Source organism: Alosa pseudoharengus, unplaced genomic scaffold (assembly GCF_046254945.1).
Source record: "Alosa pseudoharengus isolate Yale_2024_CS ecotype anadromous, Long Island Sound unplaced genomic scaffold, YU_APseudo_1.1 YU_APseudo_1.1_scf_25, whole genome shotgun sequence".
NCBI lineage: Eukaryota > Metazoa > Chordata > Actinopteri > Clupeiformes > Clupeidae > Alosa > Alosa pseudoharengus.
The window spans coordinates 568,417-640,505 of NW_027468696.1; the positions used below are offsets into that span (position 1 = coordinate 568,417).

Here is a 72,089-nt window from a genome sequence, read left to right on the forward strand (position 1 = left end):
CATTCTGGCGGGTCTGTTATTTACTGTAGGCTGCGCAAACCACAGGCCTTTATTTTGGGCAAGCCTGCATTCATTCAACCTTTATTTCTTCTCGGAGGGTCATTGAGGGAAGCCCTCATTTTCAATGAAGCCGAGATTACAGAAGCGAAGTAAAGCGCTCCACAAACAAGACAACATTCGAAGCCTTCTGTTGAAGAATTTTATATAAAGCCTGCGCTAACAGTAATCCTCCTGCCCCTGATAGGCCTACCACAGCTGTGGATAGTGTGGAATGTTCAAGTAATAACACAATCCAATGTGTGTCTCAATTGTCTCCCGCTGACCACCTCACACATTTCTCTAGATTTTGCATCAAACTTACATGACACAATGCCATAAAATATGCCAGTTTTAGGACACAGAATAATGTTTGTAATGATACCAGGTAGGCCTACGTTTTAACAGTAACAAGTGTAATGAGCTATTCATTGTCGAAGGTGAAATTGTCGAAGGTGAAATTCTTACTTTGGAAAACAAACATTTGCCGATATCATCGCCGATCATCAGAATATTGAACAGATTCTGTGTGTTCTGGACTGCAGGTAACTTGTTAAACCAATGGTTCTCAAACTTTTATTTCATTCCCCACTTTGATCAAGGGGCATGACTGATGATAGTGGAGATAACGTGTTATCCCGAGGCTTGGTAGTCTATTAATAATATAAGTTTTTTCGATGTCCCAAACGGAAAGCCATACTTTATTGTTTTTAACGATCTCTATGCTACTCACAAAAATGTAGGCATGGGGACATGATGAAGTATGCTATCCAACTGTCGTGTGTTAAATTATTGTGATTACGAGCCAGTGGTTTTCAAACATTATGCGTGACTCGGACATCTAACTAAATGCAACAGGCTCATATCGTCCTCGCATTCGCAAAATGAGGACCAGTGTTTTGTCAAATTGCAAATAGCTATTTGTTTTAACGATTTTTTATGATAGTAGCCTACACAAAAAGCACTTCATACTATCTTAATCTTGGAATATGGGGAGGGAAGTGGCGCGTCTGCAGTCAGCCAAATATGAATGTAATTCTGCGGCATAAAGCAGATGTAGGCTATTTGTTTATTGTACAGAAAAATAAAAATGACATGTCAAGCAGTTAATTGACTACATTGAGGTCAAGAAGTAGGGCAAATTAAGACACTGTTTTGATTTGCGTAGTTGCGTTACCCCAAACACTGACAATAACATAGACAGCAAATTAAGATATTTTTTTGTTTTGTGGAGCGGCACCGGTAGGCTATCAAAAGCAGATTTCGATTTTCGCTACCACCGTGTAGTCAAGCCTTAAGCCATACCCAAGTAGCCTTAATCGAGGTAATGTTTAATTACGATTTATTTTGTTATTGAATTCGTAGGCTGGGATTCCTCTCGGTAACAATTACCACTGACAGAGCGATGTACAGTGGCAGAGTGACGCACAGTGGCTGAAAGTGGTACTAAAGCTTCACGCAGCTTCACGCTGCGTAATGCGCGACTGAAGTGGCCATTTGAAAGCGATGCCCACTGTATATTGTGGTGTTTTTATTGTTTAAGCTTCTGTGTTATGTTGTTTTAGGCAGCACAGTCATGCTGATGGGGAACATGAGTCGTGCTGCTGTCTTGTCTTGTCTTGGTTTTGCTTTGGTTATTTGTTATGTTTAGTTTTTGTTTTGCTTGTCTTGTCCTTTTGTTTGTGTAACTTTTATGTTTATTTAGTAGGGAGGTGGCTCTGAGGGAGGTCTAGTCTAAGCACACGTGTGGTGTTTCTGGTGTGTTGCTTATAGCTTTGCTGTGTGCCTTTGCTGTATAACAGGTGAACCTTCTATGATGTTTGCATGATATTTGTGTGGACTCCATAACTGCCACCCTCAGATCTCCACTTCCCAAACTCTGTGTATTAATAAATCTTGCTTTGCTGGAATTCATGTCTCCACCATGTAATTTTGGAACCTGTGAGCGCTGTCTCTGTTTAGAGGTACGATCTCTTAAAGATTCCCTGATGCAGTAGGCCTCAGGGTGGCGTAGTCAGGCTACTGTGATTGGCCCCTTGGCCCTTCCTATATATCACCCTGTTACACAAGCACATGCCAGATTCATATATAAATAATACAAATGTTACATTGTTTTAGCTCTAATGTGGAAACCTTTTTGAAATAGTCAGAGCTCTTGGGAACAGACCAGACCCACAAGGATCATCTTATCATTGGGTCTTGGAGAAGTTTAACACTTAAGTAAAGTATGTAAGAAATATATCAACCTGAAAGTTACATTAAGTAGTGATAAAATATGGCATAATACCCAAAACTCGATTAATTAACAAAACATAAATTAGAAGGATAGAAACACAACGCAGCTTTACTGCTTGGCCTACAGTAAGAGAAGGTAGAAACACTATGGGTGCATTCATAACTGCGTGGCCCCCAATAAAAAGGGGATGATAATAACAAAAGGTAGAAAAACATTTTTTTGTTCTATGCAGTTATCTGCTTGGCCCCCACTAAAGGTGTTGAACTATGTGTAAGGCAAACACAATGGATGCCAAAGCAACTTTGCATGAAGTGTCAGGGACCTGTCCCTATAAATATACTACATTTAAAAATGAGATTTACTATACGGCTCTAGGTCTGCCACAGACTGTAATTATGGAATTTATTTATGTGTCCAGGATGTAGCTTTGCTTGGCTCCTTTATAAAGGTGATGAATAATAAATAGATGTATAAGTCCATGGTGACAATGTTTGAGAACTATACCCTTACAACTGATAAAACAGATATATGACTAGGGGCTGTATTTTGGACCACCAGCGCATGGCGTAATACTCGTTATTCACCCGCGGAAAGTTGAATTTGTTATTTTGCACGTTTATTTTTTAAGCATTGCGCCCAGGAGTGTGGCAATTAACAACCTAGGGAGGGACCTAGCGAGTTGTCTAAAAATCGCTATCATACACCACCTAAACCTGGTCAGAAGTCAATGGCGAGTTGTTCATATACTATTTTAAGAGCGCATGTCAACAGTCATATTGGCAGGTGCATGCACCATCCTTCTATCATTCATGAAGGCACACCAGCGCACGTCCATGCAAAACATTACAAATTGCACAATTACAATGGGAAACATAATTAGAATAAAGATATTACGAAATACTGTACATCTCATGATGAGTAGTTATTCACCATCATTTGCAAATTGGTGAAGCAGCTGAAGACGCACTGTCACGAGATATAAGCAACTCCTCTGCAGGATAAATGTTGTTTTATTCAGTCATTTGAGCAACATTAGGGTAAGTGTTGCTTTTTCCAGCCTATGTTTTCGATGGTAACCAATTGTCAGTCAATAGTGAAAGGAACTGCATATAACTGTCTTGTCGTTGACTGACTCCTTGGTGAAGTTAGTTTCACTTTGCCAATGAGTTCAAATAATAGACGAGTGCAAATGCATGAAGGCTATGCTAGGTTTTAGTAAAGCATGGTTTAAGAATGACTATTCCATACGGTCTCGCAAGCAGCCTCCTTCAAATGCGCCGTTGAATGCCAAAATACCGATGCATTTATTTGACATATCGCGCGTTGCGCCATTAAAGGGAATGACAGATGTCATTCTCATTGGTTTAAAATGATGTTACGCCCCAAACACACCCATATGACTGATTAAAAGACCTAGTAACACCTTGTTACGCCATGCGCTCCACTTTTGAGAACAAAACCCCTCCCAATGTGAACTGGACATCCTACTAAATTTGAATAGACTTTTGGTGGGAAATTAATTACGGCAGGATTATTACATCTAAAATGTGCAGATTTATATTACGTTAGTGGTTTAATACATTGGTGGGAAGTTATTACGTTGGTGGGTGTTACAATCCTGTGTTCATCCATTCTATCACCCCTTTCAACTGTGAATGAGAAGTCTTTAACACTTTACACTATGAAATGCTAAAATATGTAAACTATTTTAGTGTCTGTACTTCTAACTGCTCACTCAACTTTAACTCACCAGGAATCACTTTTAAAGTAACTGTGTTGTATGTGTCTATGAAGAGGCGGTCAATTCCACAGTAGTATGTTCCGGTATCTGTAGACCTCACTTCAGAGATGGTGACAGTGAACTCCCCAGTCCCATGATCAAACAGGAAGAGTCTTTGCTGAGACTTAAACATCTGAATTGATGAGGTATCATATTTGATGAGGACATCTTCATGTTCACATGGATCTCTGCAGAAATATTTGGAGTTGTCACGTGCCAGTAGATGCGAACATGTAATTCTGACATCTGTTCCCTCTTTTGCAGTGATGTTCATAGATTCCACTACCGCTGTTGAATACACACACACACACACACACACTTATTCTGGTTGGTGCTAATCTCCGGGTGTCAGACAGCATACACTCACATACACACATTGGTCAGCTCGTAGTGCCCAGAGTCAAAACTAAATTTAGCCATTATGGTGCCCACTGCTGGGACCGTCTCCCAATGGAGATCAAGTTGGCCCCAGCTTGTTTAAAAATCAATTACAACTTGTTCTACTGCCTTTAATTCATTTGTTGACTTTTGATTTGGGAGTTATAAAGTCATAATTCTGGTGCAGTGAGTAAGTACATTGAAGGGCCGTGTATAATAATCTACTATAGATACATTTGAAGTTTAACTTGCACTTGAACTATCTTAATAAAGGTAAAACACCCACAAATCATGACATATTTAATTTTATTCATGTTACTACCGAAGAGGTTCAGAATTAACACATGAGATCATAGAGAAAGTAAAATGGAAGAACTGTAGGTAAAGAGACGCCAAAATAGGTTAACAAATCTTTCTTACTTGTCCATAACAGCATCAACCAGATAATACGTTTCATATTCACCATCTGTGAGGAAAGTTTAGACAGTTAAAACAAAGTCTTCATGATAGATCATCAGTGGGTTGCTGAATCTCTATGGGTAATTCCATGTGAAATCAACAGATGCCTCCCACCTGACCACCTTGGATTTGATACTTTATCAATAATGATATCATATTCCTAATCCTGTTTTTTGTCTCCTTAATAATAATTGTGATAGCACTTTAAAACAAATTCAGTTTAAAAAAATGTTATTTGCTAGGTTTATTCAAGATATGTGTATGAAATCATTCTGGATCTATAGCCTTGTTAACATTGTCAACCTTGAACACACAACTGCAGGACTCAATTAGGCATGACCAGCAACTGTACATGCCCCCCCGCCAACAAAAAAAATGATGCTATTATACCCAACAACTACTGTGCAAAATTTGCCAGCCAGGCCGTAGCCAGGATTGTTCAATTACCAAGGTCAGGGTTGTCGCTAGAAGAAAAAAAAAACTTCAACTAGAATTGATTTTCGAGGAACTATAAAGTGTGCTTACTCAGATGCAGTTCACCAACAGGAGCAGAGAGTGAAATATGATGCGTTGAACTTGTCTTGATCCAAGGATTCCAGTAGTAGCCTAGCTTATTTTAGAAAACCGGGCCTATGGGTCAAAAGTTATGTGCATTAATACTGGGTCCTCAGTGTCCTGCCGGCGGGGCGGTTACCCCCTCCCCCACCTCCCCCCAACATTCTATGCATCAGATTGTTTTGTAGCATAGTCATAGTATACACCACTTGAAAGCTTGGACTCTTGGGAATCAATACAAATTAACTGATTCAGGGCTTTTCCCAAATCACGGAAGGAACGTCGACACAGCAGTAGATATAGCAGAGAGTAGAATCCATCAGGCAAAAATAAACTCCTGGTGTACTTACAAACTTTTCAATGCCTCGTTTTATGAGTAAAGAACATAGTTGTACTACTGTAGAGGTTTCGTACCATTCAGGGCATTATTAGTGGTGTAATTTACGAGATACTCTATAGGTTCCATAAGCGCCTGCAGAAAGTCATTAGTTTCTGACAGCGCTACTCGACCAGGGTTCAACCAAGGGAAAACAGGTTCTGGGAGGGTGTTTGGCTCAGGGTCATGGTGCAAAGGACCCTAGGGTGAAATTACTCCGAACCATCGCTTTAAAAAAGTTATAACATTATCAATGTAATAAATCACTGATTTAGTGATATTATATCTGTTTTATCAGTTGTTAGTGTATAGGTGTCAACAATGTCACCATGTAAACCATCTCATGACCATAAAACATGGACCCCCCCCCCCCCCTCTACTTATTATTCATTACCTTTACAAGGAGCCAAGCAAAGCTACATGGACACCCCTTGTGTTTTTTCGTTATTGTTATTACTTGTCGCAAGTAAATTATATAAGAATGTGATTATATTGATAGCAAATGTCATTATAGTGTTATGATTTATCACCCAGAAGAAATAATCTTTTCTGATTGTCTGGTAGGGTGACTATGACGTGGTAAAAAAGTGAATCACCATTCCATATCAATGCTGTTTTGAATGGTAACTACATAACAACCAGAGTAAACAAAATTTAACCTGGAAGCAGGCTTCACAACAATGGAATTAACCCTAAACAAGCTACCCACAGTGTACACAGTGCCAACTGGAGAATAAGTGAAATGGCCTTCATGGTGTCCCAAAATACAGAATGGTTAACTGCGAGTGAATCTCGTTTGCAGCCGTAGAAGAAATGTATACGCCCTGGCTGTCAGTAGACGGAGGAGGAGTGCACAGTCTACGAACACGCGATGCTGCAGCTAAGCGATTTAAAATGGCTCAAAACCACTTTGTATTAAGAAAAGTATTTTCTATGTGTCACGAAAGGCTTCAGAGGGTGGGTTACAGTTAACACGATATACCCAAATTTCAATAGCCACAGAATGGACGTCGTATATGTTTTAGGAATCATTATACATGCTTTAGGCTACTTCAGGCCATGGCCGCCGTCACCCGTATTGCCACGGCAATACTACTTTTCAAAGTAGGCTAGTATTGCCTGGCAATACTATTTTTTATACATGAGGTTACACTAATAAACAATGTCACAAACTGCTGCTGCGCTGCGCTTATCATCTAAGTGTTTTTCCTCATGCATTTATTCTGCTGTCAGTGACTGTCGCGAGAGAAGCGGGGTCTGTGTTGCGTTGCGTTAATTTATTTTCATTGGGCGTGCCCTGCCGTGCCGTCCACATCTCTTCAGCACAGCAGCAGCAATGGCAACTCTTCGTTGAACTTTTAAGTGGTGTTCAATGGTGTTGCTAAGTAGGCAGAGTTCAATCAGATCAACATTGAATTAGTTATTGGATGATATTAAAAAGAATCAGAATTATTTGTGGTTGACCTGGAAATTTCAACTTGGTGATCAAAAAGTTTTGGATTTCATGTTGACCGCGACTTCAGAGCATTGTTACGTTGTGTCAATGTAAAGTTAGCTAGCCTAGTCTAACCAAATTGTCTTACTGTTTGGACAGCAAAGGGAGATTACAGCCTAATAATAGAAACAGCTGCTGGAATTCATTTCTGTGTGGGCCTGAGTTATAATATATGACACAATGTACTACATTTTCATTGTGTGAAATTGTGCACCAGCCTGCACAGCGACAGCAAAGAGAGAAGCGCTGGCTGCACGCGCACGTCACTTGCACGCCCGCGCGTGTCGCGGTCAGGGGGAGGGGGGGCCTTTTTTGATATTGTGCACAGGGGCCCATATTTGTTTAATCCGTCCCTGGTCTTGTGACAAAGTCTCCTGGTTCAGTTGTTTCCAGTTTCATAGAAACGAGGGTGTTACATGTGCAGTAGCATAACAACAAAATCCAACCTAATAACATTAGGCCTAGCAAGGCACTGCGTTGATGTTTCTCCATTTCTTGTTCTCTTCACCTATCAGGCAGCCAGTGACGTTGGAAGTGGGGGTGCCGCCACCCCCAAAACACACTAAGACATTTTCCTTGTAAACATACCCATGGTTACACTAGACAGGCAACTGTGCTCTGTTCCCAGAGCATGCTTTCTCTGTCTATGATCTGCAGGCTTATAGGGCCTCCTCAACGAGGAGATTGTTAGTCCGCGGATAATGTGCTGCAATTGAATGGTAGCCTATGGAAAAGGCGGGCCGAAAGAAAAATAAACTAAACATATTCCTGATTAGAAAATATTTCTTAATTTAGTGTTATCAAATAAAGAGACATGCAATTAGGGGGTAGTGGTGTCAGCGCTCATCCAATCTGCGCATCTGCTGCGCAAGTAAAAGTGAACCACTGGAGATGGCGTGTGCAACAAACAACGTTATTTAAAACAATGAATGAAGCGGGTCTTGCTGTCCATGAAAACAGCATAGAGACTGGCTAGTCTAATCCAAAAATGAAAATAACAGGTCTTTGAATTGTTTTTCATAAGGGTTATAGGTTTTCAGAACAGACAAGTCACATACAATCCACTTGGCTTTTCATAATTAGAGCTGCAGCAGATGTCAAGCAGCTCAGAATTTATCATTACAAACTGTGTTCATAGACATAAACTGTTTGCTTTTGTTTTACTAATGATTAAAAAATAATATAAAAAAAGTCAGTTTGGGTTTTCGAAACACATATTTGAATGGTAGGCTATGGATACATTACTTGGGCTTAGGAAGCAAAACAAATATTAAACCCTACAGCAAGTAGCCTGCCTTGGTAGGGACGTTTGAATCATGTAAATCTGACATCAAATCAACTGAAACACTTCAAAATAAAAGTTCAAATAAATCCCAGAGTTCGCTTTCATTAAGGTTGCATTATTTACCTAATTATGACCGCCGCGCAGCACACTCGTAGAGTTTCTATTTCACATTTGATTCGTAATATCCCCACGGGCCATTTCCTCAGAGTGAGGAGGAATTGTAGCTCTACTGAAGACTTCATGTCCAAAGCGTCTCAACTGGCGCAGCGATTTTCGCAACGGGGATATGCGAAAGAAAACATTGAGAATGCTTGGGAGAAGGCGCTTAGTGTTGACCGTTCCTCCCTGTTAAATAAGAAAATTAAGAGTACCCGTAAAACTTCAAATAATCGCCGAGTCCCTAAGAGACGCCTGTCTCTTTTAAACGCCTGGCGTGGCTACAGGTTTGGGTTAAAGTCCGGTCTCCAGTAGAGGCCTGGTCTGTTTTTTAGTTTCAGGTTGTATTTAATCTTCCAAAACCCGTCAGATTGTCTGTTTAAAGATTCTCAATGACACGAAACCGTTACAGAAAGGAGGTTACAGCAGTGTGAATTAGCCTAGTAGAACTAGCCATGTTGCACGTCGTTACAAGCCGTCGCAAAGCATTGTCTGGTCACAGTTGCAAGGTTTTAGAATGTTGCATCAAGTTGCTGCTCATCTCGTTGCGAATCTTGGGTGTGATTTGGGCTTATTAAGTATGGCGCAGACTGCGCACGTTATGATTAGATGGCATTAAAAGACTGTGGTGGGGAAAAGCTAGAGTTCCAAATTGTATAACTTTTTTTTCAATACGAACTATGCCTATATGTCCGACTTCGTCATCGTTCAATTCATCCCTTGTGTTTAAAATTTGCGGATATGCCGATGGTAAGACGAGGCTGAAGTTAGCACCACTTTCATTTCCGCGGGGGAAGACCACTTTCAGATCGCGGGGGAGTTAAGTTTCCGTTCCACCTTAAATAATGCAATTTTCTACCTCGTCCACAAGGGGCCAGTGTTGACCGCAAATCCGCGATAACACAGGCATGTGCCTGTTGCAGATTAACAGGCATTGTTCACAGACGTTCAAAAGCCTGTATATCTTTTTTCTGTTGACTCCACTGCCGAATGTTTTGAGAAATGTTGCCTTTTGTGTTCTATTAAATAATTTGGTAATTTAGAGGGGGGGGGGGGGGGGGGGGGGGGGGGGGGGGGGGGGGTTATGTAGAGGGTGGCAGATTATGTAGTTTTTTCTTTATTTTCTGTGCTGGATCTTTTGATACATGTTGTGTTATGTTTTTTTCTATTAAACAATTTTGTTCATTTTACACTGGGGGGGGGGGGGGTGGTCTGTAGTTGGTAGCAGATTTTGAAGTTTTTCTACAGTAAATTTATTCCCTACGGCCTACATGTCATTTTGCATCGGACTTTTCAACACATTCTGAAACTACACTCTCTCCTCTTTCCAATGACACCCCACTTGTGAAATTCTATGGTTGAAAATGCCCTTTTTTGCTCCTCTGAAAATATAATATGTATTTGTGAAATTGCAGAATCTCAACACTAGAACAGGGACAGATAGCCCATGAAGGATTTTGCAAGGGATCTTTCACCACATTCTGAAACTACACCTCCTCCCCTTTCCAATGACACCCCACTTGTGAAATTCTATGGTGGAAAATTGGATATTTAGCCCCTCTAAAAACAGTATATATTTTGTGAAATTGTAGAATTTCAGCACTTGAACAGGGACAGATAGCCTATGAAGGATTTTGCAAGGGATATTTCACCACATTCTATATCTACACTTCCTCCCCTTTCCAATGACACCCCACTTGTGAAATTCTATGGTGGAAAATGGCCTCTTTTGCCCCTCTGAAAATATAGTATATATTTTGTGAAATTGATGAATTTCAGCACTTGAACAGCCATACTCATCTCAGGAAGGATTTTGCAAGGGATGTTTCTCCACATTCTGAAGCTACACCCTCTCCTCTTTCCAATGACACCCCCTATATGAAATTCTATCGTTAAAAATGGCCCTTGAAAATAAAATGTATTTGAGAAATGTATTATTTTCAGCACTAGATTTGGTCTAGAAATTTATTTTGGCCTATTTTTCTGATTATACATTTTCAGCACTACATTTGGTCCAAAAGTCATTTGCCACATTTCTGTCATTTTTGGGGCCATTAGTGTTTCTACCTTGTCTTATTGGGGGGCAAGCATTGAAGCTGCATAGGGACCCTATAGGGCTAGTAGGATTTGTTATTATGCTTCTTTCTAGTGCCATGGGAGTCCATGGCAGCACATACAAATGTACATAGTAAAATGCTCAAACTTTGCACACTTATTCTACTCAGGCCACTTATTCACTTCAGGCCACTTTTCACACCTATATGTATCTCCACAATTGGAGATACATATAGGAAGAAACCTTGAGTGGATACAAGACTCAAGGGCCTGACCCATCTGCCTAGGATCAGTTACAGGGCAGTAAGGTCTGTACTGTATACATAATAAATGAATAGGTTAGTTAGGTGTACAGAATAGAACACAACAACCTGAGGTATGTTACAAAGAGTTAAAATGGTTACATAACCAGTATGATGTATGCATGAATCCTATTTAGTGTCAGGAAATTCAAATAGTCCAATGTAGGGCATGTATTGTCCATAGGGATTAGGAATTATCATATGTCAAGTACTGGGTAGCTAGGCTGCACGGGCCAGGAATCCAGACAAGGGGACTGCAATAGGCAATGGTAAGTGTTACGGCCAGCTCGTTCCCAGACCGAAACATAAAGAGGGACACGGACAACAAGGTTCAAACCAAATATATTAATTTATTAAAGTAAAGCACAAGGTTACCAATAGCAAAATGTCTAGGGGGAAATGAATGGGAGTGGTGGCGTGCGTGTATGAGTGTATGGATGTATGGATGCAAAGAAGCTAGTGAAGTAGGCCTAAAGACAAAGAAAGAGAAAGAGATGTAGAGTTGAAAATGAGGGGAGAGAGCAAAGTGTGAGAGAATAATCAAAGTGAGTGCCTGCAAGAAGTAAGAAAAATGCCTAATCAGAAAGATAGGGAACCCCTAATATAGCCCCACCCTAACCATAGGTGTAATCAATGAGGGTATTAGCCCAACCAAGGCTAGCCCTGCCCGTGCACTGACAGGAGAAGGCCTGAAGGGGCACAGGGTCATCACATAGGGCAGTCATCATAGGGATGGGACTTCAGGTGCGATGAGGGCCAAACAGAAGGATGGCTGATGACTGGTAATAGTTTATCTCACAAGTGAGGTAAGAGGGAAGAAAGAGAGATAAATAGTAGGTATTACTATAAGTCATGATGGTTAGTATTAATAAGTATATCAATGGTATTATATAGTGTTATATTATAGAGACAAAAGGCAAGAGAGGGAGAGAAGAGGGAGTTGAACTTGCCTAGGAGAGAAGAGGGAGTTGAATGGCAAGACAAAGACAAGAGGTAAGAGGGGGAGTTGAGAGAGAGAAAGAAGCAGAGTTGTACGGCGTGACACATGAAAAGTCCATGACAGCGCTATGCTACAGCAGCATACCTAAGGCATGGTGAAGGGTAGTCAGTTGCCACCATGACACGCATGACTAGGGCGCCAGTCACATGAGGACACAGCAGAGGTGGTCCATTCCAATAAAAACCCGGAAGTTCCACACTACACCATACCTAACTATGGGAGGCACTAAAGATGTATGTTTTAAGTCTAGACTTGGAAATAGGGAGGGTGTCTGCTAATAAAATTGATGGAGAGAGTTATTTCCAGAGGAGGGGTGCGCTGTAGCAGAAAGCTCTGCCTCTACTGTTGGGATTACAAGAAGTCTAGTATTCTGTGATCGTAGCAGTCTAGGTGGGTAATATGGTACTAAAAGATCTTTAATATAGGTGCCCAGCCATTTATGGCTTTGTATGTTAGAAGTAATATTTTTAAGTCAATGAGACTTTTAACAGGTAGCCAGTGTAAAGATGCTAGGATGGGGGAATTGTGTTCATATTTTTTGTGAGTGCTTCAGTGTTGACTGACCAGTCCAGTGTATTGTACAGATGTATCCCCAGATACTTGTAAGTGCTTACCACCTCCACATTGACCCCCTCAATGGTAACTGGGAGCAGAGCGGGCTTAGACCTCCGGACATTGCACAAAGTCCTTCACCAGGCTCCTATATTCCTCCTCCTGCCCATCCCTGATACACCCCACAATTGCAGTATCGTCTGAAAATTTCTGCATGTGGCATGACTCTGTGTTGTAGCAGAAGTCAGACATGTACAGGTTGAAAAGGACTGAAGAGAGCACTGCTCCCTGTGGAGCTCCAGTGCTGTTGATCACGGTGTCGGAGAGGCAGTTCTTCAGTCTGACGAATTGTGGCCGCTCTATGAGGTAGTCTGCAATCCAGGATTCCAGATGAGCATCCACAATCATCTGCAGGAGTTTTTCACCCAGTCTGAGGGGTTGGATGGTGTTAAAAGCACTGGAGAAGTCAAGGAACATGATACTCACAGCACTCTTCCCCTTGTCCAGAGGAGGGGGGATGAGGGGTATTTGGTGGCTGTAGACTGGTGGCTTGTGAACAGCGTTAGTGTAGTCGCATTGTTCATGATCACGTTGTGGGGGAGGGGTGCATCAGCCTTTGATGGTGGAGGTGCATGTTGCACTGAGAGTGAGGGGTGAAGTGTGAACCGGCAGGCAAGCAAGCAAGAGCAGTGTCTGAATTTAGTTGACTTTGTACTCTGCACAATGACAATAAAGTTGAGTCCAATCTAATCTAATCTATCCCCAGTGACCAAACATCACCAACATTATTGTGTGGCGAATCCATGACCCAAGTCTGGTTTCGGTACGAGAAAGCATTGCCAAGATATGAGCTCATTTCCTGTAACTTTAGTACCTCCTAGTGGTCCAAGGTCACCAAATATATTGTGTGTCCTCGGGATGGGGTCCTAAGTCCATATACCAAGTTTTGTTTCGGTACGCGAAAGCATTGCTGATATATGAGCCTACATCCTGTGATTATAGCGCCCCCACAGTGGTAAAAAGAGTCCACATTTATTGTGTGTTCTTAGGATGGGAAAACATATAAACACAGTGGGTGCCTTGCAGCTTCGATGCTTAGCCCCCAATAATAGGAAAATGTACAAACACAATGGGTGCCTACACTGCTTGGTCCCGAATAATAGGAAAGCGTAAATATACAATTGGGCTTTGCTACTGGCCCTCAAAAAGAAAAGGTAGAAACAGTAATGATGCTTCGCAGCTTCACTGCTTGGCCCCCAAAATGACCGAAATGTGCCAAATGACTTGAGTGATAGGGAGAAAATGTAGTGTTGAAAGCCACAATCAGAATAATAGCTTGAAGGATTTTGAAATTAAAAAAGCCTATTTTCTTGGATGGAATTGCTCATGAAGGAAGTCATTGGAAGAGGACACACTCAACTATTCATATACGGTGGAATTGTTTGCAACAAATCAGTCTTGACCAATAAGGACAAATTTTAGTGTATAAAAACTGCAATGAGAGAAATAGGCCATAGGAGTTCTAATCGAAAACAAAGCCATTTTATGCGATGGGGGTTTCACATGGGGGGTTGTCATTGGAAAGAAGAGCGAGTGTAGTTTCGGAATGTGTTGAAACAGCCGATGCAAAGGACATTATGGGATGTGTGTAGCTGTTCAAGTGCTGAAATTCTGCAATTTCACAAATACATATTATATGTTCTAAGGGGTGGAAAGGTCACATTTCCAGGATAGAATTTCACAAGTGAGGTGTCATTGGAAAGAGGAGAGAGTGTAGTTTCAGAATGTGGTGAAAGATCCCTTGCAAAATCCTTCATGGGACATCAGTCGCTGTTCTAGTGTTGAAATTCTGCAATTTCACAAAATATATACTGTTTTTAGAGGGGCTAAATATACAATTTTCCACCATAGAATTTCACAAGTGGGGTGTCATTGGAAAGGGGAGGAGGTGTAGTTTCAGAATGTGGTGAAACATCCCTTGCAAAATCCTTCATGGGATATCTGTCCCTGTTCAAATGTTGAAATTCTGCAATTTCCACAAATATATACTGTATTTTCAGAGGGGCAAAAAAGGGCATTTTCAACCATAGAATTTCACAAGCGGGGTGTCATTAGAAAGGGGAGGAAGTGTAGTTATAGAATGTGGTGAAATATCCCTTGCAAAATCCTTCATGGGACATCAGTCGCTGTTCTAGTGCTGTAATTCTGCAATTTCCACAAATATATACTGTATTTTCAGAGGGGCAAAAAAGGGCATTTTCAACCATAGAATTTCACAAGTGGGGTGTCATTGGAAAGGGGAGGAGGTGTAGTTTCAGAATGTGGTGAAACATCCCTTGCAAAATCTATCATTTGGCTATCTGTCCCTGTTCAAGTGCTGAAATTCTGCAATTTCACAAAATATATACTGTTTTTAGAGGGGCTAAATATCCCATTTTTCAACATAGAATTTCACAAGTGGGGTGTCATTGGAAAGAGGAGAGAGTGTAGTTTCAGAATGTGGTGAAATATCCCTTGCAAAATCCTTCATGGGCTATCTGTCCCTGTTCAAGTGCTGAAATTCTGCAATTTCACAAATACATATTATATTTTCAGAGGGGCTAAATATCCAATTTTCCACCATAGAATTTCACAAGTGGGGTGTCATTGGAAAGGGGAGGAGGTGTAGTTTCAGAATGTGGTGAAAGATCCCTTGCAAAATCCTTCATGGGCTATGTGTCCCTGTTCAAGTGTTGACATTCTGCAATTTCACAAAATATATACTGTATTTTCAGAGGGACTAAATATGCAAATTTTCACCATAGAATTTCACAAGTGGGGTGTCATTGGAAAGGGGAGGAGGTGTAGTTTCAGAATGTGGTGAAACATCCCTTGCAAAATCCTTCATGGGCTATCTGTCCCTGTTCAAGTGCTGAAATTCTGCAATTTCACAAAATATATACTGTTTTTAGAGGGGCTAAATATCCCATTTTTCACCATAGAATTTCACAAGTGGGGTGTCATTGAAAAGAGGAGGAAGTGTAGATATAGAATGTGGTGACATATCCCTTGCAAAATCCTTCATGGGCTATCTGTCCCTGTTCAAGTGCTGAAATTCTGCAATTTCACAAATACATATTATATTTTCAGAGGGGCTAAATATCCAATTTTCCACCATAGAATTTCACAAGTGGGGTGTCATTGGAAAGGGGAGTAAGTGTAGATATAGAATGTGGTGAAATATCCCTTCCAAAATCCTTCATGGGCTATCTGTCCCTGTTCAAGTGCTGAAATTCTGCAATTTCACAAAATATATACTGTTTTTAGAGGGGCTAAATATCCAATTTTCCACCATAGAATTATACAAGTGGGGTGTCATTGGAAAGGGGAGGAGGTGTAGATTCAGAATGTGGTGAAAGATCCCTTGCAAAATCCTTCATGGGCTATGTGTCCCTGTTCAAGTGTTGAAATTCTGCAATTTCACAAAATATATACTGTATTTTCAGAGGGGCTAAATATGCAATTTTTCACCATAGAATTTCACAAGTGGGGTGTCATTGGAAAGGGGAGGAGGTGTAGTTTCAGAATGTGGTGAAACATCCCTTGCAAAATCTATCATTTGGCTATCTGTCCCTGTTCAAGTGCTGAAATTCTGCAATTTCACAAAATATATACTGTTTTTAGAGGGGCTAAATATCCAATTTTCCACCATAGAATTATACAAGTGGGGTGTCATTGGAAAGGGGAGGAGGTGTAGATTCAGAATGTGGTGAAATATCCCTTGCAAAATCCTTCATGGGCTATCTGTCCCTGTTCAAGTGCTGAAATTCTGCAATTTCACAAATACATATTATATTTTCAGAGGGGCTAAATATCCAATTTTCCACCATAGAATTTCACAAGTGGGGTTAGGGTTATTGGAAAGGGGAGGAGGTGTAGTTTCAGAATGTGTTGAAAGATCCCTTGCAAAATCCTTCATGGGCTATGTGTCCCTGTTCAAGTGTTGACATTCTGCAATTTCACAAAATATATACTGTATTTTCAGAGGGACTAAATATGCAAATTTTCACCATAGAATTTCACAAGTGGGGTGTCATTGGAAAGAGGAGGAAGTGTAGATATAGAATGTGGTGACATATCCCTTGCAAAATCCTTCATGGGCTATCTGTCCCTGTTCAAGTGCTGAAATTCTGCAATTTCACAAATACATATTATATTTTCAGAGGGGCTAAATATCCAATTTTCCACCATAGAATTTCACAAGTGGGGTGTCATTGGAAAGGGGAGTAAGTGTAGATATAGAATGTGGTGAAATATCCCTTGCAAAATCCTTCATGGGCTATCTGTCCCTGTTCAAGTGCTGAAATTCTGCAATTTCACAAAATATATACTGTTTTTAGAGGGGCTAAATATCCCATTTTTCACCATAGAATTTCACAAGTGGGGTGTCATTGGAAAGGGGAGGAGGTGTAGTTTCAGAATGTGGTGAAAGATCCCTTGCAAAATCCTTCATGGGCTATGTGTCCCTGTTCAAGTGTTGACATTCTGCAATTTCACAAAATATATACTGTATTTTCAGAGGGACTAAATATGCAAATTTTCACCATAGAATTTCACAAGTGGGGTGTCATTGGAAAGGGGAGGAGGTGTAGTTTCAGAATGTGGTGAAACATCCCTTGCAAAATCCTTCATGGGCTATCTGTCCCTGTTCAAGTGCTGAAATTCTGCAATTTCACAAAATATATACTGTTTTTAGAGGGGCTAAATATCCCATTTTTCACCATAGAATTTCACAAGTGGGGTGTCATTGAAAAGAGGAGGAAGTGTAGATATAGAATGTGGTGACATATCCCTTGCAAAATCCTTCATGGGCTATCTGTCCCTGTTCAAGTGCTGAAATTCTGCAATTTCACAAATACATATTATATTTTCAGAGGGGCTAAATATCCAATTTTCCACCATAGAATTTCACAAGTGGGGTGTCATTGGAAAGGGGAGTAAGTGTAGATATAGAATGTGGTGAAATATCCCTTCCAAAATCCTTCATGGGCTATCTGTCCCTGTTCAAGTGCTGAAATTCTGCAATTTCACAAAATATATACTGTTTTTAGAGGGGCTAAATATCCAATTTTCCACCATAGAATTATACAAGTGGGGTGTCATTGGAAAGGGGAGGAGGTGTAGATTCAGAATGTGGTGAAAGATCCCTTGCAAAATCCTTCATGGGCTATGTGTCCCTGTTCAAGTGTTGAAATTCTGCAATTTCACAAAATATATACTGTATTTTCAGAGGGGCTAAATATGCAATTTTTCACCATAGAATTTCACAAGTGGGGTGTCATTGGAAAGGGGAGGAGGTGTAGTTTCAGAATGTGGTGAAACATCCCTTGCAAAATCTATCATTTGGCTATCTGTCCCTGTTCAAGTGCTGAAATTCTGCAATTTCACAAAATATATACTGTTTTTAGAGGGGCTAAATATCCAATTTTCCACCATAGAATTATACAAGTGGGGTGTCATTGGAAAGGGGAGGAGGTGTAGATTCAGAATGTGGTGAAATATCCCTTGCAAAATCCTTCATGGGCTATCTGTCCCTGTTCAAGTGCTGAAATTCTGCAATTTCACAAATACATATTATATTTTCAGAGGGGCTAAATATCCAATTTTCCACCATAGAATTTCACAAGTGGGGTTAGGGTTATTGGAAAGGGGAGGAGGTGTAGTTTCAGAATGTGTTGAAAGATCCCTTGCAAAATCCTTCATGGGCTATGTGTCCCTGTTCAAGTGTTGACATTCTGCAATTTCACAAAATATATACTGTATTTTCAGAGGGACTAAATATGCAAATTTTCACCATAGAATTTCACAAGTGGGGTGTCATTGGAAAGAGGAGGAAGTGTAGATATAGAATGTGGTGACATATCCCTTGCAAAATCCTTCATGGGCTATCTGTCCCTGTTCAAGTGCTGAAATTCTGCAATTTCACAAATACATATTATATTTTCAGAGGGGCTAAATATCCAATTTTCCACCATAGAATTTCACAAGTGGGGTGTCATTGGAAAGGGGAGTAAGTGTAGATATAGAATGTGGTGAAATATCCCTTGCAAAATCCTTCATGGGCTATCTGTCCCTGTTCAAGTGCTGAAATTCTGCAATTTCACAAAATATATACTGTTTTTAGAGGGGCTAAATATCCAATTTTCCACCATAGAATTATACAAGTGGGGTGTCATTGGAAAGGGGAGGAGGTGTAGTTTCAGAATGTGGTGAAAGATCCCTTGCAAAATCCTTCATGGGCTATGTGTCCCTGTTCAAGTGTTGAAATTCTGCAATTTCACAAAATATATACTGTATTTTCAGAGGGGCTAAATATGCAATTTTTCACCATAGAATTTCACAAGTGGGGTGTCATTGGAAAGGGGAGGAGGTGTAGTTTCAGAATGTGGTGAAACATCCCTTGCAAAATCTATCATTTGGCTATCTGTCCCTGTTCAAGTGCTGAAATTCTGCAATTTCACAAAATATATACTGTTTTTAGAGGGGCTAAATATCCCATTTTTCACCATAGAATTTCACAAGTGGGGTGTCATTGGAAAGAGGAGAGAGTGTAGTTTCAGAATGTGGTGAAATATCCCTTGCAAAATCCTTCATGGGCTATCTGTCCCTGTTCAAGTGCTGAAATTCTGCAATTTCACAAATACATATTATATTTTCAGAGGGGCTAAATATCCAATTTTCCACCATAGAATTTCACAAGTGGGGTGTCATTGGAAAGGGGAGGAGGTGTAGTTTCAGAATGTGTTGAAAGATCCCTTGCAAAATCCTTCATGGGCTATGTGTCCCTGTTCAAGTGTTGACATTCTGCAATTTCACAAAATATATACTGTATTTTCAGAGGGACTAAATATGCAAATTTTCACCATAGAATTTCACAAGTGGGGTGTCATTGGAAAGGGGAGGAGGTGTAGTTTCAGAATGTGGTGAAACATCCCTTGCAAAATCCTTCATGGGCTATCTGTCCCTGTTCAAGTGCTGAAATTCTGCAATTTCACAAAATATATACTTTTTTTAGAGGGGCTAAATATCCCATTTTTCACCATAGAATTTCACAAGTGGGGTGTCATTGGAAAGAGGAGGAAGTGTAGATATAGAATGTGGTGACATATCCCTTGCAAAATCCTTCATGGGCTATCTGTCCCTGTTCAAGTGCTGAAATTCTGCAATTTCACAAATACATATTATATTTTTTTAGAGGGGCTAAATATCCAATTTTCCACCATAGAATTTCACAAGTGGGGTGTCATTGGAAAGGGGAGTAAGTGTAGATATAGAATGTGGTGAAATATCCCTTGCAAAATCCTTCATGGGCTATCTGTCCCTGTTCAAGTGCTGAAATTCTGCAATTTCACAAAATATATACTGTTTTTAGAGGGGCTAAATATCCAATTTTCCACCATAGAATTATACAAGTGGGGTGTCATTGGAAAGGGGAGGAGGTGTAGTTTCAGAATGTGGTGAAACATCCCTTGCAAAATCCTTCATAGGCTATCTGTCCCTGTTCTAGTGTTGAGATTCTGCAATTTCACAAATACATATTATATTTTCAGAGGGGCAAAAAAGGGCATTTTCAACCATAGAATTTCACAAGTGGGGTGTCATTGGAAAGAGGAGAGAGTGTAGTTTCAGAATGTGTTGAAAAGTCCGATGCAAAATGACATGTAGGCCGTAGGGAATACATTTACTGTAGAAAAACTTCAAAATCTGCTACCAACTACATACCACCACCCCCCCCCCGCCCCCCAGTGTACAATGAACAAATTTGTTTAATAGAAAAAAAACATAACACAACATGTATCAAAAGATCCAGCACAGAAAATAAAGAAAAAACTACATAATCTGCCACCCTCTACATAACCCCCCCCCCCTCTCTAAATTACCAAATTATTTAATAGAACACAAAAGGCAACATTTCTCAAAACATTCGGCAGTGGAGTCAACAGAAAAAAGATATACAGGCATTTGAACGTCTGTGAACAATGCCTGTTCATCTGCAACAGGCACATGCCTGTGTTATCGCGGATTTGCGGTCAACGCTGGCCCCTTGTGGACGAGGTAGAAAATTGCATTATTTAAGGTGGAACGGAAACTTAAAGGAACACGCCACCCAATGTCAGTAGTAATATATGTTCTTACCTTAACTTTCACGAGTTGAGTCATACCTCTCCCGTGTCCGTATGTGCACTCAAACGCTCTGGTGCGCGGCTGGACTGTGTTAGCATGTTGCTATGCTAGCGGGCTTTGACGGCAACTAAGCGTAGAAGTAATAAAAAACATCCACGTTTTACCGACTTAAATACAGTTGCACGAGTAGTTGATAGAAATGCTACGGCCATGCAACATGAAACGTGGCGATTTTCCAAGCGAATAAACCGGAGAACTACAATGTGTGGCGCAATAGCACTTGGGAGTACTTCGACCTAGCGTAGTAGTATTGTTAACACCTAATTGTAGATCCTATCCACCACAGAGTTTAGAATCCATGCTGGATCGACCCTCAGCCTCTCCCTCCCCTCTGAGCGAGAGAGAGGCACACACACTAGAAATGCGCTGATGGGCTATTATTTCAACCATAACTGCATAGCAAAACTTATCATCCGTCAGCCATCTATCAGCACCAAAGTTTTTTGACCAATTTTCGAAACCACACCCGCCCACCATCCGCTGGTTGTTTTAATGTAGGCTATGGGTGATGCAGCGCTGCTGACGTGAGGCTAGAAAGCACTTGCCTGTTCTAGAAACTGATCTAATGCAGCAAATATATTAAAAGGCTAAAGTCGTACATTGGCTATGTTGTAGCCTATCCCCAGAATATCAGCAGCAAACTCAGTCTCTGTCTCGCAAAACAGTCTCCAAATAAAACGCACATCGGCCTGTTGCCTATTCTGCCAGCTTGTGACAATATATCGTCCAAAATGCTTGCTTGCATTGCATTCTCCACATTTTTAGCTAAATTTTCATGTACCACATCAGCATTTTTGTTCAGTGAATCTTTTGTAAATTGCTTTACAATAGCGTCGGGCCCTTGTCAGCAGCCTTCGGCTTGCCTCTTGCCACTATACTCCTTGTCTTCCGATGTCATTTCTGAGTCATCTACAGATGTTTACACACATTCACCTCCCTAAATAGAACCAACTTGACGTTGACTTCAACCTGTGTTATATCCTAGATGAGACTGCCTGGGTTATTTTGTTTCGATATTAGCCTATATATAAAACACATAATTGTAGCCTACCATTCAGGGAATAGGCATTTAAAAGAGAGACAGAGAGCAGCTGATATGACTCAGAAATGACATCGGGCGATGGCAGTGCGAGATGTTCAGAACGTAAGAGCTACAACTTCTACAAACTCAATAACATCCAGCGGAAAAAGAAGGTACGAAAAATAGTCGGAAAACTTAGATGTGTAGGCAAGCAAGCAAGTTTTGCGTTTTTTACTAAAAATGTGAACATGCACGTTGTGCGGTGGACTTTCAGAATGAATGGAGTCGGAGTTTCTTTAATATCGAGGCGTCATATTTGTCCGATGGCCTGCTATAAAATGCTGTCTGTCTGAAAAAGACGCGCTCGTGCAGTCAAAATGAATGGGAGTCTTCAGAACAGGCTTGTCAGTCACCCTGACATAACAGTGTGTAAAGTAGCCTATAATGACTTGTTATTTTATCAAGGATTTCTTTTTTTTTGCAAAAAATAAAGTACAATAGGCATTAATTAGTAGGCCAGGAGCATGTTGAAATTATGTGGCAAATTGCGTTTTTTATTACAATGATAAAATTGTAAAAGGACGTGACTGAAGCTGAGGCAAGCCAGGCAATACGCCTATAGGCCCGACGGTAGCCTAATTGTAAAGCAATTTACAAAAGATTCACTGAACAAAAATGCTGATGTGGTACATGAAAATTTAGCTAAAAATGTGGAGAATGCAATGCAATCAAGCATGTTGGATGATATATTGTCACAAGCTGGCAGAATAGGCAACAGGCCGATGTGCGTTTTATTTGGAGACTGTTTTGCGAGACAGAGACTGAGTTTGCTGCTGATATTCTGGGGATAGGCTACAACATAGCCAATGTACGACTTTAGCCTTTTCATATATTTGCTGCATTAGATCGATCAGTCTTTCTAGAACAGGCAAGGGCTTTCTAGCCTCACGTCAGCAGCGCTGCATCACCCATAGCCTACATTAAAACAACCAGCGGATGGTGGGCGGGTGTGGTTTCGAAAATTGGTCAAAAAACTTTGGTGCTGATAGATGGCTGACGGATGATGAGTTTTGCTATGCAGTTATGGTTGAAATAATAGCCCATCAGCGCATTTCTAGTGTGTGTGCCTCTCTCTCGCTCAGAGGGGAGGGAGAGGCTGAGGGTCGATCCAGCATGGATTCTAAACTCTGTGGTGGATAGGATCTACAATTAGGTGTTAACAATACTACTACGCTAGGTCGAAGTACTCCCAAGTGCTATTGCGCCACACATTGTAGTTCTCCGGTTTATTCGCTTAGAAAATCGCCACGTTTCATGTTGCATGGCCGTAGCATTTCTATCAACTACTCGTGCAACTGTATTTAAGTCGGTAAAACGTGGATGTTTTTGATTACTTCTACGCTTAGTTGCCGTCAAAGCCCGCTAGCATAGCAACATGCTAACACAGTCCAGCCGCGCACCAGAGCGTTTGAGTGCACGTACGAACACGGGAGAGGTATGACTCAACTCGTGAAAGTTAAGGTAAGAACATATATTACTACTGACATTGGGTGGCGTGTTCCTTTAACTCCCCCGCGATCTGAAAGTGGTCTTCCCCCGCGGAAATGAAAGTGGTGCTAACTTCAGCCTTGTGATGGTAAGCTTGTTTTTATGCTGGCAACAAAACCAGAACGGTTCGCGAACGTTAGCCTATTCTTTATTCTAAATGCCATGGCGATAAAGAGAAAGAAGTCAGAAAAGGAATTTACCTAGACTAGGCTATATCAGAGCCCGTCTACGGACATTCTCTGGCTATATAACCTACTGAAATAGGTTAATGATGTAAAGTCAAGTGCGCTTCTATGCGCGCACAGTTTTTATTGATGAGTCGGAGTGGCAAGTGCTGCGCATAGTTGCAGTGGAATGTGGCTGCCCAGGGCATTTTAAAACTTCTCACTCTTAGACCTACTCATACACGGCGGTGAAATGGCGTATTTAGCTGTCTAAATTCGAATCATGCTGGGGTCAAAAATATGTTCCGCGCGCCTGGAAGTAGGCTATGATTTGAATGTAGACTGTTGTCAAATTTGGCAAATACGGTTATATAGCATATGGTTCATGCTCTCTCATGCTGTTTCATTCGTGCCGAAAAGGAGGGAGAATGAAACATTAAGCATGTTCCACTTTTGCATAAATAATTCCTAAACAGTTTTGGTCAGGGCTGATAATGCAACTGTATTTGACAAAGGACCGATATAGGCTATTTGCTAGTGACAAAATATGAGCTTTCAGTGTGATACGATCTCTATGTAGATTACGTTTAATTAAAATGTGTTTCATCTGTTCTGGCTATCCCCGCTATTTGGATCTTACTGTATCTCACTCAATGAACAACATCTCAACACTAAATGAATGATGATCCGTAATTGTCATCAGATAGCCTAGTCATATAGGTAGACATTCAGTGTGTTTGAAATAATTAATTCGATAATATTTTCCATCTTTGCAGAGAAAAAGTTTTGTGTAAAGGGAATTAAAGGCCTGTCTCATATAGACGCCTGTCTCTAATATTAGCAGGTGCAGTTTGGCGATTTGGGAAAATAAAAGCCCAGGCTATTATTTGGAGTTTTACGGTAAATCAAATCCTAAAATCTGCTTCTCTACCCGCTATTCGCCAATGACGGGGAGAATAAAACACATTGTAAAAAAGCATTGGCATATCCTCCAGAGTGACCCGGCCTTAAAATACATCTGTGCGGAGCCACCTAGATTTGTCTTCAAACGGCGCCCTATTCGAGACCGGTTGGTCCATTCCGATATGAAATTTTCGCCTCCCACGACCTGGCTTTCCAATCCACCGCTGGGATTCTACAAATACGGTAATTGTGCCCAGTGTTCTAACTCTACCAATTATAAAGATTTTTCACATCCCCGGACGGGTAAATCTTATTCTATTGATTCTTTTATTAATTGTAATATCACACATGTAATTTACTTATTAAAATGCCCATGTGGTCTGGTATACATTGGACAGACAAAACGTCAATTAAAAATTAGAATATCAGAGCACAAAACAGCAATGTGCACTAAAAATACCACTTATGCCATGGCAAGACAGTATATGCAGGCAAATCATGGATCTCCAGCTTCATTGAAATTTTGGGGGATAGAAAAAATCAATACACCCTCCAGAGGCGGAGACATGATCAAAAAACTCTTATGTAGGGAGGCGTTTTGGATATTTACCCTTAACACACTTGAACCTCATGGCTTAAATGAGGAACTAAATTTGTTGTGCTTTCTGTAGGTCTATGTGCTTAGTTTGATAACTTATGAACATTTTGCACTTGTTCTTAATGACTTAATACCAGTGTTGGGAGTAATGTGTTACTGTAATTCCACTACTTTTAGTGGTAACGAGCATGTAACGAAGTATTTTTGTAAATCAAGTAACGCAATTACAATTACTGAAATTTCAAAGAGTTAGTTATTTGCGTTACTCTGTTGATCTTGAATGAACAACTGCAGACAAGATGACAGATGCACATTTGCTGCTTCTGATCTAACGTCTCCCGACATTAGCTGTTTCCAGCGATTGTGTTTCATTTTTAGATTGCAGATGCATTCTTTACAGTTAATAGGAGCCTCCTCGCATTCCTCCTTATTTCGTATTTATGCTAAAACACACACGAGTGCATTAGGCTACAATTTAAATGGGGATCTTAAAAGCCTTTTCCCTTTCGTTTCCATCTCGTAAGCTCCACTACAGTAAAAGCGCATTGTTGTTTATTTTATCTCTGCTCTTTTTCACCTATTGCGCAAAAGCTTCGTTATATCAATTTCTCATTCTTACAACATAGCCACGCCACAACACCAATAGGCCTACATACAGTAGCCTATATATAGCCTTGGCACACACAAGCACACGTTTAACTCGAGAGGAAAATGCAGATTTCACTTACCAGCCTACCGTACATGCTACAGCGACTTGAGTTATTTGCACAGTATGTTAATGTGGCAAGTGGTAGGTTAGCTCTCTAATAGTAATGTCGACTACGCCATCTGAGGCCCTGCCCCTCAGAATATTCAAATCAAATGGACTATAACTTGGTACATGAAGCCCAACCAGGCAACACAGGTTCGTGGTCACAGAAAACCAGAGGCGTGGTTCCAAAAATAAACTGTCTTTATTAACAAATATTAAAAACATACAGGGAGGGAGTTCTCTCCAGACAGTCAGACTTTTTGCCACTAAGGCGCTGACACAAGTGGCCTACAAGGCCTGGACACACACACACACACACACCAGAGTGTGATCATTAGAGTACTGGCTGAGGAGGGATGGGAGGAGCCAGGAACAGGGCTGGAGCTTACCCAGGGCTGGAGAGTATATCAGAGGGAGGGTCTACAGACACACCACACGTGAACATGTCAATAGTAAAATTCTCAAACGCACCACAGCAATAACGGTGAAGGGACGCCACCCCCTCGAAATAACCAGCCACCCCAGTTGGCCTGCAGCTCCGGTCCAGCAAAAGAGGAAAATCAAAGGAAAAGCCAATACTCCCAATACAAACACTGCACAGTATATGCACTCACAAAGGTGTCGTGAACATCGTATTTTATACAATATGGCCTAATGCTGGACGAGAGCGTCCGGTATACAGTTATTCTCCCGTGTGTAAGTTAAAATGTATACAAACATACAATAAACAAAACATGTAAAATCGACCATCACAACTTAGGTGAAACAAAACAAAACAGCAGCGTTCGGAACTCGAAACAAGATGCCTTGATGTTGCCGCTCCTTGTGTTACCGCAAGCTCTGCTACACGAAAAAGATACAATTAAAAACCCACGCAAGCTACATATTATTTTGAAGACAGTTAAAATGACATACCAATCAGCTGAGGTCGGCTATGAGGCCCATGTTCAGCAGCCGACAGCAATCCTAAAACCCCCAAAGTTTGTGTTAGCTATACTAGCCTACATCATATAGGAAACGTTACTACTCACGCAATGCCACGATAACCTACCGGAATGTCACTGGATGCATGCAGTGAGCGGGAGGCCAAAAGAGCACAAGGGATCCCGCGGTGAAGGCAGGAGTCAGGTGGACAACCAACAGCATGCAGCCATAACGTCGGCCTTCAAACTAAAACAATTTATGTAGCCACTTCTCTACGCTAATTGGCTCGCCTCCGAAAGCAAAGAGCCACTCGCAATGGCACCACCGGGTCAGACAAGGGGCGTGGACCTTGTCCTGTTACATTCACATCGGAATTGCCGTGGTGTTATGGATTCATTTGTCTGCGACAGAACATGCAACTTCTCTCTGGAACACCTTATCAGCCGAAGAGTAACCTTCTGCATAGTGCGCGACAACCCCAAACCCTCGGATGCGCATTAGAACTTATTTCGGTAGGTCAGCACTTGTGAAGCGCAGGCTTTTCCCAAACTGGTGGTGCTTAAAATGCTATATAATACAACTGTGTTCAAAGCAGGATGAGGATAACCTAAGGTTGTATGTGTGTGTGAGCAGACAATAACTGCTTTGAAAATAAACCATTTAACATTGTTTCACATTACATCCCATTGAACTCATTCCATGTAGCCTACAGAAGGATTTCAGAATTCAGTGTCAGTGCACCACCATGCATACTAGTAGTAGTAGAAGGCAAGCAGTAGGCAGTGTGCTGTACATATCTATCAAACCACCTAGATGGTGGGGGTGGCACAAAACAAGGTCAGGGAAGCCTTCATGCATTGTATAATGTTTGTGGTCGGAAAAAGTTTGAGAACTCATGCACAAGGCTATTGATTTGAAGGCCCGTTGAAACTTCAATAAATAGGTCTAAAAATTAGGTTTATTGTGTGTGTGACTTCAGTACTGTTCATATTGACATTTTAAAAGCAGACTTAAAAGTAACTCAAAAGTTACTTTCTCTAGTAACTAATTACTTTTGATATACAGTAATTGGTAAGGTAATTCAATTACTTTTGAAAGAAGTAACTAGTAACTGTAACTAATTACTAATTTTCAGTAACTTTCCCAACACTGCTTAATACTATACAGTTTGAAATTGTGATGTTACTATGTACCTGATTTCCCATGTCTACTTACTCTGTGTTTTTATAAATATTGTGTATTTATATATATAGTCTGTGTATTTATAAATACTGTTAGTATGATCATTTGTTTTGTATATACCTTCAGGGCTGGTTTTTGAGTGTAGCCTACTTCTATGGCAGCCATAGTAAGGTTGGGGTACCGCCCTCTATACACCTGTCAGGTGATCCTGATCACCTTAATATGGTACCACCACCTATGCCTTCCATACTTGACTCTGACGAAGACATGGCACACGTCGAAACGTTAGTCCTTATGTTGGCACCTGAATAATAAAAACTACTAAAATTCAACATCTTTGTCGCTCCGGTGAACTCTCTCTCTCACACACTGGATTCGGTCCTCTCCCGTCGATGCGCTAGATGTGACCCGCAGTAGCGCGGAGGTACATTTGTTTTTCTAGTAGGTCTGAAAAGTAAGTATAGTATAAGGCTTTGTGAATAACTTAATAAGAGAAACTCCTAGCTAAAATCTTTTATTGCTATTTAGGAGTACTCCTAGTGGTAAGATAAAAGGCTTTGTGAATATGGCCCCTGGTGTCTAACCCAATGCATAGCCCATTTACACAAAATAATGGTTGAATATTACTGATGATATTTCATTTTTATTTAAGAACATGCAGTGCGCGTAGGGCACCAAAAACATCTTGCTCGTAAAAAATCATCATACCGCATATTGTGGCGGGTCTGTTATTTAGCCTACTTACTGTAGGCTGCGAAAAAAACCACAGGCCTTTATTTTGGGCAAGCCTGCATTCGAGGCAGGCCTTTATTTAATAAGGCTTCTGTTGGAGAATTTTATATAAAGCCTACGCTAACAGTAATCCTCCTGCCCCCGCTACCACAGCTGTGTGAGCGCGTCCCTGGATAGTGTGGCATGCTCACGCGTTATGTCTCCTTCTTGCAAACTTGACTAGGCCTATAGCGCAACCATTTAAGTCTTCATAAAATAATAACTTGCCAGATATGCCTTCATAGCTTTGGGCTTCATTCAGCATTTTGTTCTTCCACTGTAAATTACTCTTATACATTTGCTGCCTGCTGCATCCTTTCTGTTTTTATTGTTTAGAAAACGTTTGAGGTCTTGAGTTAATGCATTAAACATTGTTTGCTGGTAACCCGCCACAAATAGCCTACAGATTCTTGCGTGCGTACATTCTCTATTCTCTCCAAAATGTGCCTGTTCTATAGGCTGGCCAAGTGCGTAATTCTGCGGCATAAAGCAGATGTATTTGTTTATTGTACAGAAAAATAAAAATAACCTGTCAAGCAGTCAATTGACTACATTGCAGTCAAGAAGTAGGGCAAATTAATTTACAAAACCAAAACGTTGTCTAAGCCTCTATTGCGTAGCCTGTTAAAAACGTCGCTAGATAGTATTAAATCGCCAACAACATTGTTTTCTGCAGAAGCCTACCCTAGACTACAGATTAGTTCTGAACAGTTATTTCTCTACTGGCTCAATTATCAAAAAGGTGCTTTCTCTTCTTCCTCCGCAAATTAAGCAGGTAGTTCCGTAGACAGACGTTAGAATAAATTAGCGTTTGCGATTGACAACGTTGTGATAAGTAGGCTATAACTCTAACTTTGCAAAGTTAACTTGAATGCATCAATTTTGAACAAAGTTGTGTAGGCTACACCGCGCCAGTTGTAGTCTGCATGAACAGTTCTTGAAGACACTCTTTTGATTTGCGTAGGGGAGGTGCGGGCTGAAGCCAACCTGTTTGAGGGAGAGCGGTGCAAGGAGAGAATGCGTGCTCTATTCTGCGCATATCTCTACAATGAAATAATTTGTGTCTAGGCTAATCTATACTTTCAATAAGCAATCACTGCATGCCTATGGAAACAATAAGTCAATATATTAGAGATATCAAGAGTAACGCAGGAATGGACGTTACAGCTATTCAGTAACTGTAACAAATTACTGAAATTTGAATTGTACTTTGTAACGTGTTACCCCCAACACTGACAATAACGTAGACAGCAAATTAAGATATTTTTTCGTTTTGTGGAGCGGTACCGGTAGGCTATCAAAAGCAGATTTCGATTTTCGATTTTCGTTAACCACTGTGTGGTAGCCTAAATCGAGGTAATTTTTAATTATGCATGATTTATTTTGTTATTGAATTCGTAGGCTGGGATTCCTCTCGGCAACAATTATGTTTAAAGGTAGCCTCCTGCTTTTTCAGAAGGGGCGTCAGGCAGGCTACTGACCGAGCGACGTACAGTGGCTGAAAGTGGTACTAAAGTTTCACGCAGCTTCACGTCACGTAATGCGCGACTGAAGGGGCCATTTCAAAGTAATGCCCACTGTAAAGGTAGAAAGACAATGATATCCTGTGCAGTAATCTGCTGGGCCACACTAAAGGTGTTGAACTATGTAAGGCAAAAACACAATGGATGCCTAATCAATGCCTAATCCCTGTCCCTATACTACATTTGAAGTCTGTTTACTATGCGGTTCTAGGGCTGCTACAAACTGCAATTATGGCATTTATCTAAGTGAAATAATAACAAAACATAACCGCAAGCGGTGATTGTCAGGGTCCAAGCAGTGGCAAGAAGTGTGGTTTAGTAGAATGAAGGTGTGGGCTGTAGTGCCCCTATTAACCGAATTGTTTGAAATTTGGTGTGCATCCAGAGGATGTAGTATTTATTATGTGTACCACGTTTGAAAAGGATTGGACTTTTACAAGATACGATATAGGTAATAGAATCATTATAGGCCATGTCCCAAAACTGGATTGATGTGTAACTTCAACGACGGAGAGACGGAGAGACGAATCAAAAATCAAAAAATACCAACCTATTCAGCTTGGTCTGAAGATGATGTGTACCGACTTTCGTAGGGATCAACGGTCAAGGAGGAGATAGATGAGTTTGTTGGATGCAGGAGATCTGAAGGAACAAATGGAAAGAATAATTTGTCACAAATTCCATAGGGTTCTGGAGATATGAGCAAAAATGTAAATGGGTCTTTTCTGTTTGGTGACATCATGCATTGATTTGGGACCTATGTTAAAAATGTACTGTCTGTGCCTATTATGGTTATGGCTGCAGACACTAATGTAGTAGTGCAGGGCGATATGTAGCAAAAAAAGGTGTTTGGAGCATTTCATATAGATTTTTGCAAATTATGTTTTTTCACTTCTTCAGACCCTATAGTTTGCAAAACTACCTGTTTCCAATTTTTTCCCGGACTGCACAGGTCCAAAATCCAAGATGGCGGTTATATCACCAAAAATAGCAAATAATTGCCTTTTTAAACATTTTAAATGGATATATGTTAGGTATTATCATTATATAAATACATTTTCTAATAAAATTGAATGACTTAGGTAAAAAATATGACCATGGGTGACATGAGATGTCATAATTATCAACCAGTGATGGGTGTAACCACCATTATGCTATTTATTGGCATACCCGGAAAAACACATTGACTGATTAAAAGTTTCCTTCACATAACCTAATAATCATTTGAATTAAAGTAAGGGTAAGGCTATTTGCACCCCTGGTACAATTAGCAGTGTATGCTATTCGTACCCTGGTGCAATAAGAAGTGAATTCTATTCGTACCCCGGTGCACACAGCAATGTGTCCTATTAGTACCCTGTCTGGTACAAATATCAATGTATGCTATTCGTACCCGGGTGCACACAGCAATGTGTCCTATTAGTACCCCGTCTGGTACAAATATCAATGTATGCTATTCGTACCCCGGTGCACACAGCAATGTGTTCTATTAGTACCTCGTCTGGTACAAATATCAGTGTATGCTATTCGTACCCCGGTGCACACAGCAAAGTGTTCTATTAGTACCTTGTCTGGTACAAATAGCAGTGTATGCTATTTGCACCCCTGTGCATTTAATCTGGCATATTGATCACACAATGTAATAATATTTTTTTTTAATAAACAAGCAACATGTTTTTTTTGTTGTTACATATAAGAGTGTGAATAGCTCAGCTGTGTAATAGGCACTCTGAATAAGGTATGCTGTTTGCATCAATGTACAGTTAGAAGTGGATGCTATTCGTACCCAGGTGTTTATAGTACTGCATGCTATTTACACCCTGGTGCATGAACTAGCTAATTGTTGCAATCAAAACTTCCGTTTGGGAACCGATTTCTTGTTCAAATTGCGCGCCTTCTCTCCAGAGACGTTGGTACACATACACACTCACTCCGCCAAAACGCATCACACGGGAATCGAACCCCGGTCTCCCGCTTACCAGCCCTTGCCTTTGACCACTGCACTATCTACTAACAAAAAGTTGAAGTTTGCAGGTAAACTTATAGTTTATAGGCCTGAACGTCATATTCACGTAATTTCTGTTAGCTAACAAACTGACGGTTGTATGTGTTCACTGAACAAAGATTATGGAAATAAAACACAACTTTTCCATCTAAACTTTAATTTGAACAGATATTAGTGCTGAAACCGTTCAGAATTCTTCACTTTCTGCTGACGAAAAAACGAATGTCGGCCATGTTTTTTTGGCACGCGAGCAACATGTTTTTGTTGTTATGTAACAGGGTGTGAATGGCCCAGTTGTGTGGCTAAGGCTATTCGTACCAGGGGTACGAATAGACACTCCGTTAAAGTAATGTTCGGCACTCACCACAATAGATTAGATTAGATTAGATTCAACTTTATTGTCATTGCAGAGTACAAGTACGAAGACAGCGAAATGTGGTTTGCGTTTACCCAGAAGTGCAAAAAAGGAGAAAAGTGCAATGTGATATACAAAGTATAGACAGGTGGTGCATAGACAGGTGAATAAATATAGTGCAGTGTAGACAGTAGTATACAGTTGATTTATATAAGGTAGAGAGGTTTAGAGTAATATAAATTATTAGCAGTTACCTTATAAGAGCAGAATAAAAATGGCTATGTAATGTGAACAATGTATGAACAACATACATTAGGGGGGGGGGGGGGGGGTGTCTTCCTCTTTGTTAAACTCCCACACCTCCTACTGCCTGCACTAGTTTGTACAGTGCCGGTAGAGAGATTAAAAACTGTCCCAATTTTCCAAAGATACCTCAGCCTCTTCATCCCATTTTTCGTCGGCACTATAACAATATTAGGGCCCGTTAAGGAATTGCGGGGAACATAGAACCCTTTTTCAGAAAAGGGGAAAATAGGACCCGGGGAACATAAGGATGACCCCATTATAACTACACCATGGTTACAATTCTTAAGCAAAATAGTTTAGGCTATTTTAGGTAGCCTAAATCGAGGTAATTTTTAATTATGCATGATTTATTTTGTTATTGAATTCGTAGGCTGGGATTCCTCTCGGCAACAATTATGTTTAAAGGTAGCCTCCTGCTTTTTCAGAAGGGGCGTCAGGCAGGCTACTGACCGAGCGACGTACAGTGGCTGAAAGTGGTACTAAAGTTTCACGCAGCTTCACGTCACGTAATGCGCGACTGAAGGGGCCATTTCAAAGTAATGCCCACTGTAAAGGTAGAAAGACAATGATATCCTGTGCAGTAATCTGCTGGGCCACACTAAAGGTGTTGAACTATGTAAGGCAAAAACACAATGGATGCCTAATCAATGCCTAATCCCTGTCCCTATACTACATTTGAAGTCTGTTTACTATGCGGTTCTAGGGCTGCTACAAACTGCAATTATGGCATTTATCTAAGTGAAATAATAACAAAACATAACCGCAAGCGGTGATTGTCAGGGTCCAAGCAGTGGCAAGAAGTGTGGTTTAGTAGAATGAAGGTGTGGGCTGTAGTGCCCCTATTAACCGAATTGTTTGAAATTTGGTGTGCATCCAGAGGATGTAGTATTTATTATGTGTACCACGTTTGAAAAGGATTGGACTTTTACAAGATACGATATAGGTAATAGAATCATTATAGGCCATGTCCCAAAACTGGATTGATGTGTAACTTCAACGACGGAGAGACGGAGAGACGAATCAAAAATCAAAAAATACCAACCTATTCAGCTTGGTCTGAAGATGATGTGTACCGACTTTCGTAGGGATCAACGGTCAAGGAGGAGATAGATGAGTTTGTTGGATGCAGGAGATCTGAAGGAACAAATGGAAAGAATAATTTGTCACAAATTCCATAGGGTTCTGGAGATATGAGCAAAAATGTAAATGGGTCTTTTCTGTTTGGTGACATCATGCATTGATTTGGGACCTATGTTAAAAATGTACTGTCTGTGCCTATTATGGTTATGGCTGCAGACACTAATGTAGTAGTGCAGGGCGATATGTAGCAAAAAAAGGTGTTTGGAGCATTTCATATAGATTTTTGCAAATTATGTTTTTTCACTTCTTCAGACCCTATAGTTTGCAAAACTACCTTGAAAATAGGACCCGGGGAACATAAGGATGACCCCATTATAACTACACCATGGTTACAATTCTTAAGCAAAATAGTTTAGGCTATAGCAGAAATATTTCCATCCATAGATAAAAAATAAGCAAGTCTGGAAACATTCTAGGGGAAACACTGGTCACATAGGCTATATCTCATTTCTCATTTGTCACATAGGCTACATCTCAATTGTCACGTAGCTTACAGCTTTCAGGTCCACAGGAAAACCACAGACATTACTTTAGCACGTCACTTTTCTCTGAGTGGAGAGAACAGAGAATGGGCTTTGCAGACACAGGCTAACATACTCTAGCCTACCACATGCACAAATCCATAATCATGCAACTATACCAACCATGGACGAATTATGAGCCACTGGGTCCCTGGGCACAGATGTGAAAAGGGCCATCTGCCTGCCTCAGAGAGTTGAGCTGCGTTCTGATCAAAAGGGTCCCAACGCTGAATTCCCTACTCCCTACCCACGGCACAGGGTGTAAAATTCACAGGGAACTCAATCGCTAAAACCATTTTATTTGGAATTCCCTGCTAGTCCATAGTTGGCAAAGAGATGTTTGGATTCACGAGGCACGTCCAACGCATTATCCTTTTTAGAACAGTGGACAGGTAGCTTTTCTTGCTTGCTTTCTTTAGATACTGTAGTTGGCTCACAACATTTCAGACATGTTTTGGGATTACAATAATGGCTTTTTTAGAATGTACAGGTCTTTCTCGATATTTAGCAAATATATCACAAATACGACCGCTTCCGACCATTTACTGAACTCCAGGTGCCATCTAATTTCCGGTGAAGTGATGTAGCTATGTTCACTAGCTCCCTTCACAATGTGCAGTTCACTTTGAACTGAACACTGTCGCTCCCTATGGAACGAAATATCACTTAACATGGCTGCACAGTTTACTTCGCACCCTGCACAGTTTACTTCGCAGTCCACTATGAGGCGATCGGAATGCACCCATGGAAACTCAGTTGAGCTAGGGGGCGTCCGGGGGTATTTTATGGAGTTTTATGGAAAAAAATTGACACATTGTGACTTGATTGAGATTGTGATTGAAACTATTAGGCCTACATAATCATTAACTGATTCCAGGCAACTTGCTGTGTAAAAAGATGGCAATTACAAAGCATGGTTATCACACATGGCATAACCTGTGTTATTTGACTAAAGGGGCCCCAGATAGCAGGGATGAATAGCATAGCCCATGATATGGGGCTCTACTGGAGAACACATTAGCAACTTAAGGCAGAGCCTTAAGTTTCAGGGCCCCCTGAGCTCTTCGACCCGGTTGACCCATTCAGTAATCTATCCCTGACACCGGCGGTATCACAATTAGAAAAGTTGAAATCCAAATACACAAATATACAAATATACACCTGCAAATTTTGTTGAAATACAGTATTCACAAATCATCTTTTGGGAATTCTTATAATAGCCTCGCATTTACTTTATTTTTCTTTTATACTTTTTTTTTAATGTATGACTCACAAGGTCGGTGCTCTGTGTACATTTGTGTGTATAGCCACCTATCTGCCAATGTCCAACCTTATTACATGGGTTATCATTTGGGAAGGAGCAATAAGCCCATGCTACATTAAGCCACCCGTTGTTTCTTTACTTTGTGTAGTCCTAACTCTACGAAACAAAACCCCTTAATTTCAGCACTTATGAATGCCTTACTTTTGACCTTAAAACCCTTCTATAATTAAGTTGTTTTTAAGTAGAAATGTGCATAGATTAAGGGTTGATTTCCCCCCTTAATCAAGGAATCCCTGAATTAACACCTTAAAATAAAACTAAGATATAGGCCTACTTAAATTATCCTTAATTACCCCCTTAATCACAACAAATAAAGCGAACCCCTGACTTGACACCTTAAATTGAGATTAAGGGGTCACACCTTAAAATGACATTTAAGGCAAAATTAAGGGGTTTTGTATGTTTTCAGGGGTAATTTAAGGTAAACATTGTTTCGTAGTGTAATTAAGCGGCCACACAAGCATGCAATGTGTACATTGTCAATGCCATTTCACACTTCACTGTACAATCCACTTCTACCTAGCTTTACTTCTTTCATGTATGACTCACAAGGTCTGTGCTCTCTGTACGTGCATGTTTAGCCAATGTCCAACCCTTATTGGGTTATCATTTGGCAATTCAAAGAAAACCCATGCTACAATAAGCTACCTATGTTGTTCCTTTACTTTGTGTAGGCATAATGGAGCGGCCACACAAGAATACCACGTGTAGCCATTTCACACTTCACTGTACAATCCATATGAACTTTTACGGACACAATCTACGGTCTCCAAAAAAGTGACCCATTAGCCTACTCACCCTGAACCATGTAAAGTTGCATTTCAAAAGGCTACACGATATATAGTTAAAAAAGTAAAAACAAATTAGGCTAATGATATATCCGGAGTAAAATCTTGTGCAATCGATAACACAATTCCCTTTCATTCTGTGCACCTTTTCTTTCATCTCCGTAACCGAAAAAAAAGTGTAGTACAAGTAATCTCTCCCTCTTAACAATTTTACGAAGCAAATAAACACTGATGTAGGCTACTCACCACAAAATAGGTCCTTCTAAACTTTTAATGTTCCAAGCCGTCTACAACAAAGGATGTCCGTTACATCCGTCATACATGATCTCTGAAATGGCGATGACTTTACAACCTTTCACTTTCGATATCGAAGTAAGCGTTATGCTGCTACTGTGGTCAGGATGTCAATTCGCTGATGACACCGCTGTAGTCTGGCTCACTTCGGGAGGAGTGGGCCAACAGGTCCAGACATCGACAGTATGGAGCTCAGTCAACAACCTCACACCGAACACCAGGCACATTTTATTTGTGTATTTATTTAGTTATTATTTGTGTATTTATTTAGTTATTTATTTATTACAACCAAGAAAATGACATGGTTATTAAACTGTATTTTTTATGCATGATGCTTCAGTTCAGTAAAAAAGACTAGAAATTGGGTGGCCAAAAAAGTAGAAACTGTGCATATCCTTATATTTTGGGGGGCCAAGCAGCGAAGCTGCAAAGGCACCCATTGTGTTTCTATGAGTTATTATTATTATTATTATTATTATTATTATTATTATTATTATTGTAGTGGATGGAGTCCACTATCTTGAAATCTCCTGGCTTCTTCTTCTTATTATAACCTTTTCTTTTTACCTTTTCAAGAATGAATGCGACTCTAACCGCTTAACATACAGACATGTTGAAATAACCATTGTGTAGGTCTGGAGTTGGACAAGAGAGTTATTTTTTTTTAAAGTTTATACATTTTGAGAAATAGGGGATTAAAAATGTTAAAAAGCTCATTTTTCCCCCATAGACTTGAATGGCTGAGATGTCATAATGGTCTAAAGCCAGCTGCGCTTGTTAAGCTCCCAGAGTAGTTCCCGGGCTAATCAGAACACTGGCACAGGTGTCACCTGTGAATAACTGTCTCAGCTTCTAATGCATACAATCTGGTGCTCCCTAAAACTACACATCCCGTAATTAGGTCTCCTTGCCTCATTGATTCCTACAGGCACTGCTGCTCGAAAGCATCCTCTTGGGGGGCGCTAGTGAGCAATGATCTGGTAGGTCGCTTACCCTAATAGCTCCCGCACAAGTTAGGTTAAAATGGTTCTAATTTGACATATATTTCAAGCAAGCGTTGTATAAGTGGTTAATAACACCTAGGACATAATATTCACTAACTGGAATCAAGATGAAGTCAACCTTACGGACGCAAACGAAGTCTATTAGGAAGAATGAGGCAGCTGCTGTTCCATGTGCTCTGGATGAAGCTAATGCTACCCCGTCAGACCATCCTCAAGAACGGTCAGTAGATAGCCCAATTCTGGAGGCCATCAGTTCACTACGTTCTGACTTACAAGCCACCAAAGTAGAGATATGCCAGACTATTGACACTCGCATCGCAGAGGTTGCCTCTACTATTAGGGGAGAACTTTCTGCGCTTAAAACTGAGACTCAGGCTGCTGTTTCAGTGCTCAACATGGCTCAGCCATCGCCGATCTGGAACATGCGGCTTTGCAAACCTCAGATATTGTAGCCAACCTCCAGACTGAGGTGAAACGATTGTCTACAGGAGTTAAGTATCTGGCGGATAAATGTACAGATCTGGAGGGGCGATCCAGAAAACAGAATGTGAGGATTGCAGGCTTGAAGGAAGGGACGGAAAGGGGCATTGTGACAGAAACTTTTGTTTCAGGACTCCTGAAAGAAGCGTTGTCCTTATAAGGTGTTCGGGTCTGTGGGACCCGTTTTCAGTTTTTAGCTTAATAAAAATGATACAAATAATTATTTTTTTAAACTAAGATTCATTGGCCTTGGCTCATTTTCTGTGAGGAACATAAATCAGAAAACATTTTCAATGAACACCCCCTGCATACCCCCCCTTCACATTTATATTACACACAGGATGTTCGGGTCCACTGGACCCGGAACTAGTTAAAGTGTGGAAATCATAGGTCCTGTGTATGTGTGTGTGTGTCAGTGTGTCAGAGGGTTTTGATGGTGATGCAGAGCAAATAGTTTCAGAAAGTGAGGATAACATTTCTGAAAAATTAGAGTAGTCCGACACTGAGTTTGAAGAGGAGGATAAGCATCAGCCAGCTCCGAAACGTAAAAGAGCCCAGGACCATCCCGTGAGCAGGCAGGACCAGCCCGCAAGCAGCCAGGACCAGCCTGTGAGCAGCCGGGACCAGCCCACAAGCAGCCAGGACCAGCCTGTGAGCAGCCGGGACCAGCCCACAAGCAGCCAGCCCCAGGACCAGCCCGCAAGCAGCCAGGACCAGCCTGTGAGCAGCCGGGACCAGCCCGTAAGCAGCCAGCCCCAGGACCAGCACGCAAGCAGCCAGGACCAGGACCATCCTGTGAGCAGCTAGCCCCAGGACCATCCCGTGAGCAGCCAGGACCAGTCCGCAAGCAGCCAGCCCCAGGACCATCCCGTTAGCAGCTAGCCTTAGGACTAGCCCGTCAGCCTACCAGGACCTACTGTATGCTTGGCAGTCACTCATGCACAAGACATCAATTCTTCTTTTTACCTTTTCATGCCATCCCCTATCAAAAAATACATATGCAATACACACACAGTGAGACTCTGCCCCTCATGTGTGGTATAGTCTGGTATAAAATTGCCGTGTTTAATGGCTTCAATGTGTTGTTCAGACAGATGTTATTGAGTATGTTCTATTTCTAATGAAATTCAAATAAATAAAACTTGCTTCATTTGTATAATTGTTGATTATTTTCCAGTTATGCCTGTTTTATGATGCATTTCCTTATTTTGTTATATTTTAATACAAAAATAAACAAAAACGAGTGGCACTTCTATTCATAATTGTGATTTAACAAAGGTAAAGGCAACACATTTAACATATGTGTTGTTTATATTACTTGCAATTGGGATGAAGTAAGCATCTAGTGAGTATTTAGATAAAAAAAGTTTGATTATGTTGAATTAAAAGGCCTAAAATGCAATGGGTCCACTAGTCCCGGCAGCACCTCCTGTGTAACAAAAAAACGAACACCCTATGAGGGTTAACATTTACCCATGTTTACATGTCAGCAATATTAATGTTAATAGCCTATAAGCCTAAGAGTTTTGACTCTCCTTGTGCGCACATTTTGTATACAATGGACACTTTATAGACGTGTGCGTTTCAATGCCTGTGTTTCATGAACTGAATTCTTAAAAGAATAGGCTGGAAAAAAGGATACACAATTAGGCAACACATTTTTATTTGATTTATTTGCGGACGTTCATGTGCCTCTACAGACACTTCAGGTAGCCTAACATCAGTGAAACGTTTGTAAAACTTAACCAACTTTGAAGGCCTAGCCTACTAAATGGCTTGGGCAACGGTAGCATGATAACATGGTAGCGAGATAACATGAACAGCTATGTTAACTTGTTACAATTATAACTAGATGTACCGCAGAGCGGTACAAAATATGACCGCCGCCCAGGCCAGCACATTTTTTTCCACAAAAATAAATCTAGCTAAAAGGCCTATATGATTCTAACTGTCTCACTAAATTGCATTATCCACACTCAATTCTCACTGGTATCTGCTAGACAACAAGTACCAAAACATGATTAGTTCATAGATTTCACATGTAAAATTCATTTTATACAACCCCACCTCCATCTTGCCTGTTCATAATTCTGAGAAATTCTTGAATTGTGTGCATGTGTGCATGTACATGTTTATGTTATGTGTGTGGGTGTGTGTGTGTGTGTGTGTGCGTGCTTGTGTGTGTGCCTGCGTATGTGCCTGTGCATGCAAGCGTACATATGTCTACTGTGTGAGTATGTGTCATACGTATGATTACTGTGAATGTATGTGTGTGTGTGTGTGTGTGTGTATCTGTTTGTGCACATGTGTGCACATGAAATGGGTTAACATGACCCCTGGAGGCAAACATACGGAAAAAAATGGTCATCCTAGTCCCTACAGTTCTCAAGATATTCACAGTGTCTGCCCTACCCTCCTTTCGGGGGGTCCAGTCCAGCAGGGGGGGGGGGCTACAGATCCAAACGAAAAACGACAGTTCCATGCTATCCATGTGGGGTTACATGCCCACCAAGTTTTGTGTACCCCGGCCTTTCAGTGTCCCGGGAATCCTTGTTGGTGTACGTCACTAAATGTACACATACATTATTTTATTGTAAGGCCCCCCATGAACGAAAGTACACAAAACTTGGCATGCATTCAGAGGGTGTCATAATGATCCTACACTTTTAATTTTGTGCAGTTTTGACCTTGTCAGTCAGAGATATTGTGATGAAAACACCTAATTTTTTGCTTTTTAATTTTTAACTAGGTGGCGCTATACATGAAATAAGTGGTAATGGAATGGGTTGACATGCCCCCTTAAGACCAACATACATAAAAAAGGTGGACCTCCTAGGCCCTACGGTTCTCGAGATATTCACAGAAAACTGTCTCCGGCCACCTACAGGCCAGTTGGTGTATAGTAACATAAATTAATTTATTGTGTGGCCCCCCATGAACGGAATTCCACAAAACTTGGCGTGCATACAGAGGGTGTCATAATGATCCTACACAGTGGCGCAAAAAGTGGGTATGCGCTATATGCGGCGCATAGGGGCGCAGCACCGTGGGGGCGCCAAAGCGATGGTAAAAAAAAAAAGAAAATAATAATAATATATTTGGTATATTTTATATGTAGCTACTGTTGTACGTTTCTAAATCATTTCTGCATTTCCTCAATGTTAAATAACATTTTAGGGACTAACAGGCTAGAGTAGGCGCCCTATCTCATAAGATTCCATCATAGAATGTTGACATAAAAAAGGGAGTGGGGGCGCCGTGAGCGCTGAGTGAGCAGTTTTCATCTATGGAAAAAGATAGATACAGCAAAAAAAGCTGTCGGGGGCTAAACATAGAAAAAGAAAGAGGAAAATGAGATGGGATGTCAAGGGATGCGACAGTAGTTAAATAAGTGGATGGTGAAAAGCAACTGGTAGGATTTAAAGTGTGACGTCTGTGCTTGGAGGCTTGCAAATATTCACGTTAACAGACTAGCATTTGCTAAGCATATGACGATTGAAACATAACCTATTCCATTAAGATAGCTACGTGGCTACCATGTTCATACTGAACTTTTAATGGCAAACTGCAAACAGAAATGTCACGCTAGCAACAACTCATTACATGTTTTTCCTAACAATCCTAATCCTACATGTCATTTCCTAACAATCCTAATATTAATAGCTTAATATTGTGCTGATAATGTGGCAAACAAAGGCTAGAGTTGGATCAGCCTTATCCTTTGTGAGCAACAGCTGGCAAAAGGATGTTATGAGAACCGTTTAGACTCTCTTAAAGTATTAAAGTGACAATGCACCATTTAACAATACTTCAAGTTTAAATTGGCAGAATTTCTTAAAAATTAATAATTTGCACCAAGTTTACTTTAGTTGTTTGTGTTTTTTTTTTATTTATTTTTTTTTGGGGGGGGGGGGGGGGGGGGGGCGCCAATTTGTTGTTGCATACCCCTCAAAAAATGGGTAGCTGCGCCCCTGATCCTACACTTCCAATTTCGTGCAGTTTTGACTATGTTAGGTCACAGATACCTGCGATTACAACACCTCATTTTTACTTTTTTGTGTTTAACTAGGTGGTGCTATACATGAAATTAGTGGTTATGGAATGGGTTGACATGGCCCCTTGAGATCAACATACAAAAAAAAATGGTCCTCCTAAACCTTACGGTTCTCGAGATATTCACAGAAAACTGTGTCTGCCCTACCCTCCTTTCGGGGGGTGCAGTCCAGCGGGGGGGGCTACAGATCAAAACGAAAAACGATGGTTCCATGCTATCCATATGGGGTTACATGCCCACCAAGTTTCGTCTACCCCGGTCTTTCAGTGTCCTGGGAATCATTGACGGAAATTTGGACATGCGAAAAAAAATCTGACTAAACCTATATGACCGGCGCTTCGCTGCGCGGTGGTCATAATAAAAGAGTGTTTTAGGGTTCTACAGTGCTACTTATCCGCACTCATCGAAGAGTCCTGCTTTGAAGACTGTTTCAAAAGCCTGCAACTTACCAAGTTGTAAAATGTCAATGATTACATTTACATGCACACCATATTCTGTGCAAAGTCCATATTCTGCTTGAGGTAATTCTGAATAAGGTTTGGTTTACATTTGCAAGTCCTTTCAGATCCACAACAAGTGTGTAACAGCCTATATAATTTCACAAACCTTATTAACTCATTTTTACTGAGAAATGGGCAGGTTTACTTCAAATGTTTTGAGGTAGATAGTTTAAGTGGGATAACATTAGCCTAACTTACTCTGCTAAGGCCCATTGTAGGCCTACATTGCGTAGCTTGATCTCCTGTTTTACACACCACACATTTGTTTGTTTTTTAAGATGCATCATGCATTTTGGTGTGTAAGATAAATCTGCTTCAATATGTAATACTGATCCTGCAGCAAGCAGAGTTCCATAACTGATAGAGTCCTGATGGTGCTGTTGTCTACCAGCACAATCTCATTCCCTTATCTTCTCTTATGAGCAGCAAACTCACCAACAGAGACTATGTGAGTCACCATGCTGATATGGAATCAGCCCTCCTCTACTGCTAGCAGATAAACTCCCACAGACACACAAAACTGACCTCAGCACAGTATGAATCACCATGCTGATCAGTAGTCAGCCCTCCTCTCCTCTGCTGCTACTAGGTAAACTCCCACAGACACACAGCACTGACCTAAGCACAGTATGAGTCACCATGCTGATCTGGAGTCAGCTTCTCTCCTTTGGTATTATTACATAAACTCCAACAAAAACACATACTTGACCTCAGCACAGTATGCTCTCGGATAATAGCCCTGTGTTAGCCTTGGAAATGGTCTTAATCATAAGGGTCACTGTAACTAGATAAACCTCTTATTTCTATTTCTTTCATTTCTAACCAACCAACTTGAGCAATGTTAACTACCCCTGACACACAGTGCTGACCTCATGAATCTACATTGACAGTGTCACATTTTGTGAAGAACATTTCTTTATATGTCTGAAAGTATTAATAATCTGATTATATTTTTCATTCTCATATTGTAATTTAATGTGATGGTATTGATATTGCACAGATAGTTATTCAGACTAATCCTATTCAATCCTGGAACCGCGTTACTCTGTTTTGACACTAACAGTTTTCATTCACTATTTAGGAGAATGTTGGGCCCGTTTCAGAAATGATACTGTTGGCCAACCTTACAGTAATATTTTACTCTGATATGCCGATTCCTGGCTGAGAGCTTCTTCCTGGTTAGCCTACAATCTTTGAGAAGATCTATGTTTGGTGTTACAGTTCAGACATTTTGACTTTATAATATCATAAAACTACAGAAAAAAAAGAATGTATCTACACACTCCAAAAAATATCAATTCATACAAAGTGAAAAAGTAAACACACTTACCTTGTGATCATTTGAACCTCCTCAGGTATTTTTCACCTGTACTTTTCAGAGTGAACGAGCCATTGTAAAAGGTTTTACAGCTTAGATAACTAAAGAGCTAAAGTCCATTTGTCAGCCTCAAGATCATTTGCTTAAAGACACAGTAACATGGTGTAGGTGCTGTTGGGGACTGAACCTTTGGGTATACAGACATTGCCTCTCACAGTAACACCAAACCCAGCAATCCACATAGGCACCACAGATCACGGTGTTCAATGGGTAATAGAGGGGGGAATGTCACCCCAGGCTGGTCTGGAGTCAGATCAGATTAACTCCTACATGCACACACGGTTACTGATCTCAGGGGAGAGAGGGAGAGGGGGAGAGAGAGAGAGGGAGGGGGAGAGAGAGGGAGGGAGGGGGAGAGAGAGGGAGGGGGAGGGAGAGAGAGAGAGAGAGCCCAATCAAGCTACCACTTTTTCTTTCTGGGAGACAGGGATTTCGTCACCCCAGATACCAGACCCTTCCCCTACGCCAATTAGTTATGGATCCCAGAGCCACCAGCAACATGAACCACACAACGAATAAATAGTTTTTAACAGTATTTACTTGTACCCCCTATCTGGCACTTTCACAATTCCTTCTCAGCCATAACAGCCAGCATAAATATCAGTGAACACACAGGAGGAAAAGCTCTCACTTCAAGTAAAACACTACACACAGTGATAAGAAAGTCCCATACAGCTGAACATACACAGCAAAACACACTTTTCTGGCTGGCGAGTCACAGCTGCAACCTTCTCTCGTTCACCAGCAGGGGGCCACCCAACATGACAGACGATGAAAAAAAAAACATCAAGTCCATCTGGGGGGTTCGGTGGCTTTTCCCAGCCGACCCACGAAATCCCTCCCCCCAGAAAGAGAATGACAAACCGTGTCCAGTCTGGATGCCTGTCAGCTCTGCCAATGACACTCCACTCCGCGCGCCTCCTACTGACCCCCAAGGTTCCAATCACGCGTTCCTTGCAGATTGCCGTCGCTCCACCAGCTCGAACGTGTCCTAGGCCATCCACCGCCAACCGACGCACAGCTCGGTCCTCCGTGAGCTCGTGGGGAAGGAAGACAAAGAAAACCCAAGAGAGCACAGGAAAGCACACACACAAACCGATGGCCCTGCTACCTGTAGGTTTACACACAGTCCCCGCAGTCCAGTCTCTCGTGTGTTTCCCCACAAAACCATTCCTGCCAAAACATTTACTTGCCTCCCTATTTAAACTTACCGGCGGCCAATCAGTGTCCTGTCCATGATCAATCCTCCGGCCGCACGGCTGTCATCAATCACTAATCACAGGTAAAACGCAGACACACATCATTGAATAATCACAGCCCATTTACCCCGCATTCATTCCCGCTAATATGTACATCAGTGGGGTGTACTACGAATCTCGATTAGTGGGTTAGCGAGGTATGTTGCGCTCAAAGCCAGGCTATGCTGTGACACGAAAGTGGATCTGTTTTAGTGTCGCTATATCACCATAGTATCTTATGCTGTCAACCAAACCTGGTCGGGAGGAGGTTATGTGCTAAGTTATAGCTCAAATCGTGTAATCTACCGCACACTGACCAATCAATTGTCTTAAAAACGAAGTTCTCACGTGTAGGATTCTGTCATATATCTTGCGGTTGGAGCTCCGCCTCTACCAACATTTTGGGTCTCGAATGCGCTTTAATAGTGCTGTGCGTGAAAATTTATCCCACTATGGACGTGCATACCATACAACAACTGATGACAATTGATTTATTTGATGTTATAGGTTAGACACAAAAAATGACCCCAGTGTAGATTAAGCTATCGCTCATGAATGCGGAAGTAATTGTTTTTAAATAGAGGCGGTCTTGTGCGTCTCCACGTTAGACGATTGGCCAAAGTCATCCCAACACCGAGAACGCACACAGATCTGAGCTGAAAGCCTTAGTGGTGGGCGATACTGCAAAATTTGGTATCGATCCGATACCAAATACATATAGGGTCCGTATTGCCGATACCGATACCAATACGATACTTTTTTCACTACTTTTTTCACTAAATACTTTTGTGTAGGGGAGAGCAGGATGTCATTATTTCTGAGGTGAATGAATGATCAATTATTTAGGCAATATGTTTTTATTAATGTATTGAAGTGCACAGAATTATTAGTTATTAAGCACTGTAGAATAAATGCAAACCAAATTGTACAGCCTTAAAAATAAAATAAAAATAAATAAATAACGAATAACAAAAATCTCTCCCTTTTTTCTGGTTTTAATTTAGCCTAAATATAGCAGGTCACATGATCAAAAAATACTATGTTTATAGATAACACGTTTCAATGGGCTGCATATATTATTTGAACGTCTGATCTATACTAGGCCTACAACAAAATGTGTGTGATTGCTCAACAACATTCATGTTTATTTTCTAGTTTATCAATATATGCGGTAATGATGGACATGCTTGACTAGATGGAAGCAATCAGGAGTGCATGATTGCCTATATGCAAGCATATGGACGAGCCAGTTCCCATACAAAAATGTAATATATGGCAATATATGTAAATCACATATATTTTGTATATGTCAATGTATGCCTCACACATATAAGTCACATATATACACATACATGTCACATATATTTCAAAATATAGCAAAATTGGCCGTTTTTATATATGTCACATATATTTTCCCAGATATACAAATATATTACAAATATATGTCAGTTGCATATATGGTAATATATGATAAGTTATGTATTTGTACGCATACTAGGGATACCAATATATTGCAAATATATGTCTATGGACATATATTTGACAGTCTATGGACATATATTTGCACTCATATTAGGTAAATATATTTCAAAATATATGTAATGTTCTGCTATGTCACATTTATAGAAATATGTCACAATATATGTATATTTCAGAAATATAACATTGTTGATGTTCCAAAGAAAGCACACAAAATATTTGTTTATCCTTTTATTAAAGTTTATTTTTTCCACACAAACAGTGAGTAAACTCTCCAGGTAGAAACGTTTTTTCTCTGTATGGAAGTGGCACACATTGATTTGGCAGAATGCACTCAGTGTTCTCAGGGCAGCAGTCCTCACAAATCACCACCTGCAAACAGGGAACAGAGAAGATTAATATGCTGTAAAACACACAGAACATGAAAAGACCATCACAGAAGCACTACTACCTTCACATGCATCTTTAATAAACACACGCCTTGGCACAAGTAAGCTTAAATAAGGGCTATGAGATGAAGAACATGTAGCCTAATGATCCATACATCAGAATACTTTGACAAGATTTGGGAAAGATTCTTGAAAGATTGGAGTCTTTTAACTAATGCCCCCCATTCAAGCTTTACTCAAAATACTTTCAAGAATCTTCCCCAAATCTTGTCAAAGTATTCTGTTGTAAGGATGGCTTAACACTACCCTTCACTAAAGATCCATTTAAGCCTACTAACGTTCACGTTAGCCTGCATGGTTATTAGCAGCCACTTTAAATGTAGCCTAAGTTATAGCTAGGTTAGCTTCTAGCTAACTTACTTACACCTGATATTTCATTCAAACTTAAACTTATATTCATAACGACATCTCAGACAGGCTTGTTGCTGGATATGATGTTAACTATCATTCTAGATATTCCACATAATGGTAAAGTTAGTTAATGGAAAAGTTAACATTAATAGCTAACATCGCTAACGTTAGCAATATTAGCTCGCTAACGTTATCGATAGCTAATTGATAACATTAACGTTAGCTAATTCTAACATGATGGTTAGACTGTTAACAAACGGATTTGGTTAACATTACACACATTATAAAAACAATATTTTTCTAACTAATTCCCGTTTACTAAAGGCCTTCTTACCTTGGATATGATGACAGCAGAGTTTGCACAGCTTACAAAGTCAGATGCATGACAGGACAGAAAAGTGACGGTTGAAGTCACCGTGGTTGGTGTTCAAAAGTCAGTCAAGGGTGGGGGATGGGTATTGCTGTGTGCACATGCGCATACCAAGATACTACAAGCATCCGTTATATTTAAAGTAACTTTGGCCTCACACATTTTTGTATGCACATGGTGCAACGCAAACGCTCCACACAAAACATTGACACATAAGGCAAAAGATGCCGAGCAGCATAGTCGACACCATACCTGTGACGCCAAGACATTAACAAATATATTCACACTAAGTTCTCCATTTGGAAAATAAGTAGGCTAATGGAATCTAGTGTATGGATATGTATGCCGCCATATACAGCGGGGAAAATAAGTATTGAACACGTCAATATTTTTTTCAGTAAGTATACTTCCAGTGAGGCTATTCGCATGAAATTTTCACTGGACATTAGTATTAACTTAGGTAATCCACACATATATAAAAACCCAAACATTAATGTCTAAAAGTAGAGTTATGAGTAAAAAAGTGGAATGGCACAGGGAAAAAGTATTGAACACGCTAAGAAAAAGCATTACTCAAGGCAAGAAATGGCAAGGAACAAACTGGAATCTATAAGTAGTTAGGGAAATTATCCCTCCTATCTGTGCAAATTGATATAAGCTGGGTTAGTACATACTGGTGGGCTATAAAAAGGTTTTTTGTTACCAAGGTGTCAAACAAGAAACATCTCATAATGGGTAAAAGCAAAGAGCTCTCCCAAGACCTTTGCAACCTTATTGTTGCAAAACATATCAATGGAACTGGTTACAGATGCACATCAAAACCTCCGAAGCATCCAGCAAGCAGTATTGGAGCCATTATCTGCAAGTGGAAGGAACATCACTGCATCATCACTGGCCATGCACAGGATCTCCTTGCAAGATTTCTGACCAGGAAGTCAGAAGGATAGTCAGAAGAGTAGCCCAAGAGCCAAGGACCACTCGGAGAAAGCTCCAGAAAGACTTGGTACAGTTGTTACAGAGAAAATCATAGGTAATGCACTCCACCGCCATGGCCTCTATGCACGCTCATCCCGCATGACTCTATTGCTGAAGAAAAACATGTCAAAGCTCGTTGAAAGTTTGCTACACAACATTTGGACAATCCTGTGAAATCCTGTGAAAAATTCTGGTCAGGCGAGAGCAAAATTTAACTTTTTGGATGTCATACTACACACCATATTTGGAGGAGAAATGGCACTGTGCATCACCCTAAAAATACCCTACCAACAGTGAGGTTTGGAGGTGGTGGCATCATGGTATGGGCTGTTTTTCATCTCATGGTACTAGCAGACTTCATACAGTTGAAGGAATGATGAATTGAGTCATTTTGGTCTGGGAGAATCTTGACCATCCACTAGGATGATGAGGATGAGACATGGCTAGACCTTCCAGCAGGACAATGATCCAAACCATTCAGCAAAGGAAACTCTCAATTGGTTTCAGAGAAAGGAAATCAAGGCCCTGACTTCAATCCAATTGAACAGTTTTGGAAGTTAACTAAAGATCAGGATTCACAAGAGGGACCCCTGGAATCTTCAATATTAAAGGACTATCTGTTGAAAAGAATGGGCCAAAATCACACCAGAATACTGTAACTGGTTAGAAAAAAATGTTGACGTGTTCAATACTTATTTTCCCCGCTGTATGGAGACTAGAGATGCACCGATATGGAATTTTAGGGCCGATAACGATAACCGATATTTATTGGTTTGTTGTGGCCGATACCGATACGATAACCGATAATATTACTCTTGAAAAAAAATTGTGAAAAGTGATTTGGGGAAAGCATTTAATAAGCATCATTTTATTGCAGTAATTTTACCTACCACCAAATGATGGACAGAACTCATAATAGTCCTCAATAGTAAGGCAGTCAACAACATAACAGTAGCCTAGCCCTACAGTATGTGTGGCTCCTTTAAGTGAACCTGACGTCAGTGAATTGCGAGTGAGTGGCTAGAGAGTTTGAATCGTTTTCATTTAGGACTAAACGCTCATAAACGGCTCAGTTTGGAATAAGCTACAGTATAGCGACCAAATCAGTGTTTGTGAGGGAAACTTCACAACTTCAACTGCGGGTAACTGAATAAAGCTGCAACTCCTCAGACTGTATCTTATGTCCGTCATAATGTCTGCAGCAGAAATGAAAGGAGTTAGCCCCGATGACCTGTCTGGAACTGAAGCACGAATGGTTAGCATATTTCTAGGTAATAATACAAAACCCAAGCTAAAGTAATGCAAATATAATACTAAAACACAACTTAGAACTAGGCCTACTTATGTACTCATCCCACTAACGAGTTTGTTTATTTGTTTCCCCGACCAGCGCGGTAAAGTGCAAACACACCAGCACAAGACGCTCTAGATAGGGCTGAGCTCCGCTCTGTTAAGGTTAAATGGCGGATCATTCACGAGAGGATTTTGAGATGCAGATTCCCAAATGAACGCATATCCACAGATTTTGTTAGAGTGGTGAAATACATTCACACAGCTGACATTATATTGAGGAAAAAGTATAGCCAACCAAGCTCAAGTAGAGTGTAGCCAGACGGACCTGTAGCCTAGGCTTAAATTAGGACTTTAAAAAATATCGGCGCAAATTATCGGCCAGAATTCTGTTATCGGACCGATAATAATATTTTCATTTTTTCACTTATCGGCTAATAATATATCGGCCGCCGATATATCGTGCATCCCTAATGGAGACTACAAATATGTCTGCCACATATTCACACATAAAGTTCTCCATATATTTAGAAAATAAGTAGTGGAATCTAGTGTATGGATATGTATGCCACCATATATGGAGACTACATATAAGTCTGTCACATATTCACACATAAACTTCTCCATATATTTGGAAAACAAATAATTGGATCTAGTATATGAAGATATATAGCATCTTATATGGGAAATAAAAATATTTTGTATGCATGTATGGACATATAGCTTTGAATATATGTATGACATAAATATTTGAATCGCATATATGTCCATATAAGTAAAATTATAAGTCCCTGATATTTGACATATATGTTCATATATTGCCATATATCACATTTTTGTATGTTAACAGCTCAAAGGTTTTTGCCATGCTAGACAATGGACATTATATTAGCACACCGTTAGGCTGTAGTAGGCCTAAATAACAAGTGCACAAGTTGCACAAATGTAATCTAATGTTAGAGGGGGCGCGCAGGATAAGTGAATACAGCCCAGGTCTAAATGTAAGAATTAAAGTTCGTCAGGTTGCTCTCAGCTTCGCGATGTCTTATTCTTGAGCAATCACACTAACTGAAGACAGGATATGACATGCTAACATAATATTAGCCTACTCTTACAAGCTACCTGGGTATTCTCTGCCTCTCTGAAATGACTCTCCCAACGAACTCTGTCTCTGTGCCGGGGGTCTGGATACAGAGGAGGCTTCTATAAGACTACAGGTGAAGCAGTGCTTCACCAAAAAAAAGTAAAAAACAAAACACAAAAAAAATCTTATAATAATCCCAATTTTACTCCTTTGAAACAGAAATACAGTCACTAACACCAACTGTTTTCCTGAAATCAATTCTGTGAGTGACAACAGCGCCATCTCACCCGCGGTGGAACAGAGAATTACAGTGAATCAGACTGCTTCACCAACTTTTCGTTTTGCTTCACTACCATAGATATCTTTCCCCATTGACTTCAATCAAAGATTGTTAAGGCGGAGCAAGATACTTCATCAGGAGCCACTTCCGGGAACCCGGATCGCACGGGGGGGGGGGGGCAAAATCCCCCTTTATGCAGAGCAGAGGCAGCGACTGCTCCATTGAAGTCTATGGGCATAGCTCAGAATTTTACCACATATGCTAAGGTCTTAGTTCTATAGAGTTAAGAATGTGAATTTCGGGCACGTTTTCATGATCCTCAAACCCCTGTGAACATTTCAGGTACATTTTTAGCATTTTTGAGCATTCCAGTCTGGAGAAAATCGACTTTATATCAGGTGTGCGCCGGTTATTTATGCCGCTGCTGTTGGCGGGTTGCAACGTACGCTCATCAATACGTCATTGACACGCCTCTTTATGCAGACAGGATTCGATCCCCATTTCGCGCCCATAGACATGAACTACGACGAAGTATCTTGCTCCGCCTTAACAATCTTTGCTTCAATGTAAATCGAGTGAAACCCCAGGCGGCTCGTGGATTTTTTCCGTTTCAATTGATCCTTATGGCAGATAAGTCCCACCCGTGAAGCAGTGACCGATTGGGCAGAATTTCACACTTCCTGCCGTTGAATATGATTGACGCAACACTCTGGCTAATCACTGTCTCCATTAGCTTGCCATCACTTTTCAGTTGCCTTCAGTGACCTCACTAGAGTTTCATTATAAATTGTGTAACTCATTCACATAGATTGTTTTACATTCATTTTGTAAGGTACATCGGATTTTTCTCTGTGTAGGGGAGAACGTTTTATTTAGAATTATTGTGTGTAGCTCTGTGTTTTCTAACATAAGCTAGGTGGAAAGCTTGCTAGCGGTCTCCCACAGCTAACGTTAGTGACTCGCTAAGTCCTAGCAAGATGGATTCGACGGAAGTTTCAGGCGATGAACATCGTTGACCGCAATTTACAGGATTCTTTACAGTTTTTTGAAATGAGGACCTATGAGTGAATGCAGAGGGAAGACCAAGAGTGCAGAAGTGCAGCTTCTCAACGTAACGTTAGCCATCCTGTAAGTTCACTGATGTGTTATGATAACATTAGCCTATGTTATGGATGTGTTATAACGTCTTGGCTTCCCATTTTAAATCCTCAATTTTGTCAAAGACAATTCAGAACAATCTACTTGAAGCTAAATTTCAACTACCATTTAAAAATGAAATAGACACTGATTGATTCAGAAAAAAATCTAGGACTCTTCTCTTCAGTGTATCAGGAGGCAAATGTCAAGTGGATTTGTACTTCTGTATAGAAGGAAGGCTGTGACAGAAACAAACCGGTTGGTCAAACATATGCCAGAGCAGCAGTCATGGTATAATTTCTTAATGTATCCCAGAGGCAAGAATGTGTCTCAATAGGCTACTGAATTTGACATTGCTTATGGGGCATAATTAGTAGCTTAGAATAGGGCCTATTGGAAGGTTGTTGTTTCAAGATGTGGACATTAACAACTTGGCATTAATAGGCTACACTGCAAAAACTGCTTATCTAATACAGTCTAACCAAGTGTTATTAATCTTATATCAAGATCAGAAAATATAGTTGGTATTGTTTTCAGTATATAGAGACTTACCTAGTCACTAATTAGTGCTAAAGTGGAGATGGCTCTTTTTTGAGGGCATGGCCATAGATAGCCTAGTCTTTGCAAGCAATATGTCTAACAAAAATATGCAAACTTATAATAATAATAATAATAATACATAAACCTTGTTTACTGTCTTGTCCAGTCTTAGGCCTACTACACCCCATTTGTGGCCTGTACTTTAAGATGGTGGTAAACAGGTCTTGATTTCTCAACAAATTACTCTGAGCTCTCTGACTGATCAAACAACATAGCTTTTGTTTATGCCATTGCAGACAGTTCAATGTCATCATGTGTCTTATACATTCAACCTCACCAACTTTGGCAGGTGTGTTAGGCGCAATGTTCATTTCCGGGGGGGGGGGGGGGACTGCTTCACTAGAAAAAAATACCACCAGCCGCCACTGGTCTGGAAGTGGATGGATTTCCCTCCTCATTTCTTCGTTTTTGTAGCTCAGCATTTTTTCCTTGAAATGTGTTTTTAAGTGTTTGTATAGGTTGTAGTGTTGCCACAGTATCGAATGCTCTTTTTACACGTATCACAAGTTGCAGTACTATCATTAGTGCCGTAAAATAGCTCCACACAACACTTCTTTTCCTCTCGGCCATCCTGATCTCTCATTCAGCCTCACTGCTCCTCTGCGCGTTGTGTCAGTGAGTCACGTGACGACACAACAACGAATCACAGCAGAGCAGCAGGAGGGGGAGGAGGAGCAAAGTGGGCAAGATGTGAAAGCAGCGTTCGCTCAGGATTGTAGAGGTGGAAGACACGCAACTAGTGAACGTAGAGGAGAGATATTTAAATTAAAATATCGATTCAATTACAGTTGTATCGATCAAATACCAATACCAGTGTTGGCATCGATACTATCGATATTTAGATCGATCCGCCCACCCCTAGAAAGCCTAGTTTGACAAATATATCACATAACTGCAATCGTAGTATCACTTAACGTATACACCTGAGTCAAGGCTTTGTCAAGCCTCGATATGTCTACATAGCCTAGATATGTCTAACGTGCTTCGTAGTATACCCCACAGTAATTAGGATACACCAACCCATATGCCCTCTGTAGCCCCGTGTGTTGGTGAGGGTGTGACATGTGTGTGAGAGAAAGTGTGTGTTTGTGTGTGTATGTGTGTGTGTGTGAGACAGAGAGTGTGTTTGTGTGTGTGTGTGTGTGTGGGACACTTTTATCCAACAACAAGGTAAACAATCTAAGGTGTGACGGGGATGTGTTAGTGCAGCAGTGTGTAAAGACAGATGTGTAGATACTCCAGACAGATTTATTTGGGTGGCTGTCCTTACCAGAGCAGGCTACATAAAGTCACTTTGGATAAAAACATCTGCTAAATGAATACATCGAAATGTACTGTTCATATCAAGTTCATATTAAGTTCAGGTATGGCTCTGCCATAAAAAACTATAAAAACTGTTCATATTACAGTTTTCTCCATTGGTTTGACTCATTTCTTGAAACAGAAATGACACTTAGATCATATGGTAAAACAGTCTTATAGTTCAGCACCACACCATAGCTCACTTGCAAAAGCTCATATCTCTCCCAAAACCTTTCACTCATAGCCAGACCCACATCAAGATGTAGGGGTCTAGGAACTTACCATTGGCACTGCTCAATCCAAGGGGCGGGATAAACGGTTGTCTTTCAAATTTCCTCTGCACGCAATAGGATAGCGGGGAGTCCAATGCATTTTCCCATCAGTGGAGCTAGTTGGCTAGTTGATGAAACTTTTGCAAATTTAAAAAAAGCTTAATAATAACTCGAGTCACAATTCAAAGATTGCTGTTCGCCAGCAGCAGCATCCATCTTCTTTGTTTTCAAGTAGCAGGAAATCCACGCGGAACCGTCGCCGACTCTAAACACGATGTGATTGGCCTGATAGAAGTTTAATTTTTCCAGCTTGCAAGCCAACGGAGAGTTGCTAGACTACACATTTACATTTACAATGACATTTGCTGCCGCTAGGGTGCGTCTAGATTTCTAGGCTATTTCACTCATGCTTCAAAACTAAATTAGAAAACAACAGTTACACATACAGCCCCACACCACCACAGTTAAAACAAAAGACAACTCAGTCAGAGCTGCACACTGGATAGCATATGTAGCCAGCTATCTATCATTGAGCATCTTTATGGCAGTTGGAATAAAGGAGTTTTTGTATTTATTAAATCTGCAGTTTAGTACTCTAAAGCGTCTAGCTGAGCTCAGAAACTGCTCTAGGGTCAAAGATCATTTCCTCAGTCTTCTTTACATTCACAACTAGATGGTGAGTATCACACAAATCTACAAACTGCTTGATTTCTGAATGGTAAGATGCTGTGTCTTGATCCCTATAATAGATAAGCCTGCAGTATAATTGTGTCTGTTAGTGTGGATAAGACACTGAGATACATTAAACCTGAAAATTCATCAAGGGAAAAAGAAGTGCTTGGTAGAGGGAACACAGTGTCCCCGCATTGATAGCTATTTCTTAAGAAGTGCATCAAGTCAGTCGGTTGAAGTTCAGCGACAGGAAGAAACCCACAGTTCGCAGGACATCAGTACCCCTGTTGTTGAGGTAAGTTCTAGCACTGAGGCAGAAAGAGAGGCCAGTCAGCCAAGGAGGGAGAAGATTAATGGTCATAGGCCTGGGGTTAGATGGCCAGGCGCAGCAGAATGTAGAATGTGGGAAGATGTTAATAGTGATTTGGTCAGTATCCTAGGTCAGCTCAAGGGGACGGCTGAAAGCAAATTAGAGAAAATGGGAGACATTATTTATAGCTATGGTAAGGAAAGATTTGGAACTATTGAGAGAAGGACAAAACGGCAACATGAGGTAGTTAAATCTAGGCGCCAGCAGGAGATAGATAAACTTATCAAGGAGAGGAGGCAGCTTAAGAAGCAGTGGAGAAAAGCTACAGATGATGAGAAGGAAGGTATTGACTGTCTACAGGCAGATGTGAGGGAGCGGTTAGTAGTGCTAAGAAGAGCTGAAAATATTAGGAAAAATAGGAAGAAGAAATCACGAGCCCGACTAGCATTCTATAAAGACCCATTTAAGTTTGTTAAGTCTTTATTCGTAATGCAGAAGAGTGGTAGTCTTTTGGAACCTAAGCAGAAGCTTGAGGAGTATTTAGAGGGAGTGCACAAAGATAGGGAGAGGTTCAGGGAGATGGTACTTCCTGCTGATATCCCACCTATTGGTGAATTAAGTAGCCAATGCGACGATAGTCCACCAAGGTGGAAAGAGGTGCAAGAAGTAATAAAACGTGCAAGGGCCTCTTCAGCCCCGGGACCTAATGGAGTGCCCTACCGGTTGTATAAGAGTGCACCAGATGTTTTAAGATTTTTATGGCAATTAATGAAGATAGTTTGGAAAAAGCAGTATTCCCAAGGCTTGGCGGAGGGCTGGGGGAATATTTATTCCCAAAGAAAAGGATGCAGTGGAGATTAATCAATTTAGGCCAATTAGTCTACTGAATGTTGAAGGGAAGGTTTTCTTCAGTGTGGTGGCACGGAGACTGACAAATTACCTTGAAAGGAAAAAACTAATTGATACCACGGTGCAAAAAGCTGGAATTCCTGGCTTCTCCGGGTGCTTAGAGCATACCAGCATGATTTGGCACCAAATTCAATTAGCAAAGCGTGAGAAGAGAAACCTGCACGTTGTGTTCTTGGATTTGGCTAATGCTTTTGGGTCTGTGCCGCATAGTCTGTTGTGGGAGGCCTTTGATTATTTCAGAATCCCAGGTAGCATTAAAAGCCTTAGCCTGGGTGTTCCCATGCTGCCTTGCGCGCGATTTGATTCACGCTGCTAAGGCAGCCTGGAGACCATGGAGCAAATTTTCGCCTGAGATAGGGGACCAATCACAGAACAAGGGGGAAAGCAAGACGACGATGAGCTATGCACAGACGCATTTGATAGACATCCGTGGCACCCAATAAACGGATCTGGGCATTTTGTGTGGCACAAATGTGTGACAGCGGCAATAGAGGATAAAAGAAGAGAAGTCAATTCATTAGCAGCTAGTAAAGGGGTAAGGCAAATTAACTTTGTACGTCAGGGGGATAAACCTTGTTCTGCAAAGGCCAGGTGTAAAACCGGCCAGTTGAAAAATGGGGCGGGCTGGGAAATGAAGGTTGATCTTGGCCAGCAGATGGCGGTACCTCCACATATAGTGAGTACTAAGCTACGTCCCGACGTTATTCTATGGTTGGATTCAGAGAAGATAGTATACTCAAAGATTGTTAAGGCGGAGCAAGATACTTCATCAGGAGCCACTTCCGGGAACCCGGATCGCACGAGGGGGGGTCAAAAATCCATTGAAGTCTATGGGCATAGCTCAGAATTTTACCACATATGCTAAGGTCTTAGTTCTATAGAGTTAGGAATGTGAATTTCGGGCACGTTTTCATGATCCTCAAACCCTTGTGAACATTTCAGGTACATTTTTAGCATTTTTGAGCATTCCAGTCTGGAGAAAATCGACTTTATATCAGGTGTGCGCCGGTTATTTATGCCGCTGCTGTTGGCGGGTTGCAACGTACGCTCATCAATACGTCATCGACACGCCTCTTTATGCAGACAGGATTCGATCCCCATTTCGCGCCCATAGACATGAACTACGACGAAGTATCTTGCTCCGCCTTAACAATCTTTGGTATACTTCATTGAACTCACTGTTCCTTGGGAAGACAGAGAGGAAGTGGCCAATGAGCTGAAGAGAGCTAAATATACTGAAATAGCAGAGGAGGCAGCTAAGCGAGGTTGGAGTGCACGATTAAGGCCTATTGAAATCGGTGCACGTGGGTTTGTGGCCAGATCTGCTATTGGCTTGCTGTCTGAATTGGGCATTTGTGGTCGAAGTCTAAGGCAGGTGGTTAGTAATATGTCTTTAGCAGAAGAAAGGGCAAGCAAATGGTTGTGGGTAAGGAGAAGTTACCCTTCCTGGGGCGCAAGCTAAGGTAAGCTAACTGGCTCATTTGCTTTGGTCGTGGGTAAGGAGAAGTTACCCTTCCTGGGGCGCAAGCTAAGGTAAGCTAACTGGCTCATTTGTTTTGTGTTTGTGATGGACTGTGCCTAGGTTGATGGTACTTGGCTAACCCAGATAGCAAGCACACGTTGTCACAACGTTGCCATTGGTTGGCAGTGTCGGAGGTGGAATTTCAACGTTGAAACAATGTCACAACAACCGCAGCGCCTCAAGCAATTGTATATAGAATGTTGGTTTATAGAATGTTGGATTGTTCTGCGACAAGCTGCGTCAAACAAAAATATTTAGAGGATCTACAACGTTGAAACACAGTCACGCCAACGGCAGTCCACCGACTGGCTGCAACTGCAGCGAATGTCAACAACGCAAGATTTCGGGTTTTATTATTTATTATTATTATTTATTGCATTTGTGAGATAATTTTAGAAGTTTGTAAGACCTCTTAAAGGCCTCTTAAAACAAGAGGATTTACAACGTTGAAACACAGTCACGCCAACGGCAGTCCACCGACCGGCTGTTTGCAACTGCAGTGATTATCTTAAACGTGCTAATTACGTGATAAATTATAAAACAATCTTTTTTAATACTACAAAATAACATTTGCTAAATGAACCTTAACTTTTTCAGCCATAGGTGTGTAGATTATACATACCTGCTTCTGTTTGTAAGACTAGGATATTTGTTTTCCCACATGCAATCAAGAAAAGCAGTAGCCAACTTATTCCTATGACCAATAAGTAACTAAGTATACCCACAGAAGTCACTGAAAAAGAGTGCATTTCCCAAATAGGTCAAGCTATCGCAACTCCAACAAAAAGTATACTATAGCTCACCCATTAGAAGTTCCACTCTAATGGGTATAACTGTTAAGCAGTTAGGCTATTCATGGTGGAACTGATGTCCAACTTTCTGGTTATAGGCTAGATGAGATCCAAGCACTAATCATGTAACATCAGATATTTCAGTTGGAGTTGCCCGTGACCTCACCATAAAATATGACTGCCATGGTCCAATAAAGTTTTTCTGATAGAAAATTCCTTATGTCTGACTGGGCATTATTTAAATGTGTATCATAATGTGCCACTGCAATTACACCTAATACAAACAAGTAAATCTTTGTATTAGACAAAGTTAATTTGTCAAATGATTTCAGCCTTCCCCCTAATAACTCACAATTTAAGTGAATGTCATCTTACAGTTTCATGTAAAGTATGTTTGTTGCTGAAAACCATGACACAAACCCAATGTTTACAAGCCCATCATTTATTTAATACTGGCATTTCACAGTATACGAGATCACTATTTCACTCATGAGTGAGTAATCACTTTCCCAGTAGCGTGCCATTAAGTCCCAGCCAATCTCATTCTGAGCTGCAGAGAGCACCTGAATGGACCAGATAGAAACAAAAAAATATACATTAGACAGAGAAATAGATAGCATGGATTTTAAAAACAAACAAAAAAGTTGCATTACATGTTTGTCACACTCATTTTACAATGTACAGTGGTGCTATTTAGTCAATCACCCTCTAACACACACACACAGCAACACAGCTGAAGGTGTGTGTATTTGCAAGCATGGATCAAATAGGCCAAAGGCACATTTACAGTGGTTTCTGTACTTACTTGGTGTACTTAAATAAAAATATTCAATGGAAATAACAATTGACCAATTTCAATATATGAATTTATCTTGTCTAGGTTCTTATTGAATTGAATTTCCCCTTGGGGATCAATAAAGTATCTATCTGTCGATCTATATTGAAAACTATATTTTGAACTTTTTTCACTGTTGTGTAATGATTGATTGGAAGCATACTCTGACTTCACCACAAGTTGTGTTGTTTGAAAGAAATATTCATGCTTTTCATGTTTTTAATGTTTATCACTGTTATAAAAAATGCCCAGCAAGAAACAAGTCAGTGATTGGTCAGGGTACATGTGGATAATGCAGAGCGACATACATGGCATGGTGCTGGTAACAACAGGAAATGGATGCTTCTGAAACAGAGAAATGATATTAGATTAGTAAACAGAGTGTGCTTTTAGAACATTGGATAAATGGTTGCTGATAATGGGCAATGTAGATATTGCATTAAAAATAAGCCATTTCTTTCTACAACAGTAGAGAACAGTTTTGCAATTATGTAAGTGCATACTGTGTGTGTAAGGCGGTCATACTGGTTTACTAGAATGACCAACATAACCTGGCATGGCCAGATAAATCAGCAATGTAGACCGGCAACACCAGCTAAAATGACTTGAGATGATACGACAAGCAAAACCAGCTGAATTACCATCGCAAGCTGGGTAAACCAGCCGAAGCTATGTTGTCGCATGAGTTTTGCTGGTCTAGCAGGTCAACCATCATAGGGTGGTCAAACAAGCTGGTCAACCAGCAAACCACCTTAAGCTGGTCAGGCTGTTTTTTTTCAGCAGGGTAGCCCTGACTGTAGCCTATAGCCCTGGTCCCTTGTCGGACCTCATAGTTCAGCAGTTAGCCTACACATCAGATGTATGGAATAATGAACACAGTATGCCAGGCTGTGACAAGTAAATACAAACGTTGTTGACATGTCACGCAGTTTCTAAGCTAAAACATCGCCTCACTATCCGCTAGCTGCCTGTGCCCTGAATACACGGCAGAAAAACAGTCTGTGTTGTGTTACGCTGGTAACAGGAAACAGATGCTACTGAAACAGAGAAATTATATATTAGTAAACAGAATGTGCCTTTGGAACATTGGATGAATGGTTGCTGATAATGGGCAATGTAAATATTGCATTAGAGATAAGACATTTCTTTCTACAATAGTAGAGAACACTTTTGCAATTATGTAAGCGCATACTGTGTAACCTGAAAACTGTTGCACTGATTAAAAAAACAAAAAAACAATGTAATTGATCTCAGCTGGTATTTTGTCTATAATGGAGTGGAATGGAAATTTCTAAGTGATCCCAAACTTTGGTAGCCTAGAAATCTAGACGCACCCTAGCGGCCAAGGTGATGTAATTTGCTGCCAGGGTAGTCTAGCAACTCTCCGTTGGCTTGCGAGTTGGAAAAATTCAACTTCAGTCAGGCCAATCACATCGTGTATAGAATCAGTAAGCGGACTTAACATAATGATGGCATAGTTGCGACTGTTCTGCGTGAATTCCCTGCTACTTAAAAAAACAAAGAAGATGGATGCTGCTGCTGGCGAACAGCGTGACACGAGTTAAGCTTTGTTTAAATTGGCAAAAGTTTGAACAACTAGCTCCGCTGGTGGGAAAATGCATGGTTGTAGCACTATCCTATTGCGTGCAGAGGGAATTTGAAAGACAACCGTTTATCCCGCCCCTTGGACTGAGCACTGCGAATGGTCCTACATCAAGATGTGAGGTCTGGCTCATCAGGCTAAAACTTTGGTAGTGCATGTTTACAAGAATTCCCCTCACAACTCCAAGCATACAGACAGTGTCTTCATCATCCTCAGCCTCCATTGAAGAACATAAGACAGGTGAGTGTGCCTCCAGTGTCAACACACACAATCTGACATCTCATAGCTCATAGGACTACTGATGTGTGTGTGTCTGGGGGTGTAATATAGTTACCTTCAAGGAAATAAAGCCCTCATAAGTACATTTTTCCAGAGTCTGAAAGCACACACACACACACACACACACACACACAGAGAGAGTAGGAGAAAAAAACTGTAGGCTACACTACACATTACAGGTTAAAAGGTCCACTGTGTTCATCAACAATATAGAACATATAGGTTGCTCTCGTGCTTATGATGTAACACACACACCTGCGCGCGTATGAATAAAAGTTAACTGAAATCAACTGATTTTCAATTCACCTGGGATCGCCAACGACAGACTTTGGTCTAACATTAGACACTGTGGTGTTTTGGTCAACATTCAGGTAAAGTAGTGGTTATAAGGTCACTTTCAAGACCGCAACACCATAAACCAAGAACGATAACTGTGTAAATTAGCGTTAGTCGGATTCGCTCGCTAAAGTTAGCTGAAAACGGTTACGTTAACGTTAGCTATATCGCTAGCTGCTATAGCTTGCTTGATGCTAACAGTTATCTAGTAAACTTTACGCTATTGTCTGTCACAATAATGGCAGAGAGCAACAAATTGCTATCAAAAAGGTCTTTAAGACGGCATACAAAAAAAAATACAGAGGCCATTGTCTCTATGCTACAATCACTTAATGTGGAAAAAGTTAGCGTTACTCACGACTCCGACTGCTCCGACCATGGCTCCGACTCCTACATGTCAGGGACGGAAACGTTAGACAGCTGTGATGGAGGAGACTGGTGTAACGTTAGTACTAGCTCTAGTTTAGAGGACATAAGCGCCACCTGTGGTCTGGAGGAAATCCAAAATATCGATTACTGTATGCAAGACGAGGACTTTGACATTGACATTGACAGTCCTGATGAGGAATATGACAACATTAAATTACGTGACGATTTAAAGGCGTGGGCAGTGGAAACAAACACACCAATCAGCCATCTTTCAAGTCTTCTTGCTGTCCTTAACAAACACCTGCCCGATGCAGATCTCCCAAAAGATGGTCGGACACTTTTGTCAACTCCTAAAAGCATAGAGGTGGAAGAAAAAGCAGGGGGCTCCATGCACTATTTTGGATTAGCTAAAGGTGTATTGGTGAGGATGCAGGACAGTCCCACCCTAACAATCGCTCAAACACTCCACCTGCAAATCAATATTGATGGCATGCCACTTTTTAAAAGTAGCAATAACCAATTCTGGCCAATATTGGCATTAATTGAAGAAGACCCAGACCAAATTCCCTTCGTTGTGGCATTATACTCTGGGTTTAAAAAACCATCAAATTTGGCAGAGTATCTCTCCGATTTTGTGGAGGAGATGTCAGTCATCTCCTCAAGTGGTGTTATGTACCAACAAAATCACAAAATAATCATTTCGGCCTTTGTATGCGATGCACCAGCAAGAGCATTCCTCAAAAACATAAAATATCATAATTCGTATTACGGCTGCGAGAGGTGTGTTCAGGAGGGTGTTTGGTGCAATAACAGATTAAACTTCCCTGAGACAATGGCGGCACCACGTACAGACGAGAGCTTTAAGGCCAAATTACAAAGTGATCACCACAAGGATGGTGAAAGTCCCCTCACTGACATCAACATTGGCATGGTCTCCCAATTTGTGCTCGATTACATGCACTTAGTGTGTTTGGGAGTAGTGAGAAAGCTCATTTGGTTGTGGATGCGAGGCCCACTACCCACAAGAATTGGCAACCGAACAATAACATCAATATCACAAAAAATAGTGGAACTTGGAAAAAGCTTGCCAAAAGAGTTCAATAGAAGAGGGAGATCCCTAACAGAGGTGGACCGTTGGAAAGCAACTGAATTTCGGACATTTCTTTTGTATACGGGTCCCATTGCTCTCAAAAACGAACTGCCTGATGTTATGTACGATCACTTCCTCCTTCTGCATGTGGGCATAACCATTCTATGCAGCCCACAGCTGTCAAAAACATACTGTGATTACGCCGAGAAGGTGATCAGAGTCTTTGTCCAAAACTTCTCTGTGATTTATGGCGATTTCATTGTGTACAATGTCCATAGCTTAATCCACCTGGCAGACGATGTCAGAAAATTTGGCCCCTTGCAGAGAATTTCTGCCTTTCCTTTCGAAAACTTTCTGCATCAACTGAAAAGAAAGATCAGAAAGCCAAACCAACCTTTGCAGCAAATTGTAAAACGCATCGCTGAACAAAAACTAAACAGCAGTGTCAGTCAGTCAGTCAATGTCAGTCCAGTGTTGCACAGTCTACTCTCTCACTACACCTGTCCCAAATTCTTTTTATCAGTCCATGCGCCTAACAACATAGTTTTGAGTGGGCACAGCATATTCAGAATTGAAAAAATGTTCAATGCTGATGGCTGCACACAGTTTTTGGGACGGAAATTTTTAAACAGACAGTCGTTTTTCACATCCCCAGTTGACTCCCTCAATTTGAATATTGCTTTTGTTCAAGGACTGTCTGTAGAGGTGGTGGCTTTGTCAGAGAAAACCATTGATGCCAAAATGGTTGCAATGCCTGTCAAACATGGCTTTGCAATATACCGACTGAACCATACATAATAAATAAATAAATAAATAAATAAATGAGTTAGTTAGTAATAAATAAATAAATAAATAAATAAATAAATAATTTAGTTAGTTAAAGCTAAGTTCATCTGTTCATCATTTCAGTTTACAGATCATGTTCGCAATTGTACTATTTACGGAAAAGAATGAGGTTGAAGTGGTGCCCACAAGCTGGCTGAGTGTCGACCAAAAAGTGTCGTTCTGGCCACCATACAAAAGTATGCAACGGGGTAAGGTGGCTGTCCAGAATCAGGAGGATCCTGATGAGACATGGGGGGAGTTCTTTGTCAGGGTACGGAAGAAATATGGTGAGACCCTCCTGTAAACAAACACAGAGAGAAAGAAAGAGAGAGAGAGAGAGAGAGAGAGAGAGAGAGAGAGAGAGATAACATGATTCATCATAATGCAACTTCATTTCATTTCTATACATGCTGCAATATGGTTCCTTGTTTAACAAATGTTTCCCTCAAATACAGATTCTTATGAAGCGGCCAGGAAGAAACTGGTGAGGGCCACCAAGAAAGACTCCCTCACTTCTGAGGATGAAAGTTTCAGAAGGCCTAGAATGTAAGAACCGTACAGTACACAAATTAACAAAAGTCTAAGATTCACTGATGTTTTAATACCTGTGGTGTTGTCCTGTTGTCATACTGCAGGCCCTCTGCCAAAGTGGTGGAGCAGTTTGAAGCTCTACCTCAGCCACGCCATTCCATCGCCAACCAGCAACCAGCAAAACAACCAGCGAAACAACCAGTGAAACCACCTGCGAAACCAGGCTCCTCCAAACAGCTACCTGTACTCCAGCCTGTACTCCAGCCACCACCGGTGTTTTCATCGGTCTTGAGTGCTCCCACTACCTCCTACTCACAGCCTGTGACAAACACATTCGGTACAAAACATTTTGCTGGTCTGCAACATGACTGATGATATCATTTGTGTAACATAATCATTTAAGTCACAACACTTTCTAAAGCAATGTGAAATGTTTCTGTTTTTCTATTAAACCTTTCTTACCTATAGAGCGTGACCAGCTAATTTTCAGGGCCTTGGAGGAGATAAAGGCGCAAGTGCGCCAGAACACCCTCCTTCTCCAGGCCCTGGCTAAGAAGCAGCCAGCACAAGCAGCGCCCTCTCTACCAGAGGAATTCACATTCCCAATTCAGACACAAGAACATCTGAGGAGAGTGGAGAATGTGTTATTAGAGAAAGCACAGGAGAAAGCTATGGTATGTATTTGACTACATTGATGACCACAACATGGTGAAAAATTTCACGTTGGTTGAATACTTTGGAACCAACTGCATTATGTTTTGTCAACAGTACACATTCTATACAGTTAAGAACAAAAGTATTCATACCCCTGGCAAATATTGATTTAATGTTAATTTTCTCTTGACCAATATGTTTGAAAATGACACTTCTACATGGCTAAATGTTGTAAGATAATGTGGTAGAATCAGTTTTCATATTTTTTGAACATTTTTATGAAAAATGGCATGTCCAAAATTATTCATACCCTTTTTAAATAATCACTGGAAGCATGTTTATTTGTCATCACAGCTCTCAAAATGGTTCTCATAATACATACCAAGCCTCTCAATGTCTTCACAATGATTCTAGACAGCTAGCCTAGCCCCGCCCACCTAGATCTTATTTCAGGGAGATCTAGTCTGGAAACCTAGTTCATAACCATTTAAAAATCAAGCAAAAGCTATATTCTTTGTTCAGGTGTGTCCTTATAAAAGGTTAAGCAGAGTTGTGCATTTTAAGAAGAGTGATCCATGATCAGCATCCATGATGACCAAGTGGTCCATTTTGGGATGTGCTGCAAATGTCAACCATCAAAACACCATATCCACAGTGCAGAATAGCTATTATAGAAATGTATTAGCTTGGGGTGTTTTTTTCCAGACAATGGGACCTGGTGACCTTCTCAAAGTAAATGGTAACACTAAAACAAGGGGCTACAGTAAGATTTTTGGAGGAAAAAAAATCAGGCAGTCTGCCGAGAAACCCGTCCCAATAGGCGGCATCGGGCCATTAAACCACACAATGATCCAAAACATACAGCCAAACAAGGCTTTCCAGTCATTATCTAAAAAAAGGTATGAATAATTTTGGACACAAAATTCATACATATGTAAAAAAAAAGATGAAAATGCTTCTATTTCCATGTTTCTACCACATTGTCAAGCAACCTTTTGACATGTGGCAGTTTCATTTTCAGTCAGAACAAACATATTGGTCGAGAGAAAATCAACATTAAATTAATATTTGCCAGGGGTATGAATAATTTTGTTCTTAACTGTATAAAATCTATATACATCTGTACATTTCTGTTCTTATCTGTAGACAACACACCTTACAGCACTTGGTGGGATGAATGCTGGGGACGCGGTCAGGAGAATAATGCGTCACCTCATCACAGACACACTGGCAACCCAATACAATTGGCTTGGCCGAGGAGGCCAAAAGAAGGCTTTTGCAGCTTTAAAAATCACTGCAGCTATAAGAGGTGTCTGAATGCCACTGCATTGCTGTCATTGTAAAAGAAAAATTAAATACAGTGTGCTTAATAGACACTTTTTGATTCTCCTGGAAATAGTGCATTGTATTTTCAATGATCAAGAACTGTTACCTGTTCAGGTGCTGCGGCAGCGCAAAATATCACTGCCAGCGAGTGCGACAGCCACATTAAGAACTGGCTTAAGTATAGCAGTGACCGCAGTGGAGGAAGGAAGAGGAGAGCTGAAGAACCGCAGAGCCCTGTAATCGGTATGTTACAGACCTGAATAAGAAGAGGGAAATCCAAAGACATAGTGGCAGACATTTAAGTATATGCAATGGGTCATTCCAGGTTAAATCATCTAAGGTTCTTGCTGCACCATCTCATATTTTGTTAAAACATTGTCTTAATCAAGAATGGGTCCCAAAACCAAAAGCCTGTAAAATATTTCTGTTCAAATCCTGTCTTTATCACATTCATATAATTGTCAGTCCTTAGAATTACTTCAGTTTTGTAGCTTGGAATTCACATTATCTAGGAAGCAATGTTTGAGCATTTATGATAAGTATTATTCATGGGCACTACTATTTCGATATATGATGGCGTCAAAATAGCTATTTAGAATCATCAGTGTCTCTACACATGAACTCGAGCATTGAGAACATTGTTCGTGTACACAGTTTACTAAAAAGAAAGGTTTTGGACAACTCACTCCTTGGCTGGCATGATGGCGGCGAGCAGAAAAACTAAGTTTTTAAAAACCTTTCTTTTAGTAAACTCTGTGTACACAAACAATGCTCAAGTTCATGTGTAGAGACACAGATGACTTCGATCAAAGTTTCATGTTGTGTCGAGCCTTCTTGGTGTTTTAAAAATAGCTATTTTGATGCCATCATGTATCAAAATAGTAGTGCCCCTACGATTTCCATTAAAAAAGCCATTTGACCCGAAAACGACGACAAGCTAAAAGTGGCGCTTCGGACGTAGGCTATAATTATGCTTTTAAACTAAAGTTTGACTAGGGTACATTCACAAAAACACCCTAGGATGCATTCTGGCCAGTTACGCTTTAACAGCCCCACTGATTTTCGTGTTCCTAGCCTAGGCTACTCCACCAATTACCAAAAAATGCAACCTCGTTTAATCTTAATGCGCATTTGTTGCAGAGACACCGTGATTTTATATCATCCAAAGCCCAGCTACATTTCTTTGAAAGACAACGATCTTTAAACAAAGCAGGCTACCTACAGTACATAGATGGCAATATCAGTTGTGCTTTAGACTGACAGAAAATACTGAGGCAAAAAGTCCTACCCAAAATAGAAATCTCTCCGATTTTCTATTAGCCTATACATGGCGGTACTCGGGACTTTCAACAACAGTTGCTTATATTTCTGTATTATACCAAAAACATAAATATCTATGTATTTTAATTATTCCAAAGTAGCATAGGCTACAAAATATGTCGAGCTATGTGCTACATTTGAAGAGTTTCAAAACGCCACCATTTTAATGAATTTTCATAAATATTTTTTTTTACATTTTGTTTTCCAAATAATTTCAGTTGAACTGTAACTGGGTGTTGTTATTTTATATATCTTTACTCAATCAAAACAACACAATACACATTAAATAACCTGAATGTTTTAAAAAAAGGAGATAGCGTTTTGGAACCAAACTCTTCATTTCTTCACACAAAAGTAACCAAGTTTAGCTTAGTCTTCTAACCTTATTTTAAGACAATAATTAAAAATCTTACCTTATCACATGTCAAACAGTCACCAAGTGTCCAGTGCCCTAGCTATGGCTAATCCTAGGCCAAACTGACCTAATGTCGCGTGGTTCATGCAAACATCACGTGCATTCATTCTCAGGTAACATTTTGTCGCGTGGCTTTAGTAGGCCTGTGCATGCTGTGCATTTCACGATTGATTGCAATATGAAAATGCTATTTGCAAATGGAGATGCATTTTCAACTAAAAATATAGCCTAGCATGCCTCAATACAACGCAATTCAGATCGTTACAACGTTAAGCGCATTTTCATATAATAGATGGGGACAGTAAACATTTTTTAAAAAATAATTAAAAAAAAACATTCTTACCTCCTAGGCCTAGTTTCAGTGATAACCTCCTAAATGGGCAATCTGTCACTGATGGTTGTCTCCTTTTCTCCACAGCTACTCAGCGCCAGCGTCTGCGTCAATTGGAATTCAGTGATTCAGATTCCAGCGATTCTGACTGAGTAAGTAGCACATATGGCAAACCCCACATACTTTGCATTGTTTTGATAAATGGATCGATGAGCAAACTCTTTTGTTTTTCCAGAATAGTTCCATGATCTGGAGGAACCGGAGCAGCCCACCCCCCAATTCCTTGTTGGTGTTTTTTTTAAACATTTTTTATTAATTTATTTCTTTGTTATTTTTGTTATTGTCAATAAATATTATAAATAATATTAACATTTATAACATATTGCCTGCCTGTCTTGAATTAAGCAACAAGCCCCGAGAGGCCACTGGTTTTAGAACAGCTGTTAGGCATGATGCGCAATTGCGGAAGCAATCATTTCCATATAGGCTTGTAGGCTACTGGAGAACAAGTCATTGCTCATGATAATAAAAGTATAATGTTCATTCATTTTCACGGTATGGACTAGCAATGGAAAATAAAAACAAAATGTTGGCAATTGGTTATAAGCCAACGTTTTGCAATAAACGGATTTTTGTAGGCCTATTGTGACGCACGACGATTTTCTCCGTGCCAACGTCAAAACAACGTTACCCCACCGGACAAAATGAAGTTGGCACAACGTCAGTAAACAACGTCATGCCAACGGATGATATGCCGTTGTGCCAACGTTGTGCCAACGTATGCTTGCTATCTGGGAAGCTAACTGTGCTAATAGTGTTACCAGACCCCGTTTACAGAGAGCCGGTTCACTCCCTATGAACTCCATTGTACCCGCAATCTGTTGCAGTTCTGCTAGGGGTGATCACGAATAAGTGCAAAAACAATGGGGGGTCTATGGAGCTAGAAGGCTACATTTACTCTTTCACCTGGTTGTCGTTGAAAAATTGAATATTTGATTGTGGTTTCTGCATGGTCAATATGGATTATAGGTAAAAAGTTGAATGAACGAGTACTTATGTCCTATCGATTTCTTACAGTTTGGGTCATTGTTACTCACAACACACTAGCTTTCTGCTAATGAATGACGTCATTGACACATTTGAAAGGCGTTGTGTATTTTCTCTGCCCCCTCTTTCGAATGCAACATTCAAATTTCTAGACAAAAATTATATCCCAAGAAAAGTGGATTTTGAGGGGTACAGCTTCATATACCTCCATTCATTCTGCACTTATTCGTGAGCGCCCTCATGTGGAACCAGAACAGGAACTGCAACCAGTTCGGAAACTGGACGTTTCCTGAAAGTGGCGGTTCTCCCCCTTATTAGACATTATCTGGTGTTACTTAGCTAACTTAGTAGCATAGGTATAATTGTCAACATTGTTATCATAATACTAGCAAACTTTGCCTGAGCTAACTTAGCTAATGTTTGCTAGCAATTATGTTAATAATGTTAATTATGTTAGCAATGCTAGTCATGTTACTTAGCTAATTTAGCTAATGTTTGCTAGTAGTTATGCTAACTATGCTAACAATGTTAACTAGCTAGTGAGGACTTATTTTGAAACAGTTGTGGGCAGAGGAAACAGTTGGCGGGAGTCATAGGAGCAGGGTTGGGTAGTAACGGATTACATGTAATCTGGATTACGTAATCAGATTACCAAAATCAAGTAACTATAATCAGCCGAGATTACAATAAAAAAATTGTGTAATCAGATTACAGTTACATTGTTGGGGATTACCTGATTACATTTTATCATGCAAGCAATGCGACTTTTTAATGATAGCCTAGTTATCTTTTAATTTGATCAGTAGAAAAAATGTGGGCGGGGGAAGTGGTTGAGCACTGCTCTCCCATGCCCACATCCACGGCTGAAGTGCCCTTGAGTAAGGCACCTAACCCCTCATTGATCCCCTAGCGCCGTTGTAGCAGGCAGCTCACTGCTCCGGGTTGGTGTGTGCTTCACCTCACTGTGTGCTCTGTGTGCTTCACTAATTCGCGGATTGGGAGACCAAATTTCCCTCACGGGATCAAAAGAGTATCTATACTTACTTACTCACTAACTTATTTACTATTGGGGCAGGTCTCTCGGCACACTGCCTGATCTTTTCCTCCTAATCTTAATGTAGCCTCTTGTTTTAGTGTTACCGTTTACTTTGAGAAAGTCACCAGGTCCCCCTGGTTGAAAAACATCCCAAAGGAATAATCTTCTCACCCCCACAATTGAAATGGACATGGTGTCATTAAATCTCAGGCCATGTCCCTGGGTCAAAAAAATCCAGCGAAAGCTAAATTCATTGTCCAGGTGTGCCCTTCATGACTAAGTGATCAATTTTGGGATGGGGAAAATTTCAACCACCAAAATACCACCCCCAAAGTGGAGAATAGCTATAGAAATGTATTAGTTTTGGGTGTTTTTCAGACAATGGGACCTGGTGACCTCAAAGTAAATGGTAACACTAAAACAAGGGGCTACATTAAGATTTTTGGAGGAAAAGTTAATTCACACAGGAATGCTTTACTCAGAGCAAAGAGATTTCTTAGATGTAATGAAATAATAAACAGAAAAATAGAATGAGAATTCTTTCATCAATTCAGTGGTGGTGTCTTTTACTTAAGGGACATATTTATTGAAGTAATCTAAAAGTAATCCTAAAGTAATCAGATTACGTTACATGTTTTT

At 40.6% G+C, this 72,089-nt stretch overlaps 2 long non-coding RNA genes across 2 annotated transcripts; both read right to left on the reverse strand.

The window, feature by feature from the left end:
- Positions 1-4,028: 4,028 nt before the first annotated feature.
- On the reverse strand, positions 4,029-37,043 carry LOC143099157 (uncharacterized). Its single transcript, XR_012981413.1, has 6 exons — positions 36,959-37,043; positions 33,982-34,073; positions 30,824-30,915; positions 5,415-5,519; positions 4,851-4,896; positions 4,029-4,340 (listed from the first exon to the last, which is right to left on the reverse strand). It is a non-coding gene; the product is annotated as an uncharacterized LOC143099157 (long non-coding RNA).
- A 22,913-nt stretch (positions 37,044-59,956) lies between these two features.
- LOC143099158 (uncharacterized) lies at positions 59,957-62,910 on the reverse strand. Its single transcript, XR_012981414.1, has 4 exons — positions 62,865-62,910; positions 62,226-62,267; positions 60,597-60,633; positions 59,957-60,016 (listed from the first exon to the last, which is right to left on the reverse strand). It is a non-coding gene; the product is annotated as an uncharacterized LOC143099158 (long non-coding RNA).
- Between the last annotated feature and the right edge of the window lie 9,179 nt (positions 62,911-72,089).